Raw genomic sequence first — 71914 nt, forward strand, 5'->3', positions numbered from 1 at the left:
TAACAGTGGTACACAGGAAAAAAACTCGGGGTGTTGGGGGGGATCTGGATCGATCTCTGGGCATAACCAAGTGTAAAATTTTAGAAGGGTTAGTACATCCTGAAATGGCCCTCATGCCTCAGACCCCACTACTCGATTAATGCACCTCCCTTTTACAGTAAGAGGCCTCTTACTATCCACGGCATATCCTATATCAAAGCTCACAGGACAGCAAATTTGGCCAATGCTTATGTGACAGTGCCTCGTAGAACATGCAGGTTTTCTGTTGAATTGACACTACATCTCCGGTAGCCCCTTTAATGTCTGGAGGTAGGTGCATCATTTTACATTTAACCAGCAGTAATGTATAGCATTGCAAAAAAGGAAACAAGGGCTTAATCTCAACGCTGCATCAGCATCATTCATCATCTCACAATAGCGTTGTTGTTGTCAGCCTCTGCACAAAGATTTGGGTGGATCTGAAACGGACCTTTTTTTTTTTTTTCATTTCCTGCTGTCAAGTTATTTTGTCTTGGCATGTAGCTGTGAGATGTCAGTAGAAGCCATGAAGTCATTCTCTTTACTTCTTGAACTTGGATGAAGAAAGCACTGTTCTGGAAGATCCTAATTTGTCAGAGGCGTCGTAAAGGCATTAGTGTAAAAACCAGGTCTCTCAGCAAAATTGCCGTGCACACACGTACATTGTTTGATGCCGTTTCATGGATGGATGGGAGTTGTTCAGCAGCACCTGGTCCTTCTATAACACAGAACGTCAAAAGTGCACCTCAAGTTGGCTACGACAACCGCAAGAACCGCCGCCCTACAGCACACAAACAGTTCACAAACAGAGAGATAAAAGGTAACTGGGAAGTGGGTTATGGCGCTTATGTTACGGACAGAGGTACTGTTTGTATAGTGCCTGTTTCCAACACCAGCACACAAACAGCGTCAGTTCTTCCTTTTAGTGATCGGGGTTCATAGTTTGCGAATTGTTCTGTGTCCAAAAATTGTAAACACATATTATATGTATTTAAGTAATATACGTACCACTTGCGCTTGACCCTGTCGAACTGCCTGCAGCTGTAATACACATGAAAACCAATCATGTCTACCACATTCCACAAAAGTCACAGGTTCAGTAACAGTGAAAGTTTCATGATAACGCGTCCGACAACGAGAAAAGTTAATCACGTTCATATGAATGACATCACTTGAACTTGTTTATTGTATTTTATTTATCTAGTTATTAAATCATAGGTTAGGGGATACCTTACGTTGTACCGATTTCGTCTTTTGCTGCTAAGTTACTCACGCGCAAGAGTGACAGACCCGATTGGGAAACTACATAGACATTGTGACTTACTGTCGAAGTTGCTGGCTCGCTTTGTTCGTGGAACACTGTCGGAACGGCGTCAAGTTTCAATTCGTTCCTTTTTTGTGTCAATCCAAGTTGCACTTCCATGATGTTCTCATCCAGGTACACATTATCGGTGAAATGCGAGGAGCATACACGGACAGCATGAACACTCCTTGCTTCATCTGGATACCCGCTAGTGATGTAGCTGCTTCCAACTTTCGCTTCGTCTGTGGTCTGGCTGTAGCTGTATCCTTGGCGTGCGAAATCAAACATCGAGGTTTTCGAAGGAAGTTTTCGTGGAGTCGGGAACGCTGCGTCGGTTTCCAAACGACATCCCACGCGAAGGATGCAAGCGTAGCGATAGTATCCGAGTCACTAGAAAGTGTCACATGTGAATACGGGCGACGTGCCGGAAAAAAACAAAGCAGCCCCAGACTTGGCGGCAGACGACAGCGTCCTTCACAGCGGATTAGCCAGATTCGAACTTGCGTCACGCGATGTTGTTGGCGCTGGCGCTTTCGAGGATCAAAACGAAACCGGATCTTTTAAATTCGATTCCTCATCACCCGGTTCGTTTTGGAAGGAGAAAATTTCGCAAATAGCTCGTGCTAGTGTACCGAACACATTGGTATTGGATTCGTAACCACGGTTCCGGATGCGACAGTCCCTTTAAGGGCTGGTAGCTTGTTCGAACATATTTGCTCGTATTCAAGTGCCTCGATCGTAACTGCAGGGTCCCGGTCAGGAGAAGCGAATTGGCTACACAGTACTACTTGTACGCAACGGTATGTAGTACGGGAGGGAGCGACATTTCCAAGGGTGTGAATATGCAAGTCCTCAGTACGCAACGCAGTGCATCCAATCTTGGCCGAGATATCCTTGCGGATAAAACTGCGCTGGCTGCCGCCATCGAGCAGAACTCGCACCAGGCGTCGTTGGCCATTCTCGCCCTGTACCCATACATTTGCTGTTTGCAAAAGAATTTCCCGTTCAGGCTGCACTTTGGGAGCATGTGGGGCAGAGGACATGGTCGTGACGATGTCCTGAACCACTGCCGCGCTCGACGACGGAGCAGGAGATGTCGTAACGATGTCTGGAGTAACAGCGACATTGGACGACGAAGCTGAAAGGCCCTCCAGACACAACTGTGTGAGATGCCGCCTATTGCAATTTTGGCAACGAAGTCTGTAGCAGACGCGACAATCCTTCGACAAATGTGACCGCTTGCCACACAGAAAGCAACGTCCTTCCCGACGCAATAGGCTCCTCTTGTCCGCTGCGCTCAGTGGGGCTGTACAAGCTTCTAGCGAATGCTCCTTAGACTTGCAGAGTACACACACCGCTGCCGTCGCGCTGGCTGCTAAAGAAGCAGCAGAAGGGTAAAGGGGTGTCTTGCGGCGATCAGCAGTCTCCTCCTTAGACGAAGCTGTCGGCCTGCGGACCCGTTCTCGAAACTCAATTTCTTTTTCAAGGAAATCCAAAAGTGATGACAGATCATCGGCCGTCGACGTGGCTGCCGAGGCGGTTGCAGAGTCGGTTCTGTTCACACGGTAGTATTCCAACTCAAGTGGTGAAGGTATCTTCCGAAGAATTGTCCGGAAAATGGTAATCGAATATTGGCTTCGTGATACACCCAGACTCTGAAGATTCCGAATTCGAACCGTAACGGCTTCATGGAACTTTCTCAAACTTCTGATATCATCAATAGACTTCACAGGAGGCAAGTCGAACAAAGAATCCAAGTGGTCGCTCACCAAAAGCTCAGTCTTGCCAAACCGTGCCTTGAGGATATCGACGGCCGTAACGTAGTTCTCGTCCCTGAGTGATAGCCCCTCTATCGCTCGAGCAGCGGGTCCGGTGACGAGTGAGATCAAATATTTGAACTTGTTGACGTTAGAAAGTCTGGGGTTCTCATGAATACTGACACGAAACTGATCCCAGAAACCTTGCCACTGAGACAGCTCACCAGAAAAGGAGTCAATCCGCAACTTCGGCAATTTGACGCCGTCTGCAGGAGGGCCCACGCCTTGAGATGTAGCAGACGAAGGCTGTGGAGCACCGCCGACCTGAGCGGATGCCAGTCTCGTGATACCGAGAGCGGTGTTCAGAGCTTCACGGACTTGAACCGAGATAGTGATAATAGATTCCGAGTACTGATCGCAGGCCTCGCATTCTGCTTCCAAAGATGCTTCGTCGATAAGGGCCTGGATCTCTTGGTTGAGCTGAGTCAAGGTTGATGCTTTTGTTTCGAGAAACGTAAGCTTCGCAGTAAGCTGAGCAGGATCGTGGGGCGATGTAGCTATGAGGGTCTTCAAATCGTTGATGATACGCGTCACAGTCGCTCGGCTGGAAGCTCGCATCTTCTTCAGTCGTTCCAAGTTATCCATGACAACCTATGGCAGTCAGTAATCCTTGCACAAAATCGCCTCCCGGGTTTCGGCACCAGATGTGGAATAAAGCCAAGGAACCACAGAGGTGACAGAAGAGATGTCCGTTTAATGCAACAAACTGAAGTGGAATGAAAACCCTCGCTCAAGCGCGATCACGAGGATGGTGCGTAGTGACGTCATTGTGTCATCTTCCTCAACAATAACTTTGGAAGGCCTGCCCCGAAAAGCATACCCCTTGCGCTGTCACAGAATGTCCTGTTCTTTCTCTCGGCGACCTCATTGTGCTCTGGGTTGTACGGAACTGATGTCTGTAATGTTACACCGTACTTGCGCAGAAGGGCCTGTGTCTTGCCACTGGTGTACTCTGTCCCATTATCGGCGCGAATTACCTGCGGATGACGCCCAACCTTTGTGTGCATCAGGGCCAAGTACTCCTCCAGCTTTGCAGATACCTCGTACTTAGATTTCAGCAGGTACAGGACAATGTATCGTGAAAAATCGTCGATGAAAGTGAGGAAGTACTTGTTTTTGCTAGGCGTTAGGAGTCCTCATGGGGCCGCAGACATCTGTGTGGACAAGCTGCAGAACAGCTCCCGCTCGCGACGAGGTTTCTTTAGAAAAGGATGCCCTCTTCATCTTTCCTTTGATACAGCTGTTAAATTTTACCAAGTGGTCGAGTCGCCGATCAGGATCACATCTGCCAAATCCTCCTGCTGTAAACGCTTGACTGCTACTGCGCCTCTATGCCCGAGACGAAGGTGCCGTACGTGTACGCACTCTCGGTGACTAGACGTCCGAGAGACATTGGCAGCCGTAGTACTCAAAGTCGACAAGCGATAGAGGCCATTTTCCACTCTTGCCTTAGCCAACACCTCCTGCCTCCTAGTGACGATACAGTGGTCTCCTTGAAATGTCACCACGTTGCCTTGTTGCGTGAGGCGCTTGACAGACAGAAGATTACTCTCGAGGGAGGGTAGGTAGAGTACATTCTTCACCTTGACCGACTTGCACTTGGAGTCAGAAATGCGACACTGTAGAATGCCATCACCGATCCATGTGAAGAAATTCTCTGACCATTCGCCACGGTAACAGTTTCTGCTGACTGACGATAATTCTCCGTGAAGAAGTCCCTGTCGTTACACACGTGGCTCAGGTAGCGCCAGAGTCAACGTACCATGGTCTACCTGGCAATTCGGGAGTGACGAGAAATGCAGTTCCGGACGATGACGAGCGGTCGGACGCTGCTGCCTTAACGTGCTGCCGAGGCTTCCTGCGCCCCTTCAAACGGGGGCAGTTCCATTTCAAGTGGCCTACCTCCTTGCCCAAATGTGCTCCCCCGCGCTGAACAAAAGGAACGAGTAACGCCGGTAACGAGTTACCAATTTTTGTAACTGATTCCGTTACTATTACCATATTTTAAAAAGTAACTGAATCGTTACTTCGTTGCCAAAAATAGTAACCGTTACCAAGTAACGAGTTAGGCACAACTCTGCTGGTTGATGGAGAGTTAATACTCCAAGCAATTCCTCGCTTGAGTATTGTTTTTTGCATAATCGAATTAAACTTAGACGGCTCACTCTTCATTTTGAATAACAGGCGAGCAGGACTCTCGAAATTACGGAATGCCATGTATCCTGTCTGGGCATGTGGAAGAAACAAATAAGATACAATGAAGCGAAGCTAGATTTCATCTCTGATGTGTCGCCACACTGTCCTAAAATTGACCGTAAGGGAGGCCTGAGGACATTCTGAATATACCATACATAGTGCCACATTGACACCTCGAGGACAATTTGAGGATCCGAATTGACCTTCCTGGGGATCTCACCCCCGTCCATGCATGATGCTCTTAGGATATCCCTGGGACGACAGTGTGTTCTTGGGTATCACCACCGCCACCAGACACGTCTACACTCTCGTGTGCTGGTGGAAATATTGTGTATATCGTTACGTGTACGTAAATGCACCCGGATGCATATTTATGCACATCACAGTACTTTTACTACGTTCACATTAAACACAGTCTACGACCCGGAGGTTCGTGACAACGTGTCTCGACCAACTTCGTCTGGTGGATTAGTACGGCCCACTTGTTCATACGAAAACTTCGTCTACCTTAAATTTTAATAAGGGATCACAGAGTTACGTACTTAGTATTCCTGAGCAATTTGTCGCTAAGCAGACGTTTAGTAAGGCCACGTCTTAAAATGCGAGCCAGTTCCTGGAGACCATAGCAAATCCACCGAACGCTCCCGCACTTACGTAGACCTCACATTCAGCTTTCACTAAGTAAGATCCCAGTAAGCGTACCGCGTGGTGTTCTATGCATCTTCAATTCCCTTCCTAGTTAAAACCTGTGGCAGTGTTCAGTACGACATCTCAGTGACTCACCCCGTCACCCGGTAAACATTATGCACGCGCTCCCAAGCACTGGCGTCTTCTTCTCTCTACCACGCTTACACTCTATGGAGGCAGCAATACACTAGACCATTTTGGCACACAACGCATCCACTGGCCTTCCAGGCATTTGCGGAATGTTCCTTAAGAAACAAATTATGATTCACAATAAAGCGACGTAACATAATGTAATAAGTTCATCAACCGATAGATCACCGGGAATATTCCCGAACATAAACTCGCACGCACGCCATCACAAAGCTGCGTTATTTACGACGAGCACGTTGTCTGAGCTAAACCCTCTGGTACTCAGAGCAGCGATGAAGAAATATCTGTGTGCACTTCATATACAGGACTTTCTACGCGAAGAATAATCAGAGAAGAGGTAGTCAGGCAATAATTTTGCGGGTGGTTGATCTCTCATTATTGTAATATCCTTTACCTCTACCGTCCTGACTCCTACGGTTCGTGTACTCTGTTCTAAGTAGAGGAAGCACTCATCTTATCATAATTCTATATTTGTAGATGTCGCGTGGTAAACTCCCGTTGTTGACTCTTTCCACCGTGTAGCTGCTCGTCCTCAATCGCTCATTTTGGCTATTGCTTTTACCATGCGCTCGATAATAACGGTAATGGAATCTTAGGGCGAAGTATAAAAGGCTTGGTTACCTAGCTATGGCTCATAGAATACTAAGCTTCCTCCAAGTTGGAAGGTCGGAATGCGGGGCCACGCTGAACTATCACTGCTTCTGCTCACTGTGCTTGTGCTATGTGCGCGTTCAGCAGCAGTCGGTAAGCCATTCAAACCACATCTCAAACGCCAAAGGGTTTACTGTTGCGAGGTTTCGGATGATATCATATGGATAACGCGGTGGAGGACGCGATTAATTCGAAGCACAACTGGTATTTTTGAGTATTCCACTATGGTGGTAGTGGCGTGCTATTTCCGAGCGGTCTGCCTGCGGGTACTCTAGTATGGGAGATATTTTTTGCGTTTACTTTAACGGGTTGTGGAATATGCAAGGAATGTTTTTCACTCTATGGTCTTCATGAAGCGTATGGAGGCGTTACAAAACCAGTACCAGTGCATCAGTCTTACAATGGAAATGTTAGTTATTGCGCACATTTACTTGCACATATCTACATGAGGTATCTACTGATGTGCTGAAGCTTTGCATGTGTTGTCGCCAAATATGAACAACATATGAGCGATTGAGAGTGGATGTAGGAGGAAGAGCTTTAAAGTGGTCATGCGTATAAGACGAGTAAGGAAAGATAAGAGAGATGCGGACGTGAGTTGTAGAACACACGTCGTGACAACGCCTTCTTTGTCGACCACACCCCATATGACCGGTGGTGGGTACGTCCACGTTATACTGTTGGTGACGGTTTTTCATGTTCAGACCGCGAGCGATACCTCGAGTTGCGTGAGAAATAAATGAGCTTTGGTCGCTTTTCGTTGCTGCTGCCTCGTGTGTGCTATATATAATGTAGAATTCCAAAGGTGCTACATAGGTAAAACAACTCCATAGGCGAAATTATCCTGTAGATTCCATGGGCAAAATTATCCTTTAGTATTAATGCTTGCCGAATTACCGGTACAGAGTGCCGCAGGAATGTACTCTATTTTGGTTTGCGGTGTGTGTGCCCTGACAGTATCCTGGAAAGGTCCGAAAAGTGCATTCCCATACGGTCCAGGCGAGCCTCTCGTTCGGGAATTACATTTTGGAGAACGGTACATTACATTACATTACATAGATCTAGGTTAAAACATAATGCTCCTCAGATGAGGTGCTCGGAAGGGAGCGTTATTGTGTGGGAGCGTCGGCAGTGAGTGTATCACTGCATGTCGACGTATTGTGGCGACTGTTTTATTCTTTTCACTGAGTTTCATGGAGTTTTTTGTTAGGCGAAACCATTAGAAATAAATACGACGAAACGAATTCAACATTACAAGTGGGAGGGCTTTGTGTACTAATAACGCACTGTTTCGTGATGGCATGGGGTAAATCATGCGCTTTTTGTCTCCAGCAGGAAACAGTTACATTAGCCTGGCAAAATTAATTTCATTACACTTTTATGATAGAAGATACACTGTTTGGGAATTTTGATAGAATTACGTGTGGTATACCTGTCAATGCTTTCCTCAAGTGAAATACAGTCGACCCCGTGCTTTAAAAATTTCTTCTTATTATTTTTATACGTTAAGTGGTACTACGCTGAAAAAAAAAAAAATCACAGCACACACCACTTGGGACGTTTAAGGAGGAGCTACAGACAACGCAAACAATTTTCGTCTGCATTGTGGCGGTGGTGCTGTGGTGTAAAACTGGGAGTATACGTCTCGTAATTACTTGAGTACACTTGCGGTTCATGCTTCCCTGGTACACAAGCTCCTGATCTGCGCGGAAGAAACCACACAAGTGCACATATTATAGAGAGCACCTTTCAATTTTCACATCCTTATCATGCGACCATTTATGAAACCTATCGCACACAGCACTTTTGTAAATTTGGTATAAAGTTTTTGCCACTTCGCTCCTAGCTCTAATGCTGGGTGATGAACCGCTTGCACCTCTCCGAAAGTCTGTATAGTTTCCTTACAGACATGGGTTACGTGAAATATTTATGAGTTCTGTTCCTGCGATTTCGCGAGGCTTGCTGTTCTAGCTGGATTTCCCCTGTGTTTTGTAGTCAGTGTATTTTCCAAGTCTGCAAGTATTGGCCATAATTTTCCTTCCAACTTTAACGCTCTAAGGGCCTTTTGATTTATTTACCATCGATTTCTATCTTGCCGGATCCTCCCTCGACATGTTTTTAGCATTTTTACCACAGAAGCTGATGCGCCGTCAAATTCCGAATCGTCACGATAAGTTGCGTATACAATGAAATACACATCGAGAAACCAGCAACCACACACAGACATACATGGAGACGAAAAGCACATACGTTCTCGAAACATCGTAAATCGTTCTTGTAGTAGTAGTAGTAGTAGTGGTACCTTCAATGGAGAGTCCTTCCCAAGATGACGTAGATGCGCTGTATCCCCACCCACCAATCTACTCCTTTTCATGTGCAGATGATTCTACCGAAGATAGCTACCGTGACAAGAGAATATTTACCATCCTTCGACGCAACAGTAAGTTGGCATTCCCTAACCCATCTTCCTTGTGCTGTGCTCAAGTCAGTCATTGGCAACTAACTAAGGCTGTGTGAATTATTCGGATTTTTCAAATACCGAAGCGAATAATTGTGCATTCAATTCGAATTCCGCATCGAATAAGAAATTCTGTATTCAAATTTCGAATCGAATATCAAATTCTATATTCGAATCGAATCGAATGCTATCTGTTTCAGACCTAATTTATTTGAATAGTTCTGAATCTGCACACGTAAACCCGAAAGCACCACAAGCGGAGATAGACACAACAAAAGCAAACGCTGCTTCGTTGCGGTGCTCCGTATGATTATGAGTACATCACGCGTCTATCCGCGACACATTCCAGCAGTCTTAGCATCGTGAACGTTTCTCAATGGGCAAGCCTTCCGTAAACTAAAACGAGGACAGGTTACCTTCACTCTGAGAAGATCTAGGGGAGTCCGCGTGTTTTGCGGTGCTTTCGATTCCTGGAAATCGGCGTTGAGCGGCAGTTAATGCGCGGCGTGTGTCCATCACCGAGCTTTGCAAGACACCATTCATAATATTTCTGATGGATGTGGTCATCGGAACGTTAGCAAAGTTTGTGATTCTATCGACGAAGACAAGGCGCTTCGAAATGCGGTGGTGTTCTTAAAACGCCGTCAAATACCGCAACACTAGTGAATCACCTAATGCAGCATCCGGCGGCTGTTCCTTTTCGATGATCGTGTACGTGCATTCAGTTCAATTATGTAACTGATCACCTTGTAATCGCTTCGGTTACATAACGATTCGCTTCGTATTTGCTTCAGTTACATCACTATTCGCTTCGGTTACAAAGTGACTATTCACAGAGCCCTACAGTTCTTCAGCTCACATCATGCTTCTGGGATAAATGCCGGGCATGAACCAAATCTTCAGGGCGACACCCGTTGTGCGAATCACGGTGCACTTATGCGGCACTACAGCATCCGGAAACGAGTGTGAACAGACAGCATATCGAACTCCCCAATCATAAAATCAAGTTGTTGTTGTTGTTGTTTTGTCGAAACGTTATGTGGTTTAGCGACATATTTTGTTTTAAAAATAAACTTATCGTTAACCAGTATCCATGCGTCCGTGTGATTGTGCTATTGGATAGCGCAATCACGCGGATGCAGTACTCAAGAATTAAGCTGCATTCGCCGATAATTTTTGTGGCCCTATGTCGGGAAATAATTATGACCATGAGTATAGGAGGGATAGAATTGACAGTATCCGCACGGTGTTCGCGCATATAACATCCGCGACCGCATCCGTAGGTACATTCGCATCCGCGCAGGTGTTGAGTATATACGCACATCCGTGGTCATTGCATTTGCAGGAAATAATCCTCATGACGAAATTGTTATGTTACGAACGTTTCTACTTTTCATCATACAAACTCCAATATTTCCTAATATTGCCCAATAATAGCAGTTAAAGTCAGAGCAATATGCAAGGGATGACACACTTGGACACCATATTGGATTCACTGCGTGCTCTCTATTACGGCTCCCCCTAATGCCTGGTTCAGATTGTTGCATTTTCACGTGTTACGGATGTGGTGCGGCACGGTTGTCATGGCAACGAAGTACGGCGAACCAAAAAGCATACGCACCACAAGAGTTGGGCTCGACCGAACTCCATGCGGTACGGATTACCTCCGGCTACGCAGCTGACCAATGAGCGAAGGCGCACTGGAGAGAGAGAGAGAGACGAAGAAAGAGTGGAGGCATGATTGGTCAAACGCAGGCGTTTTCCGTATCAAGAACGCATGTGTCTGAACAGCGTGTCGTACGACAACCGCGTCCGCACCCGATCAGTACCGCAACGGAGAGTTGCAGTGTGAACCAGGCATAAGGGACGGTGGCAGAGGCACTAACACTTATTTCCGGGTAAAACGCGGATATCCGCGCCTACCGCAGAGCCGCGCGATTTTACCGCATTTTATCAGCGCAAATTTCAATATATTATATTTCTATCGGCGAAAAAATAATGTTGTGTGGATATCAGTCGGATCTGTGGATATAACAGCACCCGCGCACACTTCTAATCATGAGTGACCCTACCAACTGATCCACCGAGACAGGCGTCATTCGCCGACCTATACTACGTTAGTATGAGGTGTGTATTTCAAGTCGTTGGGTGGTTGTGCCTCTCTGAGAAATAGCACGCAGTTTCAGAGACAGGAGCAACCAGATTACATTTAATCCGTGCGCAAACGATATACTTTTAATGGCTGCATAAAGTAACGCGTAGTAACAGCGTGAAAGCTGTGCGGAAACGAAATGCGATGGATCACCTCTCTGCGTGCCTTAGCTACCACGTACCATTAAGCACAGTTCAAACCTGGAGCATAGGTGGGGAAGTTACTTTTATTTTGTAGTGCACTACCGTTACTAACTACATTTTCAAAAAGTAACGCGTTACGTTATTCGTTACTGTTGCGATAGTAGTTAACGCGTTACTAACGCCGTTACTTCTAATAAGTAATGCCGTTACTTTTGCATTACTTCACCAGTTGTCGTTATAATATGTACCATTTTGGTTGAGTTACATAAGTGCATTCCGCAAACCAATACAAGAAATGTTGCGCACAACCAAAAGTCACGCATGAACACAACTTACATGTCCGATTTATTGCAACGCAGAAGTAGTTGATGTTCAAAATAGAGCTTCGCCCGTTTGTCTGAGAGGACGCCTAATGAACAGTGGTGCTCCTTGTGAAGGTTGATAGAGATGGTGACCTTTTATCTCACATAGTACAAATCGAAATAGCCAATTCCTTGGTACTTTGTTACTTGTTCAGAGGGCAGAGGCTATTTTTCTGTCGCTTTTGCCCCATTCGTCCGAGAAATACCAGAGGGAGTGTGGTAAACATAGGTAAACAAAACAAAACAGAGTTGATAAACAAAGGTGACATCTCAACCAGTGTAGGTCAATAGCCTTTCTTTTGCGTTCTTCGTGGGTGCCGATGTGACCTTCTTCTCATTGTTGAAGATGAATAGAAAAAATCGGGGATTTTCCCGTATTCTGCAGGCACTATATCCTCGCTCAAGCTTTCAAGTTTAGACGATGAACCAATGTTCCCGAACACGCAGTAACGCATAACGCCGTTACGCGTTAGTTAGTAAAAATGTAGTGACGTTACGTTACTCGTTACTTTTCTCCCCAAATGTAACGCGTTACCATATTTCACTACTCGAATGTAACGCGTTACCGGTAACGCACTACTTTGTAACGCGTTACTCCCCACCTATGACCTGGAGGCATTATCTCTGGCAGGTTTACCTTGATCTATCCGACTCCGTGGGTAAGTCGTAGCTGTGATCATCGATGAAGGGCGGTACCACACATCCGCGACGACAGAATTCACAAACCACTCCAACACCCAGTCAGTCTGTTGTTGTCTGAGTGTCCACAAAGTGAGAATGACACGATGTACGCGCGATAAGCTTTGAAAATGGCTCCTTTGCTATAGATCGCAGAACGGACACTTCTCAAGCGCGGAACGCTCCCGGTAAGTGGAACACACGACGAGGTGTGTGCACGCATCGGTGTCGCACGCACCCACTTGCAGAGCACCAATGTTATTTTGCATACAGGATGCTTCGCACCCGAAAAAAATAAAATAAATGAAGTACTCGTTCACAAATATTCGGCTTACATTTTTTAGTACGAAGGTGAGTATACATCAGGAAAAATAAAAGTACGAGAACTTCTCATTGCCCACACTGAGAAAGGAAGCGACAAGAAAGGAGGGAAACAAAAGAGAAGCCGATGTAACATCCTGCAACGTCCTAATCAAATTGTGCGATAACGTCGTACTATCGGTCCTTGTCATAATTGTTGTAGTTCTTCGAAAATGGGTCGTTTGATGGTAAAAAGTAACCTAATTTGGGGCAGTGGCATCGCCAAGGGGAGGTTTGGGGTTCGCTGCCCCTCTCCCCCGAAATCAGACATTTGAGAGTGGGAATAAAACGAGGGTGAAATCCTCCTCCTCCATGTAAAGTTCCCGTAGAATACCTCCCGAAATATTTTTCTGACTGCGTTGCGCTATTGGACCTCAAATAAATAAGCGGTCGTCACTTGGGCAAACAGTGTTTTGCGCAGGTGTGCAGTCATGACTTCTGAGTTTCTTGGGCCCTCAAAGCGATTGGGTACCTTATTGTAAAGATGCCTAATGTTTTCTATCCTTCTGATATCGAAATGTCAGTGCCGAGCCAGCTGCTCACACTGCGGCCGTTCCTGGAGGCGAGAACTTCTTTGTTACAGTTCAGGAAAATACGAGGGTTTACTGGGCGAGTTATCGAGGTTGCATCTGAGCAATTTTTTTCAGAAAAACACGAACGCCTATGATAATTATTCCACAAGACTGCATAAACAGCATCGTTAAACAGTTTTGACCGACGTTAATATGTCGCGAGTAGTTACTTTTATTATGTTGTTTGAAGCGTCAGGAGAAACACCCTGTATGTATCTGTTGCGTGTACCCACACCATTTCACCCGTTTCTCCTCACCGCATGCATGAACTGAGTTTCCACGTAGAAAACATTACAGACAGCACTCAATAAGGAATGGTGTGATCCACCCCCCCCCCCCAAGTTCTATTAAACAGATATGTAAAAGACAGTTATTTTGTATCGATGTGAACCTGAAACTCAAGTTTTACGACAAAGGCAGATGCGTAGAAAATCGACACCGCTAATACCAGAACATACGACTGAAGGTTTCCGTGGATTAACCACCAATATCAACGTGTCCCCCAGCCACACGCATATAGGTAACGCGAACTACACTCCGAGGCATAACAAACATACCCAACTCGTCAGGTGCACGAATACTATCAACCTCCGCATTTTCGGCGAGGTAAAGCTGTTGAAGTCGAACATCATATCTCACTTCCATTTCAGGTAATTAAATGAAATGAAATATCTGTGTTGTGTGGTACGTTCGTGTTTTTGTTTGTGTCTGTCGCAGAGTGATGAACTGGACTGTTTGGTGGAACATAATTAAAAATAGGACATCCTGGAAAAACGAAGAAGTTCGTCAGTTCAGTGCCTTGTCCTCCGTCCTTCTTCGTTCCCCGAGCACTGCGGGGGCTGTCCTATTTTCAAGTTATTCTAGTGCGCACATGATACGGAAATCATCCAGTGTACAAAATCTTACAGCATCTGTAAAGAATCTCATAGAGAACGAAAACCAAAAAGGGCTGCCAGGTACACGTACACAGAGAGAAAAAAAGGGGGGAACTGGTGTACCGAAGAGGGAAGCAAAGAAAAGGGGGGGGGGGTGACGTTTCGAGCGAAAGCTCTTCTTTAGACTAGAGGGACGAAATGTGGGGGATGTCGGGAAACATGTTGTATATATCGCCCAGCCCGCTACGGGGCTAACACGAGATCCGTGTAAGAGGGCGGCATGTTACAACACGTGTCGACAAACTAGAATCCTAAAATGAGTCTTTCATTAAGACCTCCGGGATGAGTCGAGTTGACGTGGTAGATAAGGCGGCTTTCTTCCCGTTTACGTGAATTAGAATTGTTGAAGCCGGATCGATGAACGACAACTCGAGCGTTATCAGCACTATGGGTCGAACTGAAAAAATCTGGAAATCTGAAAAAAATAAAATAAAATAAAGAATCTCATAGGCGAGAACATAAAAATAAATACGGCATGAGATACCCCACAACACAAGGCACAGCAAACAAAAGCGACTGGGCGCTCCTTAGTCGAGCCAAATCTTTTCGAGCAAAATTACCTTGTCAACTTCGAAGTCTCATCATCAGTTTCATGAGAACATCGCAAGGCAAGCGAGTGCGTCTGTGTCTTATAGTAATGTTTTACGTAATGAAAAAAAAGAAAGAAAAAAGTTGGAGCAAGGACGATACTCGTAGGCTTGACGTTATAGGGAAACGCAAAGTTTTCTGATCAACGGAGGGAACATAACTCGAGAGAAAGCTGGAAAAGCGCATTCTTGTTCTTGTAACCGTGTTGAACCTGAGAAGAGAATCCCGAAGGGAGACGGCCCTGAAGGGAGACCTGGCTCGATGCAGTGGTGTACTTATAGAGATGTTTACGTAATTCCAGGTCTGGCTATCATCAAACATTTTATTTATTTGTACATTTCTTTTATTTATTTGGAATCTGACTCTGTAAAATGTTCTCGTATTCCACAGGGTCAGTCTGTCATTTCAACAAGGAGCAGCTGTTGATCGAATGGCGGCATGTTGATATAGACGTACCACTCCTTGCATGATTGTTCAAGATGCATGTCTGTTGACTGCGTAGTGAATTCCAATCACCTAGCCATGCACATCACCGCCTAAGCTTGCCGACTATATGTGACCAATCACGAGTGTAAAAAAAAAAAGAAAAAAAAAAGAAACACGAAAAAAAAAAACGGAAAGCTGAATTGCATAGTATGCCTCGGAAATTGCTAATTACAAAAATGTTCATTTACATTTACTTGAATTTGGCCTAGTAATTGCATTGCTATTAGAATCTTAAGGCGTCGAAAGCACCACTGACGTCATGAACAAACAACGAACAGGACAGAAATGCCCATCTCTGCGTGTTGAAGCAAGAGCCTTTCCTTTATTTTTTTCTTGATAAACATACGTATACTCCCTCCCCCCAGGAGCCTTCTGCTTCAGCCTGCGTTCACCAGATTGCTGGATTTTCTGCTTTTCGGTTATCAGCACCTGTAGTTAACCGTAGTGGTTAGAGGACAGGAAAGAGCATACTTCACTTGCCACTGTCCGATATACCGTCAGTCACCTTTGGGATTTCCTGTCATCAACAGTCCTCTCCACCCTCCTTTGATTACCGGAATCCTCATCTCCATCACCAACTCTCATTACCTACAAATAGCACTGGGGCAGCCCCCAGCCTGCTGGCCGGCATCAGCCCCATCTCATCATTCTATCTTTATATGTGTGTGTGTCCGATATACTTTTGATTTGAAAGTCAAGGACCTTAGAGATGCCAGTGTGAGGCTGGCTTTTAGTCTTCGCTTGAGGTCCAGAGCCATAAGTAAGGACCCCCTGTCATTTGCAACAGTATTTACTCACCCCATCTGCTTGTGTTTAAATGAACTAATCTTCATGTTCCATATCTTACAGATAGCTGTAAGCTGTACGGCCATTCCTGCCTCGGAGGTAAGTTAACACCTGACGATACTGTTTAAGATGGTTCAGCTTATCGCCGAAAAGCGCTATCATTAACATAACATGAAAATGAAAATGAAATGAAAACATAAAACAAATGAAAAAAAGAAAAAGACACGAAGGCCATTTGCATGCTGTTGTCTAGAGCAAGTAGTGCTGCATTTAAAATGAAACAACGATGAAACTAAAGAAGTGGAAGCGAAAGCGACATCCGAAGTCAAGGAAGATGCAAGACCATTAGTCTAACTCCCATGTCTGATACAGTCGTGAGCGACCGCGCTATCACAGCAAGCATATACCGAAACGTTCCGTTTGTCAGTGTCCACAGACTTGGGAAAGCTGATGAGTGGCTGAAAGTAGTGTTCTTCTATGAGCTGCTCCCTTAAAATGTGCATACTGGGATAGTTGATTTCCCGGTGGTTTCTTTTAGAACGAATCCCATACAGTGACCTAAATGCGGGCGTTTCGGCCTCGCTAGCCCTGGATGCCATCGCGTCCACGTGTGCGCAAAGTGCGCAGAGGATCAGCAGGTGCGTAACTGTGCAAATGAAAATAATGTAGGGCGCATGGACTGTGGAAAGTAACACATGCATGATGGCGGACAAGACCTTCCCTGTGCGGCAAATTGAGACAGCTTCCTACAGGTTTTACTCTCTCCACCGAGAGCCCAATCAAGGAGGTTAGAAACGCAACACGTCATACGAACGTCCACAAACCCACCGAACCCTTTGGTGCAACCCACCGAAAAAGCGAACAACCCGGACGCGTCGGGACATCGCCCTGCAGCTCTGCATCCTGCTAACGCATTGACTGAGAAGCCATCGCTTGGAACGTAACCAGACGGGATGCCCGGGACGGAAATCTGAGGCCAGATGTACGAGTGCCAGCCTACTACCACGAAGCTCCCTACACCAAAGGGGATACTAAGGGGATGCCAGAGCTCAAGCCAGCATACGCCAACGCGCCACGACTGCCATCAGAAGGGACCTCGCAGACTACAGGACGAAGACATCAAGACGTATCCTAACCTTATGGTTCGTCTATTGAAAACTGAAGGATGGGACAAGTCATAATGCTTGACCACATTCCGTTATAAAAATATTACTATCCTTGGATGCGCTCGCGCTCGCGGATGCGCTCGCCAAAGCACCTACACAAAACTCGGCTGAAATTCAAAGCTCACGCAAACAATTTCTGCTCTTCGAACGCAATCATACAAACTACACCATGACAAAGCACACGAGAGACGGATTTGCACCATCACACGGCGCAATGGCTGGCCCCTCCATAGCCGACGCTTTTCTCCTACTTTGTATTCAACCTCGCAGCGCCTGTACACGAGCCCGCGCCTTGAAGCTCGGCCATGCCCAGAACCCTGGAATCCGCCACTGTGGAGATATGGAGAAACAGAAATGGAGGAACACATCGTAATGAACTCCCCAACCATATCTGATACAAGGCGTGGGCTTCTGCAACCTGTGCAGCCCACCAGCACGTTGGAACACCAACTCGAGGATACAGTCCGTCCCGTGGCGGCCTGCAGCTTTGGAAGCTCATCCAAAGAGCTCTGCTAGCCTTCTTGAAGGACGTCAACAAGCAAGGGCGACTAGAATGGAGGACCATGTAGCTACAAAGCAAGTGAATTAGTGAGCCTTCCTTTTCCCCCTTTCCTCCCTCTTCCATTTCCCACAAGCAGCGCGCCGTCAAACCCGGAAGACAGTCCGCTCGTCTGCCCGGCGATACCTTCGTTACCCCGTTACCAGCCTTATGTCAACGAGGACGGACTGGCACACGGCATATGCAATGGGTGCAGCAGCAATAGGATCGCTTAGGCAGGCAGGAGCTGTGTCCTCAGGGAAAGGCTAAAGCGGCATCAGCTCCAGTAAAAGGACCGCTTTGTGTAACCTAACAGCCCCATACAAGACATCGGAGCCGTGCGGGAATACAAGAAAAAAGCATGCGGGATGGCAGGTGTACAGGTTGATTCCGTAGCACACAATAAATCAAACACCGCCATAAATTGCTCTTTTCTGATGAAAGCTCGTTGAAAAACTCAATAATTTTTTGTGACTTTCACTTCTGGAGATTGTTATGCACAAGGAATTCCTTCACAGTTAGGACTTCCGCGTGCAGAAAGTGCACAGTAAAAGTAATAGCTCTGAGTAGCTGCTCTATCTGGAACTGCTGAACTTGGACTATGTCACTTTTCAAATGAAAAAGCAATTAATTATTCACGGAATCGGAAGTACCTACAAGCGCACTGCTTACCATGAGCTGACAGTACAGCTGCTAGACAATACATAATCACAAAAACTCATAATTGACATATCGAAGCAGGGAGCACTGTGTTTTTGCTAAAAGGTGGCATTTATGTATTGTCAAGACACTTTATAGCACACATACCACTGGCCATGTGCCAGCATAGAAATTTGCGAAATCAAGAACGGACACCAGCAACTAAAAAAAACGACATAGTTCCTTATTGTAGTGTGCATCGAGCATGTCACAACGCGCCTCACAACCATGTAATGATAAGAAAGAAAAAAAAAAGAAAGAGGAAAAAAGATTGCGTTAGTATAACACCTTCCTCTTGGACAGGACATGGGAAGCGATCGGACGAGCCATCGGGAGCGCTGCCAGCCGACTACTTGCAGATGCTACGACGTACTGCGGCCAATGAAGATGAGGCGGCTTTGGGCGTCCCACCACGAGGTGATCGGCCTTCCTCCCTCGATCGGACCCTACTCCAACTCCTTCGTAATAGGCTCCCTTAATGATCACGCATATTCCTCGCCCACACCGATAGAACACTTCTGATACATGAGTGTCAAGGAAGAGAAACACAAATAAAAACATGGTTTCATATTCACTGTTTATTGGTAAACTTATTGCAACCTTATTAAAGCGATTGTAAGTAATGCTGCAGCATTGCAATGCAAGGTCATGATGCATGCGCTTTCAGAGTCCACAGTCGCGGCACGTGGAATATTAATTTTTGGGCGGTTGCTTATCACAAATCATTTTGCTGAACGATGTAAAAGTAAAGACAGCTGGTCACCTCTAAGTATGTGGATGCTAGCAAGGATCTCTAGTAACGATGCCTAAGGGGCCCAGCAATTAACATTGATATGTATTTAAAATGCATCTTCCAAATGTATCCCACGATGATGTATCACATAACAGTATTATGCAGAAAGATCGTGTAAGAGAAACGAGAATACAAAACAACCACAACGTCGACACCCACTGGTAGTGAGATGAAGATATTCTGAAATAAACAATAAATGGAGCTTAAGCATTAGAGCAGTCACCGGAAATTTGTTGTAAAAATATGGCACACCAATCCGCACGTTGTATGAGTATCTGCCATGGGCCTTTGCATGTCTGTTCCTAGGCACAAAAGCAGCAAGCAATACGTCTCCACACGTATGCAGTTGAGATTTGGATACTATATCACTTTCTTCTACATTCTCACATTCTTTTTGAAGACAGGCTTTTTAATGGGCAAGTCGAAAAGGCAGCAGGCATGGCTATACAGAAAGATCTAGCCATGTATGGTACACAGACGGCCAAGCACTTTCACGACGTGAAAGGGTCGGCTGTTAAGGCGGTGCAGGGATCTGTGAAGTTGCAAACGTGCAGATCGAAACCGCACACATCTGAGAACATGTTCCAAATCTTCACGCACACCACAGGTTGAACACAACGATGAAGGGTGAGCGCATATCTTGAACAGAAATGTGTTGGCCAATGGCACATTAAGTGTGAAGCAAAGCTTCAAGCAGCCGGGACATCGAGGAGGGATTCGGTAAGACAGGTCCGGGTCAATTCTGCGCAGCAGCGACGTCGGCACTGCGGAATTCGACCACTGACTCCGAACTGAACGACGTTGGATGACGCACAATATATGTTTCGCATCCTCAGAGGTGAAATATATCTTTTGCGTGGGACCTCCTTGGTGAGCATCAGGTGCCTCTCTGGCAGCAGCCTCATTCCCAGCAATGCTGATGTGACCGGAGATCCAATGGAGCTCGATTGTGCGCCCTTTTGCGACAGCGGCATTGTATGATAAGATGATGTCGTAAACTATGACCACAAGTCCACTGGAGGCAACAGGTGCGCGTAGTGCTTGAAGGCCGCGCTTAGAATCAGAAAAGATTGACCTTGCAGTCACCAGGTGTTGCTTGGTCGGCAATGTACTGGACGGCATTGAGAACAGCGTACAGCTCTGCAGTCGTAGAAGTCGTGCAGACGTCTGGTGCGATAAGCGCACACCATGGCGGACACTGGAGTCCAGGATGACTAACGCGCAAGAAGATCCTGTGGTGTTGGAGGATGCATCCGTGAAAACCATCGTCCTTTCTGCATGCGTTGTGATATCTTTCAGAGTGAGCTGCTTAAGGACTTGCGTTGGAGTAGATACTTTATTCGTACCTGGTACCGGGCAACTTGGGACACGCAACGCCTTGCAGCTATAGGAGATAGATTCACGAACTCTCAGTGACATCATCAACTCTTGGAGAATCCAGAGTTGGAGTTTTACGGCGGTTTTACTATGGAGTTTTACGGTTTCTTTCGAAAAGGCGTCAAAATGCGCAATGTTCTCTGAAGGCATTTATGTTTTGTGCACCGAGTCTTTGATGGAAGTTGACTTATAATACGAAATAAAACAAACATAGTTACTTTAGTCCAAAGTGACACCTCGCAGAACTTTACGACTCTGGGTTTGGTTTCCCTGTCAAGCGTTGTCTTGTTCAGAAAATTCCCGCTCTTCGTTACACGGCCCTTACAGAATCCACGTGGATTCCCATGTTCACATCGGTCAGTGCCTGGCGCTACAAAGCTAAAAACCGTGATAAGGCGAGGGAGGTGTTTTATCAATAATTATTGTCAACGTTTTCACTGAGTCGGAATGACATTTTGGGTTGGTACTACTCGTGATTGGGGCAAGCCAATAGGATGCTGGACTGCCCAGTCACATCTGATGCAAGGTGCAGGCATGAGCACGCTGTGCATCCCACCTGCAAACCCCTTACACGCACTGCGCGGGTACATGTGCGGACGCGGTTGCTATCAACGTTATCCGCTATCACATCTACCAATGGCATTTCCACCTATTTCATTTCCAACGCAGAACAACTGAGCCTTGTGTATTCGTATGATCATCACTGCAACCAAATTAGATTAATATTATGTTTATACTTATAAAACTATTATGTTATAAACATGTTTTAAGGCGCCGGTAATCATCCGGCAGATCTTTCCAGCTATTCACGGGACCCCACCTTCTACCCTAGCTTTCAGATTTCGTTTCAACAACTAGTATGAAATCATTGCATCACCTCAGCTTCGTTATTCGAATGCTACTAAAGAAGTAACACGAAACGGAGACACACCGTCAATTAATACGCACCTATATTGAACACCGAAAACAAGTTGATGTTATTCGTGGTCATTATTTCAACACACTCTGTATCGCAAGTGGCCTGCCACGAGGGAGCATCCTGGGACCACAACATTTCATCATATGCATAAATGACATGTTTTCCTTATCAAACCACATCAAATTCATTACACGTGCTAAATGCCAAAAGTACCAAAAAAGCCTGCTCTTCGTACTTAGGACGAGGGCGGTACTATTTCTGAGAAGTGATGTGGGCAAGCATCGCGCGTGTTCCATCCTACACTTGGCAATGCAAATTCATTACACGTTCTGATGACGCCAGCCTCTTTACCGGGTATCCGCACGAGCGACTTTATCTGGCGAGATGTCGGAAAAGGAGAGCGAGGAGGAAAGTTGGTTTCATACTGTTAAATAAGCGCTATTTATATCGCTGATCCTTTAATTAGTTCACATTTTCATCCTTTTCATAGTTGTGTAATAAACTCTACATATGCATGTACAGGGTGCTTCTATTTAATAAAAAAGAACAGCATTTGATGTCGCTTTTGAAGTTGAGTTATACAGCCAAGCGTACATCGTATCGAAGAAAGTATGCAACTACAAGGTGACTAATTGCCTAAAATTAATTAATGAACTGTTTAATTATGGGATTTCAGGCAAAAACGAGATAGCTGAATGGGAGACAATCCTCGTGGAAAGACATGTCACGTTTAAGAAATTCCGAAACACGCACACGTGCGTTAAAATAATACACATCCCCGAAGTCTGATATGCAAATGATCTGCATGAAACCGCGGCCATCGGGAGCGCAGGGAGCACAGCGCTCATTTCACGTCAGAGAGTTACGTGCTCCGGAGCAATGAAGATGATGTTGATGTTGATGTTGGCGAAAAAAATAATAGGGAAACAATGGAAATGCTTTGAGTAGGTGCTGATCTTCTGGCCAGATCAGTCGCTTTTCAGTCCAGATAAGCCTCCGTCGACTAAAGGGGATGCGCTTCTGGCGTGCGCTGTTTCGGTTTCGGCTCATTTGCATATCATACTTCAGAGATGGATATTTCATATTGTAACTGCAGCACGGAGGCGGGACGAGCGGGATTAGGACAGACAGAGACACAACACGATCTGTCCTAATCCCGCTCCGTCTCCTCCAATAACTGTCTCCTAACACTTCCAGCCTCAGCATGTCGGTTACAGACACAGCGACTCCGTCATAGCGGGACTCGGCAGTTTCAAGATGACGCTGTCCGACTGAACGACCATCTCCGGTCTATCGAGCCGTCGATGGATTTCGGTGCCACACACCACTGCTCGCGTCAAGAAGCGTCTATTATACACCGACTGCGACTTAATGCCGCCATGACACGTCGTCTTCTCTGTAAAATGGGTCTTCTCCAGTCGCCCAAATGCCCCACTTGCGCTGTTGAAGCTGATATTCAACATCTTCTCCTCGACTGTCACAGATTCGACACCCCTCGAGCCACGCTCAGACGACGCCTACTCGAGCTGCGGTGGACACACCTTTCTCTGGACACTCTGCTCGGCCCAGTACGACATCACACACAGCGGTCTGTGACCAAAGTAGTCTTGACTTTCTTGAGCGATTCAGGTCTTATGAACAGCCTGTGAACTCCAGTCGTGCAATCTCACTCTTCTGTGCCCCACTCTCACCCTCAACGCATTAACCTCATGCTTTTTCTTTTAAAGTCATCTTCTGTAATCCATCTCATCCTTCTTTCACCGTTTGTTAGTTTATCCTTTATTTCCTAACTTTTTCTTTTCTTTTTTATTTATTTTATTCTTCTTTCATTTATTTTCTTTCTGTGCGGAATAGCAAGCCGGTGTCCCGCTTAGGTGACCTTTCCCCCGTTTTTTTTTTCCTCTCGTCTAATAAATGTACTCCTCCCCGTCTCCTCTTCTTCGTCGCTCGTCCCGTCTCCGTGCTGCAGTTACAATATGAAGTATTACCAACATCCCTGCCTTATCCCATTGGTGAGATGGATATTTCACGGCACGCGCTCATTTCTGGGTTTTTAAAAGAAAGAATAGCCGTCAACGGGAATTGTCTCCCATTCTTCTAGATCGCTTTTACCAGAAATTCCCTAATTAAATACTTTATTAATGAATTTTAGGTAATTAGTCATCTTGTATAGTTACATATACTCACTTCCAGGGGATTTCCGCCCGACCGTAAAAACTCAACTGCAAAGGCGGAGCCTGGCCTTGTCAAGCTGCCACTTTTTGCTAGTGCCTCCCATCACAAATGTGGGTAATTAAAACTATTATTATTGATTATTTATTATGGCTGTTGTTTAAAAATATTTACGTACATTTGACAGACATATCGAGAATGGTGCGTACGATACAGGCTTGTCGAAGGTACTCAAAAAAGTGTTTAAATTTTAATTTAAATACTTTTACGTACTTTGTGACATCATGCAAAAAAGCAGAAAGTACTAAATAGTCAATCTTGAAAAGTAACTGACTAGAACACTAAATGCTCATAAAATTACTCGCTCAAATGGCATTAAGACGCTATCAAGGTACAGGTTGTAAAATTCAGTCTCTAACAAATACAAACAAAATGAAATAGATACTCTTGTTTTCACGCGACGTGTTATATGTTACATATTTTATTCATATTTTTAATTTTCAATCAATCAGTCAATCAATCAATCTTCTTGGTGCATGCTTGGGCCCCTCCGCAGGTATCTCGCTCAATAATGCCGCTCGCGCGGATATACACGACACTGTGCTCAGAGGGCGAGGAAGAGCCACACAAGACGAAAGTAAGCGAGCGAGTCACTTGTTTTAATCAACTGTTCCCAATTTTGAATTTTTTCATTTCAATTAATTTAATAATTTATTTCTACAGCCTTAGTTGGAGGCTATATCAGGAGCTGAAAACTAGCTTGAAGGCAAAACCATAAGTGGCATTCCATTCACTGACGCACAGTGGGAAAAGCTATACTTCAAACAGTCAAATCTACATGAACACTGCACAATATTTAATCTACGTGATCGTCTTAGTGAAGAAGAAAAAGAAAAGTATTGCTTACATAAAGCTTTAACTGCGGGTAACAACAGCACCAAATGTTGTTAAACGGAACGCCCTGCGCCTGATATGAAGTTCAAATCAAGTTCGGTAAGGGCCACACTGGGAGAAAGCGGGATCATACTCAGGCAAGATGAAACGAATAGACTTGTTTTGCATGGTATCCAGTTTAGTGAACCACAAATTGGAAAAAGGATCCCAGACTTCTGTAGCATATCGCAAAATTGGTCGTATTAAAGTTTTGAACGCAGGTAATCTGGCAGGTAATGGACAGAGAGGATGTTCTTAATGTCCTCTTCAAGTATCCGAACTTTCTTAAGGCTTTCGAAGTAATCATATCAATGTGATCAGTGCACGTCAACCCATAGTTTAGAAATACTCCTAAATATTTGAACGAGTTACTTGTTGTCCGTTTCATTTTATAATCAAATGCACCGCTCTGCTCCGATGAGTACAACAACAACTTTATTTTGAGATGGAGAGTGGGGAGGCTCATCGCCAGAGGCGATACTCTACCCCATTGCTGGTGGGGATGTGGGGAATAAAATAATGAGCCCCTTCACAATAACGATCGAAGTCCGATCAGGGTGTCCAGAAATGTCAAAAGAGCTTTGAGCGCAGATCGTTGCTGGGCTGGATGGGGCCAGGGACCAAGAAATTTCGATAGGGAGAAGGGGCGCGAGAGTCCAGCTGACTGAGAGACTCGGAGAGTGCGGTTCGGGAAGGTTGGTAGTGGGGGCAATGAAGAAGAATGTGCTCCAGATCCTCAAGAGCACCACTCCGATGAGTATGTAGAGGAGGTGGAGTTCCTCTACATGAGTCCTGACCGGCGATGATGGAATGTCCCAGCGGGCAGATGGGCGTAGCCCCACGCTAGGACGATGCCGGTAGAACTGCCGTGCCAGTGCCGTAGCGCGTGGCAGCAGAGGCACGTCGTCATCGTCGTCCACGGGCCGCCACATCGCTCCCCCCCTCAGACGCGGAGCGGTGCATGCGGCTGAGGTCCGCGTCGATACCATGAAGAGGAGAATGATGACGGCTCGTGGATGGTGGACGACTGGGCACACGGCTTGTGCTTGTGGAGTGACTGCTGTCGAGCGTTGTTGCTGAGTGAATGAGTTGCTGAGTGGGCGACAGTACCGCGACCGGTACGACAGCGTGAATGCCGGTTGCCGCCAGAGAAGTGCCGGGGAGGACCATCATGAAGCAGGTGGAGGCCGGAAAGCCAGCTTACTGTGGTCTCCCTGCGGGTCCCCGGTGGAACAGTGGTCCCGGTGCGCCTTTCCTGCTAGAGGGTGGTTCGCTGCTGGTTTGCCGCCGAAAAATTTAGGATGTTGAGTGGCCGAATTACGCCGAACATGATGTTCGTTGTTCGGGTCACCAAATGTAGAGGAGGTGGAGTTCCTCTACATGAGTCCTGACCGGCGATGATGGAATGTCCCAGCGGGCAGATGGGCGTAGCCCCACGCTAGGACGATGCCGGTAGAACTGCCGTGCCAGTGCCGTAGCGCGTGGCAGCAGAGGCACGTCGTCATCGTCGTCCACGGGCCGCCACAAGTAAATCACAAGAAGGCACTAGGAACTAGGAAGGACAGAATTCAAATTCCATCTTCAAAATTAAGTTGGATTCAGAACGAGTTCTGAAGTTGAATTCTGACCTATGATATGATGGGCTGTGATGTCAAATGATGGGTAATGATGTGATGGGCTGTGATGTTGAATGATGGGCAATGATTTGATGAGTTGTGATGGTGATGTCGAATGATGGATTATGATGTCGTGGGCTGTGATGATGATGCACTCTTATGGGCTGTGGGAAAGGTCGTATATGATGTTGAATGCAGTTTTTAGGAAATGCCGACGTATGCATAAAACGCCATCAAATACAAAGGCCTGCGGTTCCTATACCTTTGGAATAATTGTACTCTAAAGCCTTCCGGGGTTAGACCTCAATAAGCACGATAATGATATTTATTTACTTTTATTTATTTTTATTCAGATACTTTGAATGCCCTGATGGCATTCAATAAAGAGAGAGGTAGGTTTTGCACATCTTGAATTCAAGCGTGTCCTATAAATTCCATAGCGAATTTAGCAGATACTCAGATGTACATCGTGAGCGCAAATGCCTTACTCATTCCATGTCGACATGTAAACTGTAAGACTTAGCGTGTTGTTCATAGATGATCCACATACCTCCTTCTTAAACCTGACTGGAACAAATAGGGTAACACAAGATGCAACCAGTTTCTGAAATTCTCGGTACAGAAGGTCAACATCAATTGTTTCACTAAGACACAATAACGTAAAGCATAATTCGTCAACTATCGCGCTATGGCTAGCTCAAACAATGGAATGGACCTTGAACATTCACCGCAACTTGAACTTGGACCGCAAACCTGCGGGACCTGTGACACGTGTGCTTCCGCGCATTTCAATTTTCCTGTGTTTGTGATTTTCTTTTGTGTGTGTTTTGTGTGCGATTTTTTTGGTCCGGGTGAAATAATTTTTTTTAAAGAGTATCAAGACAAATATTGGCTGACCTCTCTTAACACTTAAAAAGAAGAAGACGTAATATTGACCCGAACTAATATTGCTCGATGGTCGGAGAGGCAGTCGACAACATCACACGAGTATATAATTTTCAATAGATAGCGTAACTAGGTAGAATCTAGGTAAAAAGTCAAGTAATGTCGACGATTAACACTGTATACATGTTGGACAGCTGACAACCTGGACTAAGTCGAAAGTGTTTGCAAGCTCAATTTAACGAATGTCTATAACTGCGTCCTGATAACCAGGAGTCAGTGTATCCCAAGTTGGTGATGGAACATTAATGTGTAATCCCATTAGGATTAACTTGACACATTGCAAGTAATCACGATACATATACTCTTTCATTATTGTAGAAAATAGCTAAGAAAGAACGAGGAGGACGATACATGCGAGGGCAACGATGAAACGTTGATGGCACGATTGTATACTTTGCACCACACAGATTCAACGTTATACGAAGAAGGCTAGCGATTTAATTTCTTCCTCTTTTTTTACACTCTAACTCAACTCAAGGCTAGGGAGTCGGAACACATTTCTAGTCAATCGCCTTAATGGTCTCGCAAACCCTTCGAAATACAAATGTATTGTGTTCTATGTATTGCGATAATAAAAATAATTGAATTGAATTAATCAAATAAGGCAACCTCACTATCATGCATTGATCTGTCTGCACGAAAAGCGAGATAATTATGTGGTACGGATTCACTATTAAGAATGGAATCTGACAGCCATGTTTCAGTAATGGCAACTATGTGTACCGTTCATGGATACATATTAGCCGTTTACTGTCATAACACTTTAGCATTTTTTAACATTTGTAGCCGTTCACTCGCTATGACTCCATGAAACACCGATCCTTTCTCCCCTGGCATCTATGATCCGGAGCACTCACTAACATGCTTTTCCGGTCAACACACTGTTCCGCGTATCCAGTAAATCCAACGCGCCGCCCGTCTCTGCAGGCATGAGTGCCCTAGAGTCACTAAAAAGTGACTCTAGTCACTAAATAAGCTACGCTTATTTAGTGACACTAGAGTGCCCCAGAAAGTCTGAGATGAAATGTGTGCACGTGCAAGTGGCATAGCGTACAACCAAAACAGGCTGAAGTAGTATTTTAGAAGTAACTTAAGAAATGAGCACGAGCTATTTCCAAAAAGTAACGAAGTTGAGATTAGTGGCTCTCAAATGTGTCTGTAAGGTACAAAGTTACTCCCAAAAGTATTTAAGATGGAGTAACTTGAGCAGGGTCGTGCACAACCCGGTTGCAGTCCTAAGCCGCGACCCGCAGTGCAATTTTGAACCCCAGAAAATAATAGGTTCGCAGCAGGATAGATTGCACGAAGTCTTCGAAAGTTAGTCTCAACAGTGCTCAAGACTCATCGCCTTATTATTCTCAGTTCGCTTCTATATCCATCCTTTATTCTGAACAGCCCTGCCAGTGTATCCTGCACGCGCACGGAGAGCGTGCTCAATTCACTGCCCGTGCTATTGAGTATAAAGGCATTGGGATACGGGGCGAACTGATGATCAGACAGGATGAGACTAGATATCTCCACCTCCAAAACGACGCCACTGAAAGAAGAGATCCGTTCCCGTCCACACCCGAATCGATGAGCGCCTCCGAACTTGCATTCTTTCAGCATCAGCCTGTATCGATCTTTGTGTTGGAAGCACAGGGGCTATAGACACAGTGGGAAAAGGGCTTGGAAGATGAGAGCGTCTGTGCATGCGACCCTAGCCGGATAAAAAGTTTGTTGCCAGCATGCGCACGTGCTCTTTGATTATAGGGCAAGCCATTTGGCAAATGTTGTTACAAATGTCATAGTGGAGCGTCACAGTTGATGTGAAAGTCGACTATCACATTTTGGTCTTGGTCAACGATTTTTTGGTCAGCACGCGTATAATCATGCACAAAATGCCGGTAACCCCTTGCTTGCCCGTAATAAAGTTGTTGTTGTTTCATGCACAAAATAGGAAAAAAAAAAAAAAAAGAACACGTTGTTGTTCGGTTACAGCACCGAGGTGAATACCTCATACTGTCAACGCGGCAACTCTCTGTACGGCCTAATCGAAGTAATAATTTAGAGTAAGGGCTGGTCATATATATCCTACGCCATGTTGCATGTGGCGCAGGCTGGACTGCGGAAAGCTTTGGCCCCGTACGATTATTTAGGACGTACTGCCTATACTATGACGGTGTGCTGCGGGAGTACTTCGATCATGGGGGAATATGTTTATTAAAAAAGGAAAATAAATTCGTTCGCCTTTCTTTTCCTTCGTACTAAGATCATGTGTCACGTATGTGTGAGGAAAATGTGACGTCAAGTGGCACCACTCAGAAATCTTGCGAAGTAATAAATCTTGGCGATATGGCAGTTCGTAGCGCACACATTAATTAACGATGAGTAACCGCCGCAAATGTGGTCAAATGTCCCCTTCTCAGCCTGATGTCGTGCTTTTCGTAGGAACTGCGGCGAAAGCGTGCATTCCTATGGCACATTTATATTTATTTAATTCGTATGCAGAGACAAGGCTTGCCTCCCAACGGGAAATATGAGATATTCCATGGATCGCGGGCGGCCAGTACGAAGTGTGACTACTGCAACGAAATTGTTTTTTGAGACACCATTGAGGGGACGAAACTGGAGTTGGTAAGAGCATAACGCAAATATGCCGTGGATACAGTGAAAGAAGTCGATCGTTACATTTTATTACGGTTTCTCCAACCGGCGCAAACAGTCTCGGCGTTCTGGATTTGCCGCTTGTGGGGAACCCTGAAAAGCGTTTGCAAGTGGAGAAAGCGAATGCCGGAGAGATAGGAGGACAGCGGAGAGGAGAAGGCTTCGTGAGCCGCGTGCGGAATCGATCGTCGCGTGCGTGGGGAAGAGGCCGCCGCCTGCGTCATGGGCCGTGAGTGGCAAATGTGGACTCACGCGCAGGCTTCCCCTCTCGGGATAACAGCAGCAGCTCCCGTGCCAACATGGACGAGGCACCGCCATTTCACGGCGCCTTCACGAAGGACTTTCTTTATGAACTGCACCGGCACCAGCCTCACAGGTTTAGGTTCATGACCAAGTTCAATGCCAAGAGCGCCTCGTGGAAAGATTTCGAGCTCGTCGTGCTCGACGGCGAGCTCCGGGACTTCGCACGATGCGTGCACTGTAAAAACTTTGTGTCGTACTCCAGCAAGAAAGGCACCGGCAGCATGCTCCGGCACCGGTGTCACGCCAAAGAAGTCTACTTCACCGGTGAGTGTTCACGGGACACCGCTATGATCCACGAGTCACGGTTTGTGCGTTTAGAGCGGTAAATATAGTCCCACGTGCTTGCAGTTCGTTTTAATCAAATCTGTCTGCGCTATGTGCTTTCGTATACGTCATGTGCGCTTTTTCTTTCGCGATTGCGCGGGACGTCTGAAATGTGCACTCAACGATGCGAGATAAGCATCTGGATTCCAATGCGATGCTTCCTCATACGGTCGTACCGAGTCTGAAGTGCGCGTGGTCATCAGATAACAAGCTAAACAGTAAAGACGCGGTGTGTTATCTTCGCGGGTCTGAGCTCTCTTACAGTATTATGTAAATGTTTCACGGCAAACATATTTTCTTTTCGTTGTTATGAAATGCACCTGAAGCACACAACCGGTACACATGAAATGGTCAGCGAGCGTTCAAAGATCTCTATCTGCAACGCCGTGTTGGATAATAAACAAATAAACGATACGCTCGCGCATGTACTATTGGGTGTGCGACCGCACAGTCGAGGCAGTAGGAATTTTCCGCGAAGCCTTCAAGCTCTAATCGCAGACAGTGATCGCGAAGGGCAAGACGAACGAGTTTCGTCTACTGTGCACGACGGCACGCGAGGTGATGGGAGAGAGGTTTTCCAGTCCGCCGCGCAACTGGTTCCTTGCTGCCCCGACGACAGCAGCTTCTGCAACAGCTCCAAGTGCGGCGCTACAGGACAGTGTTAGCGCGGCGTCCTCCTATGGCGCCAATCTCAAATCACTACTATGTGAGCAAAGAATACTTAGCCTCTGGGGGTTCTACCATCTGTGCCGATGTGCTCAGTGGCGTAGCAGGGGTGGATCCAGTCCCCCTGTACCTGTTGGGTACCTGTGGTAGTGCATTTGGAAGAGGGAAAACGAGTTTGAAATCCTCTCCCCCCATTTTAAGTTCTGTAGAACCCTTTCCGAAATATTTTTCTGGCTATACGCTTCTGGATGTGCCGCTTATGAAGCAGCTAGTGGGGGAATTATGATCATTCGAAAAAAAAAAGGGAAAAGGAGAAAAGGTGGAGGGAGAAAATGAAATGTCAGTCAGCGATCGAGCAGCAACGGGTGTGCTGGCGCTAAACGTTGGGAATCTCAGCATTTTGGAACTGTAACACTTCGCGCCCGCGACACTTTTTGCCGTATGCTTGCGATACTCCCAAAAGTTTACTAGCCCTCTGCAGATGCTGCTGAAGGAAAGGTGAGCCGCGTTCACACATTGCTCACAGTGACTCATATTTACGTACGATAACATATAACTTGAACGCAGCTATACATCGTACGCGAACGACTTTCAAAAGCGTTTGACAAAGTCTCTCATCCTAAACTATTATATAAAACCAACTGTGTATGCAAGAGTGTTCAACTGTATGCCTGGTTAACTTCATACCTTCTTTCCCGTACACAGTTCGTGTGTTTCAGTGGCGAAACATCTTCAGTATGCTCTGTTTATTCTCGGGTACCGCAAGGCTCGGTGCTAGGTCCCCTACTGTTTTTGTTGTACATTAACGATGCAGTCTGCAACTTGAAAGTACCGATTAAGCTGTTTGCTGACGACTGCACACTTTATAACGAAATTGTATCCATCCGCGACCAAGTAGAGTTTAATAGTGCACTACATAACTTTGTTGAATGGTGTGAAACATGGCAGATGGAAATCAACACCAACAAAACTGTTGTAATGCGTATAACTCCTAAGAAATTATCCTATGACTTCACCTACAATATCAAGGGTACAACGCTGGAGACAGTTGAAGAACACAAGTACCTTGGGTTATTATTCACAAAAGACTTGCGTTGGAACAAACACACCACAATGGTAGCAGCTAGGGCAAATCAAAAGCTCTGGTGCCTCAAAAGTACCCTCCTGCACGCAACGCAAGATACTAAGCTTAAAGCCTACACAGCTTTAGTGCGTGCCATCATGGAATACGCTAGTATTGTATGGTTTCCTTTTACTCAGTTAACTCTGTAACAGGCTAGAACAGGTACAGAGGCGCGCCGTCAGGTTTATCCATAATAACTACAACCGCGATCAAAGTACAGCTGAACTTTTGGAGCGCTCGCAACTTCCCCCTCTGTCGGAGAGATCTAAAATTGCTAGGTTAAAGTTGTTTTTCGTGTTGTTGGGAGAAAACAGTAAGCTTCACGCGCACAAATATGTATCTTACCATTCAACAAGAATTCAAAGAAACAAACTTTCTAGGCATATTACACCCATAAGCTATCGCAATGACTGCACGGGTTATTAATGAATGGAACGAATTACCGGACAGTATTGTCACGTCCCAAGCGGCATCTGCTTTTGTTTCAAAGCTTCAATCATATTTGTGTAATCTGTGAATGGGCATCTTAGCAAAGTACAATGTATACATTTTCATGTCGTGTGTTGTTGTTGTTGATTTTTCTATCTGTCTTTTTTTTATGATACATGTTGTTTCTCAATGTATCCACTCCTACAATGAGTAGTATCTGCAAATAAATAAATAAATAAATAAATAAATAAATAAATAAATAAATAAAACGAGACAGGATGCATAGCAGTCGTCCTGCGCAGTTCTAATTGCAATTACGTAATTTTGAGACACTATTTGAACAAATATAGGTAAAATTGAAGAGCGCGTTCAGGACCCCTGGATTCAGTTGTTTCCAATCCAGTACGTGTTATGGGGTTCCTTCTTTCAGGCTCCAAGAAAGCTCACGAAATTTCAAGAAATCTCACGGTATCTCCCGCCTGCGCTAAAACTGCGGTTGTAGGGCTCTCAAGCGTGCTCAGGAAGCCCGCATGGTAGCCGTGACGAAGCGACGTGGCGTCGATGTCTATATTGGTCTAACTGCAGTCATCATATGAGCTTCGACAGTAGGTCTAACGGCCCGCGTCAACAACTTCATTCGGATGATGGGAAGCATGCGCGACTTTATCTGATAAACGAGATCCAATGGAAACAACATTGCATTCCGTTGAAATATGGCGATCTTCGAAAAAGCATCACTTTTGAGGCTTGTGCTGTGCTTGTCCCTTTGTATGTTCCAGCCTCAGAACAATTACTTTCCATCATTGTATTCCGTCATGAAACAAAGACGGAGAGGAATAAAGCGACCAGATCAGAAGGTTTCCTTTTGAACCTAAATTAGTCCTTACAACAAATGGCTCGAAGAAGCGTACTTCCGTAGCTGTACATTATTGGCACCTTTTAAATAAATTTGTGGATCACGACAACCTTTTGTGATCTTGTTCTTCCACGCGTCTGGCGTTGTTGTTTCGGTGCCGTATAGACGCGATCTTTGATGTATCCCCGCAAGAAAAAATCTAAAGGGTATCATGCCTGAGGATCTCGCAGGCCATTATACAGGTTCGTACCTTGCGATGTACTGTTCTGAAAGGACCCAGGTGGAAATACAGGGTGATGTACTGTTCTGGAAGTCATCGAGCATGGCAGCAGCTGTGAGCTGTAGCGCGCAGCCCTGCTCAAATAAGACATGGCGAATTTGTACCTGTGAGAGGTCGCAATAGATGTCATCAACTGGGCCCTGGACGATGTCATTATCGTATCGATGGGAAGTCATGTGAGGTTATTTGAAATTTCGCGGACTTTCGCCTGGAAAAAGGAACCACGCAAAAGGCACTTGATTGAAAACAACTGAACCCACATGCACTCAGGTATGGTGCGGCAATAGTTGCGGTGAACCACCTCATCCTATCGTCATTCATGTAGTTGTTGTTGAATCCGGGGTCTGTGAATGCGTTTTACAAATTTCCTATTGACACTTTGGCTCTAATATTCATATTTTTAGGAAAGCGCATAATTCCAATTAATTAATTACGTTCAGTACAAAAAATAATTTTACTTGTGCGAGACGGCTAGCTCTCTGAGTCGTAGAAATAGTCCGCGAACTACACACACTGCGAAAGGTACACTCCCCGAACCACCGAATGTGTGGCTTTGTAGAGTACACAAAACGTATCATGAAGTCTTGTCCACGATATCGTCAGCATCTGCATCTCCTCGAGGCATCGCTAGAAAGGCCGCACAGCCGACCTTTTGACGCGACGAAAGTACCACGTCCATGACTCCCGACCAAGCACTTCCAAGCCCTGCAGGCGTTTGTGCTTCTTTCTTTTTTTTCTTTTTTGCAGACACCAAGCTAGTGGATACACTGTGATTTACTGTGACTGACCATGTGGCACGCAACCGTCTTCCGTCTCATTTTTCGTTTCTTTATTAATTATCACTTTACTTACTTTACATCATCTGTAACTGGACTGCATAGCCGTTCCTCTTCACGCGTGCCATAATTTTCATTTTATTTTCCAATGCACCAAACCAAACAAACGACTATCGATATACCGCCGGTCTCGTGCCAATTTTGTTTTCGGCTTTGTTCAAGTTACGCGAAACACCTCGTGTACTGCATATAAGGTACAAATATCAAGAGCAGCATTAAATAGCATGTGACGCTGTTTTAGAAGCGCTATAAGCTCCAGTGCAGGGCACAAAGAAAAGACAACACACAACACGAGCACTGGTCTAACAAGCCAATAACTTTATTTTCAACAACTTGTTGTGTTTAGCCTTTTCTTCGCCTGCACTAGGGCTTTTTGCGCTTTGAAGGTGTCCCAAAGCGCCCGATTTTTAACTTTTTTTTCAACGCAGTCTTGCACAATATGCAGCGTTCTTCCTCCTTTTTTTTCACTCAAATCAATATCAAATCGTCAATACACAGCGCTTTGAAAACTGGGATATTGGCTGACCTCTCTCAAGACTTAAAAAACAAAAACAAAACACAAAACAAACTTGATGGTGTCAAGCTCTTGGTACATGTGCAGCACTGAATAAACAACTTTATTGTGCTCGAAGAAGCGTACTTCCGTAGCTGTGCATTATTGGCACCTTTTAAATACATTTGTGGATCACGACAACCTTTTGTGATCTTGTTCATCCACGCGTCTGGCGTTGTTGTTTCGGTGCCGTAAACGCGATCTTTGATGTATCCCCGCAAGAAAAAATCTAAAGGGTATCATGCCTGAGGATCTCGCAGGCCATTACTCCCCATTCATCATCAGGCCCTTATACAGGTACGAACCTGTATAATGGCCTGATGATGAATGGGGAGTTTCCAGAACTGAATACATTTCTATGTGGATACCTTTTCACCACGTTTCACGAAACAGAGAGGGTACTTGGTAAATATGGTACTAGTATAAGGTAAATGCCAAGATACTGCACAGGAAACACGTACGTACAATGTATCCAGTAAGGTTGGTGAAGTACGCGTTTCGCGTTAATTGCAAACGCTTGGTTTAAATAGACAATTGGGGCATAGCTAACGTTACGGTGCGTGAATGGCGATGGTTATTTTGCATCTGAAGCTGTGTGAAATATGCACAGGATCATCAGATGTGAGATCGTCATGAATACGATAGCCACTCCACAATTTTTCGAAAACTAGGTGTAAAGTTGCGTGGATATGTGTATAAGGGCAGCAAATATGAAAGACTGAAGGGTGAGTGATTCAAGCTTCCCGTGTCCCGTGTCTTGTTCGGTGGGATTTGATAAGTCTTTTGGAATATCAACTAGCCCAAATGAATATCTTTGTTGAGTTGCGCGTTTGGATAAACCCTAAAATCCACTGTTTCCATTACAGAGGAACAGAACAGATTCCGCGAGATGGAGCTCTACCTGCGTGGTACCGCGCCCCACCAGCTTACATTCCAGGGAATAGCCAACAACTCCACGACGTTTCTGCCCAGAATTAAAGTGGAAGTTCCTGATACCGCTGTTTCCCCTGAAGCACGAGGCATCGACTTATCTGATGAGGCTCCGCTGGACGCCAGATTAAGACCTTCCGTGGACGTCGACCATCACTGTAAAAATTCTCAACCTTCGTTGCACACCAACGGCGAAGTTGAAGAAATTGTGGCCAGTGTTGAGCTAGCCGACGACAGTAATTGCTTGCCAGACGAAGAAGACCGTGTGCCACCTGGACAGGCGTTTGTGCAACATGAACTAGCGGAACTGCAGAGGATACATGCCGAGGAAGAGCATCGTCTGAAAGTAGAACTGCTCAAAAAGCAACATTCGGTTGCCGATTTGCAGCGAAGATACTGGAGGTTGAAGTTGAAGTTGCTAAGTCAGAAATCACTTAATAGTGAGAAAACGGCCAATGATGAGTCCGAGTCAGATTGAGTGCATAGTACAGTCTCTTCCCTTATTTCTCTTTCTTTTTTTGCAATGAGGCCGTCTGGCTGGTGTGATTACGACGCTATAGTCAGGTGATGTCCCAGAACGGCGGGACGTACCACAATACTAAGGTCATCAAGTGGGGTAGTTGGTCGGGGTACAACATGCTTAAAAGGAGCACAAACAACTCAGAGTAAAGAAACGGCAGTACAACGGCGTAGGTCTAACCTTTGTAGGTTGGATGTTCCGACAGTAGTAGATCCGACAGTTAGGTCCCACAGCCTTAGTAATCGACAGGGCAAGCAGTTGTCCTGTCGTTCCCTTAGTCTGCGACGTTTGGTGCGTTGTTATACCACAATACATGGGAATCATCTAGCCATGCGGGGTCTGCTAAGGGGTTTTGCTTCGGGGAACAAACGGATATTCCCTGGAAGCGGAGTTTCTAGTCCTACAGGGTGGATGGGGAGTATACGGCAGCTCGTCATCTCTGGGCTCTACACAAGTAATATCTTTCGTATAGTACGAAAGACAACTTACACGCGTTTTATGGCAAATTCGAAGACATGCGTTTCAGGCAGCCTTTGACGTTGTAATGACTCGTTCATTTACAGGAGTTGGACAAAATGACTCGGCCACCTCTATTTGTACATAGATATTGGTTCGAGGAGCATCAAAGTGAACTTACACATCAGCCCTGGCCGGCTCAGTCACCAGACATGAATATTATAGAGTCTGTATTGGGTATTCTGGAGAACAGGGTTACGAGTAGATTCCCACTGCCTGCTTCCACCAAAGAGTCAGCTCCTATACTGGTTGAAGAGTGGCACAAAATTGACATGAATGTTGTTCATGATTGAAACGTATTTCTCCATTCCTTGACGTATTTCAGCTGTATTAGGTGCGAAAGGGGGTCATACTCCATATTAAGAAAAGAACGTGCGATGCGTGGTTGGTGTTCGAGTTATTTTGTCTAACCCCTGTAGTTTCAAACATTTTCGAGCACTCTGTGCAAGTTCGTGAGCACAGTCTAGGTCGAATTTACCTGAGATCTCACATTTATCTCATGTTGTCGCATCTCTAAGCATGCGAAGAGATCCCAGCTGAAATTTCTTGTACTGCCTAGTTTCCGCGCGGTTCCTAAAAACCTCAGACAGTCTCCGCCACATGAAGACGCCTGTTGATGTCCTTCGTTGAAGCATTACACGCTATATTTTATGCTCATGGCGAGACTGACAAATGTTCGTGCACGGCTAAAATGGTAATATGTTTTGTTTGGTAAGCACTCAACTGAAGTACGACAGATTTAAAAGGGCTGTGACAGTCCTCACCCGGATACATTGGAAATATGTAAAAAAAATTAGAGCCCACTTGAACTAGTGAGCCACCAGGTATTGTAGCAACGCATCCCGAAATTAGGGTGTCCTACTATCGTTGCTGCGTATACGAATGGTGACATTTAGATTGAGAAAAGAAAAAAGAAGAAGAAGACGAAAGAGGAGGAAAAGAGAGTGGTCCATGGTACTCCTATTACTGAAGCCTTAATTATGTGGGAACAGTTTCTCATTGATGATATTCTTTGCTTTTGCGGAACGGAAATTCGATTAGATCACGACAAAAGGAGGCGACCAGTGCATTTCGCGGATGAAAAGTGTTTCATTGACTTCCTGCGAAAAATGGGCGAAAGGAATTCTACACGTTGTGCCGGCGAACGGGTGTAAAGCGGCGTGTGCAAAAATGTGACACGCTAGTCGTATTTATGATCGATATGTCGGGGTCAAACGATTTTTTGTATGAAAACATTTGCTATGTAACTGTATAACGTGAGCTGTAAGTTTCATTAGCTTACAGTGGGACGTTTACGACTGCACGCGATCAAGCGGATGTGTATCCAGTTTATTGTGATAACATTTTTGTTACGTTTGCGATATAGCATAAAGAAGTGTCATGAGAGCGACGACTGCCAGTATGTTGTGGTGATAATTGTGCCATACGAAACTGTGATCTGTACAGTGACGTGCAAAGTATTGCTCAGTATTTCTACAAATAAATGTTACAATGAAATATATTCAGATTCGAGTGCGTTGTTGTTGTTCTTTTTTCGCCTGCTACGTTTTGTAGGCTTCCGTGAGCTTCTGACGTGACTTTAAGGCGTTACACGACAGTCTAACCTGGCTGCCTTTACTGACGAGAATAAAGTGATATTTCAAAGGAAAGATTATTTGGCCGCTACCACAAGACACCAGGAACGGATACCACGACCTGACGCTCCCAGGAGTGATAATGCCACCTTTACATCTACTACGCACGCACAAGAATCTCCTGCAATTCCACCTCGATCTGCACCAAGCGAACGGAGACCGCGGAACACCATCACAATCAAGACAAAAATATACCAGCCAACCAACACCTTCTAGCCCATCAAGAGAGATCACACGCCCTTACGCTAATGCGACGGAACCAACAGGCGTGAGAAGACAGTGAACATCATCAGCTACCGAAGAAATGCCTTCTCTGGGACTGTTCTCTGTGGTACTCGCAGCATTGAAGGCAATTGTGTCTGCATTTCCTGGAGCATCGCAACTGCCCGAGGTTCAAGTGCATTTGGCTCTGGAGGCAGGGGCGGATCCTGTATTCTTCTGACTGGGGGGGGGGGGGGCATTCTAGATTTGCGCCTGACTGGAGGGATTATCTTTGCCCCAGTATGGATGCATTGTATAGAAAGGCCCTAGCAAATTCGCGATGCCGTGACATCCTCGAAGCCAGAGTAACAAGCTCCCCGATTTTAAGGCACATCTACAACAGATGGTGACAGAGGGTGACTGTGCAAACACGACATGAATGCTTCATATCGCGTTAAAGCTTACGTAATGTATCGATCTGATCAATCATCAGAGAGTAGAACAGCGTTATGCGTTCGTTGCTGCGTCCATAGGGCCAGTTTGTCATCGCTCTTTCGATTATGTAACCTGCAAGATCTGCCTTGCGTCCATGCTGTTATCGGTCGTCAGTACATATATATGCCCTGCAGTACGGGTTCCTTGGAGTGAATTCGAACAGTTACTTGATTCACTAGAAGCCCTCACGGTGACTTCAATGCTGATCATAGTGCTTGGGGAAGCCGAAGGACCGACGAAGGTGGAAGAAGCTAGGCTGTTGGATGTAGAGTGTCCACCAGCTTAGTGTATGTGAAATACTGCACAAACGAACACCTGCAGGACTTGGAATTGTTTGGTCGGAGGCCAAGGCGCTGCTGCTGCTGATAGCATCGACAGGCAGGGCCGGTGAGAGCGGAGGGGGTGGGGGCAGCCCGGGGCTCGGGCCTCTTCAGGGCCTCTTCGCTGCACGACTCAAGGTCCATCGTATAAATATGAAATACCTCGACTATGTTAGTGAGGCGTGAGGGGGGAGACTGTGCATGACCCATCCCCCCGGGCCTGTAATATCTCTCGCCGGCCCTGTCGACAGGACTCTACGACATGCACAGACCCACACATGCGGCAGTTAGGGGAGTCTACCTTCCTAAAGTACGTATAGCAATCGTCCGTAGGGCACATTTAAGCGAAGCCCGCCAAACAATGTGTCAAACTTCCTCAGAAACGATGGCCGTAGGGTAAATGTGAGCTCTGGGTCAACCTGGTGGAAAAGGGAGGAAAAAACCTCATTGGGGGGAAAGCTATTGTCGCTTAGCTAACTGACGACACAGAGGGGTCAGCATGCACCTCGCGTTTGACTTGCTGTAGTATATTTGACGGGAAGAGCGTTTCTGATGTGCTCTGCTCGCTACAGCATCAGCTGCGTCGTGCCCAAGTATGCTGCAAGGGCTCGGTATACACTGGAATATGATGTCACGTCCATCCTTCACCGCATTTTGATATATCTCTAGGATGCCCCTTACGACAGGGGTGATACAGCAAGTTCTGGCAGATGTAAGAGACTGGAGAGCGGCTAGGGAGCCGCTAGATGTTACACACTTCTTCTGTGAGCACGTCGACACTATACAGTGTACCCTCGTTAATATGACCACCAAGTTTTCTAAATGGACATTAGAGTAAAATTGGAACCTTTAGGGCTTCGCTTGCCTCCTTCGCAGTTACGTGTGGGGGCCCGCTCAGCTCACCATCAGGCGCCCCATCTGCGGTATTATCGGGCGACCTCTGGGCAGACCCGATATGTCATTCTCGGAAAGCACTGTGTGCGTCAGCAGCACTGTGTGACCTGATCTTGTGGTCACTGGCGTAGCCAGAAGGGCTTTAGGGGGGTTCAAACCCCTCCCGAAATCGTACATTTCGTAGTGCATTTGGGAGAGGGCAACGAGGGGGAATCCTCCCCTCCCACGTAAGGCCCCATAGATCCCCTCCCGAAATATTTTTCTGGCTACGCCGCTGCCTGTGGCCACTGTCTTTTTAAGCACTTCAGCGCTTTGGCGGTTCGAAATGCGCTATGCGTAATTCCGAGGTCAACATCAGGAGTCATCCCAAAATTTGTCAGCCTACTTCAATACGTGCTGCCTCTGCCTGAGGTACATGGCAACCTCTCCTTGAGGCTTGTCTGAGGATCAAGTGCCGCGGTCATAATAACGAGAGGATAATACCTGTGTTTAACCCTACTCGTGACTCAAATCTGGGGCCTTGTCGGATAAGCGAATTGTCATACTAGCGAGGTGGATTTACATGCAGAGAATCGGTCAGCGAGCATGTCAGATTAACGGCGGCCATACCTACGAGGGTTCACTGCATATTCCACAGCGAGAATCACTGCATGCAACTACGTCCTGTCGACGATGTTGCGTGGGACACACGGCCACCGCCTTCAACATCAGATTCGGGTACGACGAAGGCACATGCGAATCCTGCAGGTATTGTAGAACCGTCCGTGCGCTCTTCTATGCTATGGATTAGTTCTTCAGTCATCTGTCATTGGATTCAAGTAGGCACCTGTTTCTTTGGCGGCAGACCTGGAACTGAGCCGCCATACCCCACAGATGCAAAAGGGACTTAGGAATGCGTTTATGTCCGGATATGTGGACACGGCATGGCAGGACAGCCTGGTGAAAATTGGAGCTAGTCCTCCTTCATGTAGCTTGAACTAGGTGTCCAGAATGCATTGCGTTCTTCTGACAAACTATCGTCTATGGACAGCATGAAACTTAGAATGCTCGTTACGATTGCTACATAGGACAAATATAGTCATGCCACGGTTATCCATTACTCGGTTAACCGGAAAGCTCGTTATCCGCTCTGCGTTACCGGGAACAAACTTGCTACCATTAGTTTTTTATTCAGTTATCCGGAATCCGTTGTTTGTATCCGGACGTGAGGTACTGAAAAATATTAGTACCCCAGTATTGTCAGGAACTAGAAAATTGCTTCCAGTACCTCATGAGTCAGCAAGAATAACACTAATGTTATTCTGACTTAATTTTACGGAAACGTGTCAATGGCCCTTGCTTTTGACATTTGCTGGTGTTTACACTGTTGCGGAGGAACGCAACCCGTCCCGGAAGCTTTCTGTCCACTCTTCTTTGACCCCTTTGCCCCTTTTTTGCTCAGTTACTGGCCAAACTGAGGCCAGTCGCAGCAGACCGGCAGCACTGCCGGAACGACAGCCGAGATGACTCCCGAGAAGCCGTAGAGGTGTGCCGTATCCACGGGGCACAAAAAGCGGTGTGCGAGCGTCGGCTACCTCGTCGGCTACCTATACAGGGTAAAAAAGACGTGACGGAGGGAGTAGGGACGTGATGATTCAGTGGTGAGTCTCTCACACTGACGGAAGGACATCACGTTCCACGTGACCTTCTCACGCCACCCACTCAAACATTGCACACCTGCGCTCTGCTGAAGAGGCACAAGAAGGTCGAAACAGCTGTCCAGTGCTGCTGCGTCGACGTTTGAGACTTATAAACACATCGTCGGACACCTAGGTTGCTAGGACTCGAGGAAGCGCTCTTTGTCTGGGTGCGTGAATAATCGGGATGCTGTTGCAAGCGGCGGCATGCTCATTGAAAGAAGGCCAAGGGTTACTGGACCGCGTTAGGCAGGCGAGATTCAGCTCTTGGTTTTGTTCTCTGCACTTCATTCTCTGCAAATTGGCTAAGTAGTATAATCTAATTGAGAAGCGTCGGCGATGAGAATAGCAGGCCCCTCTTATGCACGGAAACCAGCGTGCAGGGTGTGATCTAGGTTACCCCTGCGAGGTATACAAGCGAGTTCCTGCGCTGCCACGAGCCGACGCACTGACCTCCGCGCATTTCGCTACGCAAACAATAGACAGATGTACACATATATTTTTATTGACTGAATTCAACCAACTTACGACTGTCATGTTCGAACAAGTCAAAGCAGACAATAAGTATCTTACTTGACATATCGTAATCGTTTCTTACACCCACTACGTTTTTTACACTATGTTCATATCGATAGGAATGAGGAGGATTCTTATCCTGGAGGAGCTCGCCGTCAACCTGCTCTTCATGGTCGTTGCGACGCCCCTCTCCCGCTGGTAGAGTCAAAGTCTCTCCATGTCACAGACGGGCGCCTTGGACATCGGGGAACTGGAGGGCCGGTGTCAGGGACAAAGTGAAAAGGGCTGATCAGGAGGTACGGAGGCTGAGGGGGCCGTGATCGGGGTTGATGAGATTAGCCGGGCGCAGATGGCCATTGGAGACCACATCGTTACGTCCATTAACCCGGATGGTGGTGGTCTTGGGTGAGCGATGGATAACAAAGTGCGGTCGGTCTGGTGTGGGTAGGTGCAGCGACTTCCGCAGAGCGTCTGTCCTAAGAAACACATGCGACAATGAGGAGAGGTGGTGGGTTAAATAAAGGCGGCAGGACTGCGCGGCGAAAGGTGGGGAAGGTGGCAAGTATGCAAAGGTCAACGGTGATTGTTCTGCCGACCGCGGAGGTGAATAGTGCCACGAATCATCATCGCGAAACTTCCAGGGCAGGCACGAAACGGTACATCTCATCCCGGCGCATGCTGAAGAAGAAGCAAGAAGCTTCCAGACACATCGCCTGCTCTCTGGCAAACGCACGTGCTGTTTCTAGACTTTTCGGCGCGACGCTTAAATGCTTGTGCGCTCCAAGCTGGGGCATTCATTCTTTGGACTCAGTTGTGTTCAGAGAACTATCACTCTTGTGTTTTGCTACCAAGTAGTCTAATAAACCGTTCGCTGTTTATTCGACGACTCGCCGACCCATTTCGCTTCGTGACATTTCTGGTGGAGGTGCGGGGCATTCCTTGTCAACGGCCTGGAAGACCAACCGCGACAAAGCAGACGACAGCTTAGTCTGCCTGCAGAATTCGGTCCATTAGAACCCCCTAAACGCAAGAAGAAGATGACTGCGGAGACCAGTACCCAAGTGGCGCAACCTGTTGCCACGCCCATAGCCCCTGCACGGTCGCCGAAGACATTCAGCGGGGAGTATTACGACGACGTGGACGATTGGGTCGACCACTATGAGCGGATCGCCAAGTTCAACAACTGGAGTGACGACCAGAAGCTCGTCAACGTCTATTTCTCCCTGGAAGGCACCGCGAAGACATGGTTCGAGAACCGGGAGACTTCGCTCACGTCCTGGGACGTCTTCAAAAGCAAACTCCGCGAGGCGGTCGCTTTTCAACAACGAGCTGAACGCGCTGAACATCTGCTCCAGAGACGGATCCAGCTGCCAAACGAAAGCGTTACAGGCTTCGTCGAAGATGTGTTGCGGCTTTTCCGGCGAGCTGACCCCAAAGCATCCGAGGAGAAGAAGGTTCAGCGGCTCATGAGGGGCGTAAAAGAAGAAATTTTTCGCGCCCTGTCCCGGGATCCACCCGCCACGACCGACGCTTTTCTGGACGAAGCCATTCCGCATTGAGAGGACCCTGCTCTCTCGCGCTACCGTCAACGAACGACACCAGGGCTACGAGGCTTCCTCTACGACCGCTGGCCTCGACGTCGGATCGCTCAGACAGCTGATTCGAGAGGTGGTACGCGAAGAAGTACGCGCTCTCCTCTGTCCTGAGAAGGCTCAAGACCCTTTGTCTTCGATCGGTGCGATCATCAAGGACGAGACGAGCAGGCAATCCAGACATCGTCAACCGACAACCCCGACGCCGAAGTACCCGGACGAACCTACGCCGCCGCTGTGAGGCGGGTGCCACCTACACGTCCGTCGTACTACGGAAACCGTTGGACGCCTCCTCGACCTGTCCAACCTACTCCGAGCGTCCCGCCCACACCCTCAGCCGTTTCGCAAAACGGACGTTTGGCGGACTCCCGACTTCAGACTGCTCTGCTACCACTGCGGAGAGGCCAACCACGTCTATCGCCGATGTCCCTACCGACGACTTGGCCTTCCCGGTTTTTCACCCGACGCCCCCCGCCCCCAGCGCGGTAGTCGCCCCGCCGCAATTGAAGACTATCTACGGCAGCAGAATGCTTCTGCTGGCTCGCGACGCGACCTGTCCCCGAGCGTCCCCCACCGCAGCAGGTCGCCAGGAAGAGCACGTTCACCGTCACCAGCAAGACGACCTGTGTGGCGCAGCCCTAACCGGGAAAACTGAAGACTGCAGCTCCGGGAGGTGAAGCTGCGGACCGACGACAAGTTACAATTCCTCCAACTCGATGAACAGCAACGCAGCATCAACACGACGCTCGAAAAATTACCAATAACTTGAAAATACTCATCGACGGCCATGAGATGATTGCGTTAATCGATACCGGAGCCGACGACTCTGTTATAAGTGGTAGGTTGGGTAAGAAGCTTCGCAAGGTCCAAACGAAGTGGGATGAGCCTAACATCGGCACTGCTGGTGGACACGTCGTAACACCGACTGGCCGATGCACGGCAGTCATACAAGTGCGTGACATCCAGTACGTCGTCAGCTTTGCCGTCTTGCCGAACTGCCCAAGGGATATAATACTCGGAATGGACTTTCTAGTCGAAAACGAAGCAATCATCGACTTCACAAATGGAGTTATCTCTTTTAAAACGCCGGAAACAGCAGAAGACAAGTGGTGGGCACGAATAACCCCGGAAAAACGCGCAAACACGGACGTAACTGCCGTGACGACTCAGCACGTCAACCTGCCTCCCTTGTCGTCAGTCCTTGTGACCGCTACGAGCGAGAGAGCACCGACTGGCTATTTGTTGGCTGAAGGCAACACGCAACTTCTCCTCGAACGAGGAATTGGGATAGCAAGAGGAATTGTGCCCGTAAGAAACGGAATATTCGAACTCCTGGTCACAAATTTTCGCCCGGAGCCACAACACCTGGCGAACGGCACGAAGATAGCCGTCATCGTAGACCATAACTCCACCACGGATGTTTGCCTGATGGACATTGCTCGCATCGCGGTCACCACGGAAAACGAGGCCGAACATTTCGACGTAAACCCTCAACTCAATACAACTCAAAAGCAAACCCTTCTCCAAATGCTCAACGATTTCAGTGACTGCTTCGCTGCATCGTCGAAAGTAAGACAAACGCCCATTGCGAAGCACCGCATCATCGTCGACGAAAAGGCCCGTCCAATCCACCGCATGCCGTACCGGGTCTCCTGCAAAGAGCGAGAAACGATCCGAACGCAAATAGAAGAGATGCTAAGAGATGACATTATCCAGCCGTCGACCAGTCCGTGGGCATCGCCGGTGGTACTAGTGAAGAAGAAGGACGGAACACTCAGGTTCTGCGTCGTCTACCGGAAACTCAATGAGATAACGAAGGACGTCTACCCGTTACCGCGCATCGACGACACGCTCGATTGCCTTCAAAACGCAAAATTTTTCTCTTCCATGGACCTCAAGACGGGCTACTGGCAAATTGAAGTCGACGAACGGGACCGTGAGAAGACTGCCTTCGTCACTCCGGATGGACTATACGAATTCAAGGTTATGCCTTTCGGCCTTTGCACAGCACCAGCGACGTTCCAGCGTGTTATGGATACAGTTCTCGCCGGGTTGAAGTGGCAAACCTGCCTGGTGTACCTCGACGATGTTGTCGTCTTCGCAAGAACATTCGAAGAACATGTTGAACGGCTAAAGCAAGTCCTCGAGGCTATCAGAACTGCAGGGCTGACGTGGAAGCCTCAGAAGTGTCGATTCGGCTACGAGGAACTCAGATTTCTCGGCCATCTCGTGAGCAACGACGGCGTACGCCCCGACCCCCTGAAGACGGCGGCCATCGCAAATTACCGTGTTCCTTCTAACGTGAAAGACGTTCGAAGCTTTCTTGGCCTTTGCGCCTACAACCGACGGTTCATTCCAAACTTTGCAAGAATTGCGTCACCCCTGAATGCCCTCACGAAGGACGGATCCACGTTTATCTGGAGTGAAGCCCAGCAACAGGCGTTTGATGAATTGAAGACGCGTCTACAAACCGCACCCGTGCTTGCCCACTTCGATCCAAACGCCGAAACAGAAATACACACCGACGCAAGCAACGATGGTCTAGGAGCCGTGCTCGTTCAACTTCACGACGGCGTCGAACGTGTCATCGCTTACGCAAGCAGAACGCTAACCAAGGCAGAGAAGAACCATTCGACGACCGAAAAAGAGTGCCTTGCACTCATATGGGCCATCACAAAGTTGCGCCCCTACCTGTACGGACGGACGTTCAAGGTGGTAACAGACCACCATTCTCTGTGCTGGCTGGCTGGTTTAAGGGACCCCTCAGGACGCCTAGCGAGATGGAGCCTCTGATTACAGGAGTATGACGTAACCGTCACTTACAAGTCAGGAAGAAAACACAACGACGCCGACTGCCTGTCCCGAGCACCACTCCAGCGACAGGACAACAGCCTCGAGGACGACGACGCCTTCCTCGGTCTAATGAGCGCGACTACCATGTCTACCAAGCAGTATAGCGACCCCGAATTGAAGACACTCGTCGACTATCTGCAGGGCCGCGCCGACAATGTTCCTCCCATCTTCAGAAGATCACTCGCAAGTTTTTCCCTACGGAATGGTGTCCTCTACAAAGAAAACTACGCACCACAAGGCGCTACATGGCTTCTCGTTGTGCCTGGGGACATGCGCATCGAGATTCTTGAATCCTGCCACGACGAACCGTCATCAGGTCATTTGGGATACAGCCGGACACTCGCCCGTATAAGGGAAAAGTACTACTGGCCAAAACTGGCCAAGACCGTACACCACTACGTAAGGACGTGCCGGGAATGCCAACGACGAAAAACGCCGCCGGTACGACCTTCTGGGTACCTTCAGCCAATCGCACCGCCGTCGGCGCCGTTCGAGCAGATTGGGATGGATCTACTCGGGCCCTTCGCACGTTCGTCTTCCGGAAACCGTTGGATAATCGTCGCCACCGACTACCTGACACGCTATGCTGAGACTAAGGCACTTCCACAGGGCACAGCAACAGAAGTGGCGAAGTTCTTCATCGAGAACATCGTACTACGGCACGGAGCTCCGACCGCCTTAATCACCGATAGGGGAATGGCATTTACAAGCAGGCTAACACAAGAAATCCTTCGACTCAGCCACACCGCTCACCGGAGGACAACGGCGTACCATCCGCAGACGAACGGGCTCACCGAACGCCTAAACAAAACCCTTGCCGACATGATTTCGATGTACGTCGACGTCGAGCACAAGACATGGGACGAAATACTGCCTTACGTCACGTTCGCCTATAACACGGCTGTGCAGGAAACAACGGGATTCACACCGTTCCGCCTTGCACACGGCCATGACGCATCGACTATGCTGGACGCGATGCTGCCCCACGGACCCAGTGATGTGGAAAACGACGCTCTGGACTTCACACAGCAAGCAGAAGAATCTCGCCAGCTGGCCAGACTACGGATTGGTCAACAACAACGCGTCGATGAAAGGAGATACAATTTGCGCCGACGAGACGTATGCTTCAGTCCAGGCGACTTGGTATGGGTTTGGACGCCGATTCGACGACGTGGCCTGAGCGAGACGCTACTGAAGCGGTACTTCGGCCCCTACAAAGTACTTCGACGCATTGGAGACCTGGATTACGAAGTGGTACCTGAGGGCAGCGTTCCCTCTCGACGACCCCCGAGGACCGAAATAGTTCACGTCGTTCGACTCAAGCCGTACTACAGCAGGTAGCGCTGAAGACTGACTGGAAGGAAACAACATGAAAAAAAAAAAAAAAAAGAGAAGGAGAAGAAACTGCATCGAGACGATGCCCCGTCTACGGAGGGGGCAATGCCACGAATCATCATCGCGAAACTTTCAGGGCAGGCACGAAACGGTACATCTCATCCCGGCGCATGCTGAAGAAGAAGCAAGAAGCTTCCAGACACATCGCCTGCTCTCTGGCAAACGCACGTGCTGTTTCTAGACTTTTCGGCGCGACGCTTAAATGCTTGTGCGCTCCAAGCTGGGGCATTCATTCTTTGGACTCAGTTGTGTTCAGAGAACTATCACTCTTGTGATTTGCTATCAAGTAGTCTAATAAACCGTTCGCTGTTTATTCGACAACTCGCCGACCCATTTCGCTTCGTGACAATAGTATAATTCTGCGGGAAAGCGTAGTGTGGTCCCACAGACGATGGAGCTCCGCAGTAGAGAAGTTCATCCCGAACACTTGACCGCTGTGCGGATGCCAAGTAGTGCGACGGGAAGAGAAGAGGCCGAAGTGGTTGAGCTACCGCGACACTTGAGGACTGTCTTGGGGGTGCTGTGAAAGCGTTCGACAAGGCCGTTGGTTGCAGGGTGGTATACGTAACCTTCTGCATAACATAGTACATCGTAAAATTGGACTCAAATTTAATGATTACTTAAAGTACAACACGTGCCATACCACTAGAAAGAAGCATATAAACAGATCTATCAGTTTCGTTGCAAGAAAGCTTTAATTTTCTTTCGTAATGTGCCCTACAGCCGACGTCTCCCCCACAGGATTGGAAAGCTGATACCCTAACTGTGTCACATGTAGAAGTGTGGGGGACACAGAACACATTCTGTTGTCCTGCCCACAGTTTGAACAGCACCGACAGTGACTACAAGCTTCGCTAGCTCTGCTGGACAGCAGGCCTTTCGACGTGGTTAAGGTCCTGGGCCCTTTGTCCTTGGATCCATGCAGATATTTGTGCTCTTCTGTGTAGACAGTAACTTGGCAGACATTCTGTGACACTGGGTGACGTTTTATGACATTCTGTGTCATTTTATCACACTATGTTACATTCTGTGACATTCTGTGGAATTCTGTGACCCTGTGAGCTGTGACTGCGAAATAACTCTGATGACGGGTAATGCTGATTGTGTGTGTGTTATAACAGCGTAAGGGCCCTGGAGTAGCCGGCGCTCTTACTAGGTGCCCACCTCTCCATCGTTTTCTTTTGTATCTCATCTCATGTCACCTCTCTTTTTCCATATACTATCCGTGAGTGAAATAAGCTGCCTTCAAACGTGATTAACATACCAACATTGTCTACTTTCTTGTCAGACCCACCACATCATCATCCCATTTATATGTGTGTGTGTTTCTTATCAGCTCCCGAGAAGGTTCTTACTAATCTAGTGACTAGGTAGTGTTTATTGCAGTTTTCACGTGGTGAATTGTTATCGACTATGCTACCTGCCTTGGCCCTCAAACGTCGGCCGGCGGTATCTGTTAAATAATAAATATCGTGCTTGGCCAAGCGCTCGAAGGGGAGTCGGAGGTGGAGGAGGAGCTGGCACAAAAATGTTGTCAACGTAGGTGAAGACAAATGGCAAACCTCGTGTCACAGCGTCGACGAATCGCTGTAGTGTCTGTGCCACATTGCGAAGGTCGAAAAGCACACGGAGAAATTCAAACTGCTCAAAAAGAGTGGTGATGACGCCTTTCGGAATGTCCTCTGTCGCCGTGGAAATTTGGTGGTAGGCCTTTCGAAGGTCGAAATTTGAAAATACGTTGGCGCCATGCATGCTGGACGTAAAATCACGGATGTGAGGGATGGGATACCGGTCGGGCACAGTCATGACGTTCAAGGCCCGATTATCCCCGCAAGGTCGCCAGTCTCGGGTCCTCTTGGAGACCATGTGGAGGTGCGACGACCAACTGCTGTTGGAAGGGCGTGCAATGCTGTTGGCCAACATGCGCTCAAATGTCGGAAACTCCTCTAATAAGGCGGCATATAGTGGAAGAACCATGTGTATGAACCATGTGGAAGAACCTTTCCTTTCTCTCCTTTTTATTTGCATTAAACATATCCCCTCCATGCACGTTTTAAGGTCGTGAAGGGATTCGACAACAACAACAACAACAACATAGATGAATGGGGATTCGACAAGACGGCAGTGCTAGGGTATACTATGTCATTCACGGAGAGCTTGGTTGACGAGTCAATGAAGCGGCACCGAAATGGGTGAACGATCAGGCGGTAGTGACTCAGCAAGTCGACGCCGAGGATGGCGTGAGTAGCGGAGGCGACGAGGAACACCCAGCGGAACGCTCGGCGCGAATCGAAGTTGAGGGTGAGGGTACGCTCGGGGAAGACTTGAATGGGACAGTTTACAGCGAACAGATGTGGTGATACAATGCAGGTCGTTTAAGCTCCTTGGCAACGGCAGGCAAGACGCCAGGCCAGTGCCTACTCAGAAACGAAGTCCGCTGCGCCTGGTGGAGACGAAGAAGAGGCGACATGGGTCGGGGCGCCGAGGGCGTTTATGTTTATTCGCTCGGAGGCGCTGCAAAGGCGGCAAAGGTTGAAGATGAAGTGTCCCTGGTCGACGATCCATCCGTGTATACGGCGGTACCGTTGCACTATTGAACATCGATGAAGTCATAGGTAAGTTGTGTAACAACAACAATAAATGATGACGATGAGATGGGGTGTTTCACCGCGGCGGTGCGGTACCCTACCCCATTGCACGTGGACCATTATATGAAAATGATGAAGGAACGATTAAAATACAAGAATTAACTAAAGCGTCTGGAGGAATCCTATGGAAGACAGGAAGTCCATGAAGAGGTGAAGAACCCGGTGATGGAGCACATGAATTTCACAGGGGCCAATAAGTGCAGCTAAATTGAGCGGCCTCTTGCTGATACGGGCAAGCTCATCACACAGTATCCGCCTTTGCGGGTAGTAGAGTGCACGTTCCGTAAGAATGTGCTGGGTGGTCGCCACGAAACAGCAGGTGGAAGAGAGGCTTGTGTCACAGCATCTGATCATGCACTTGAATTGCGAGGTGAAAGCCACATTGAGACGGCGTCTACGCAGGAGGGAGGTAAAATGGCGTAATAGACAGGCAGGGAAAGAAAACGACAAATTTGGGTCTACCGAGTACACGACAGATTGAGCCGTGATGTCCCGGCGCCATTGCTGCAGAGCCAAGGATTGAAACCACGCAGTAAGTAGGGTCCTTCTGTCACCTCTCGGCAGCACAATGTGCACGGCTGTCGGGGACTCATAGGCAGCCGTTGCTACTCTGTCAGCCTCCTCATTGCCTCTTAGACCGCAGTGACCAGGAATCCACTGCAGGGATATATGATGACCTTCATCATATAGACGCTGAACTTAGTGGAGAATGTCTACTACGATTGAGGCTAGCGACCCACGAAGCCCCATGGTTGCCACACATTGCAGAGCAGCCCGTGAATCAGTGTAGACCATACAGACACGCGGAGGAACTTGGGATATCTGCTGCAGAAAGAGTAGAATGACATAAGCTCTGCCGATATTAATGACGTACGATGTGAAGACGATATCCACGTGCGACTGCATCATATGGGACGACAAAAGCACAAGACGACGAACACTCCCGCGTGGAAGATCCATCAGTGAAGACGGCAATGTGGTCAGGATATTTAAGGTGCATCATGTGCGCTGCCAACTGTTGAAAAACTAAAGGTGGCACTTGAGGGGGGGGGGGGCTTTGGAACCTTGAGGCCAGGGACAGATAGGGAGAGTGATGGTAGCGCAAGCGACCACGGAGGAGTTGTGGGAACGGTTGGGTGGATTATGAACGAAGGAAGCTTGGGCCCCACTTCCATTAGACACTTGAAGACAGCACTTTGGCTTCGCCGATAGATTTTTACTAGAAGGGGATGACGACGGTGGTGTGTTCCTTGGCGCATGTAATGGCGAGTGGTTTCTATCTGCCGTAGGATTTCTATCGGTAACTCACGGGCTTCAGGTATCACCATTCGAGTTTTTCGAGTTTCCGCGGCTCTCGGAACACCAAGACATATCCTCAGGCTCCGCGATATACACCGGAGTCGCTGTTCTTGAGTCTGGGAGACGCCATGCAGGGCAGGGAGGCTGTACAGAAGTGCCCCACGAACTAAACCGTGTCTGAGGGCCAGAAGGGACTTCTCATCCATTCCCGACTTTGCTACGGCAAAGTGACGGATGACTGATATCCACCGGTGGGCCTTGGTGTCTAAGTGGTCGACATGCTTCTTCCAGGACAGGTTGGAATCCAGGATGACGCCCGGAAATCTGTGGTGTTTAACTTGTCTGAGCGGCGTATTGCCAATGGAAAGCTGGCACTGACGCATATCCTTCTTAGTCAAGGCCAGCTTTGCTGTTTTTCAGCCGAGATATCCCTGCCTGCTTCAGTGAGACACTGCGAAATACTATCTAGCGAAAGCTGAAGACGACGGCGTATGGCTGGCCTTGATTTCCCAATTGTCCAAATACAAATGTCGTCGGCACAAATGGAAATTTTAACTCTTCGGCTGACGCAGGACTTTAGGCCTGCCATAAGCAGATTGAAGAGAATTGGGCTTAAAAAGGGACGGACCCCCTGCCCCTCTCATAGAGTGTACCATTCGATTGCCCTTTGTTGAAAATGGAATACTGCGAATTTACCCTACAAAACACGCCACTGTTTTTAAGTAACCGAATTAAATTGATAAAGATTGCAGAGCATGCCGCGATCTTTGTTGGCAACAATAAGAACGGCTACGTCGCCCTGCGGGAAGGTCCGTGATAGGATACGGAAATCGTCTGCCTTTGCGCGCGCTAGTGCATCGGCGTGAGCAGACGACTTTCAGAAGTTACTGGGCACCGCGGCAACTCTCGTACATTTTCTTTCAGTTCTCAGGTGAAAAACGCACATTCTAAGAAATGGCAAGCATGGTGGTTTAAAACAACTATGTTAATCCTCAGAGACAAGTTAAAAGTCGCAGGACAACCCCACCCACAATCACAAATCTGAAGTCACTGGCAATCGGCGCTCGCGGTCGCATTACAGCTATAACACAAATATATACAGCCATAAATATATTAGGCGCGCTTCCATTACAGTCCCCGTTGCACACTGATCATGCTTCGAAATGAAGTGTCGCTGACGACGTACATGGAGAAGGAGTGCGTGTTTATTTCAAAACCGCATTAAATACTCGCGGGAAGAAAACACGTGACTTAGCTTCCACGTATCCGATTATGCGCCACATTATCGGAGACCCCACAGTCAATGCTCGGACTACATTCTCCGCTCGCGGAGGTATATGCCTGAGTGTCCCCATTTCGAGAGCAAAGGGGATGACTCAACCCAAGGTGCTTCTGCATGTTACAATTACCATGACAATGATGACGTACCGACGCCATACGGCCGCCATACGCCATACGGCCGACGTCATAGGTGACGTATGCATGAGAGAAGGGGGGGAATATGTTTATTAAGAAAAAGAAAGGAAAGGTATGAGAGAAGGGCAGGTTTTGTCGTCTGCTATTACTGCACGTTTCCACAAATTCTACGAAAACGACTTGGTTATTCCGAATGAAACTTTGACGGTTGTATGTGTACAGTACTCGTGAAGCTAGTTTAGTTTTGGCTAAGTTTCGGAATCGCCCCGGCTGTACGAGACCGTCCCTTTAAGACAGTCCCTTGTGGTACTTCATGAGCTAAACCAATCTTCGGCGGGGACCCTTATGCATGCGAACAGAGAGTGCTCTGTCGCGCAGAAAATCCGCCAGTCACAAGAACATTCTCTCAGAGGCCTGGGCTTGCATCAATGCGTGCAGCACAAAGGGGTGACTGACGGTATCGTAAGCTCTTTTGACGTCCAGGAAAACCTCCATGACAATTTTCTTCTGGCTCTTGGCTTGTTCGACGGAGGTGACAAGGTCGAGGACCGAATCCATGGCGCTGCAATGGCGACGGAAACCTGTCATCTCTGCAGGGAAAGCTCCAGGTCCCTCAAGCCACCATTCTAGCCTATGCAGCACCATTCGCTCCAAAACTTTACCGAGACAACTTGTCAGGATGACAGGACGAAAAAAGGAGAGATGAGAAGGTTGCTTGCTCGGCTTTAAAGGGGCACTAAAATGCAAAAACAACTTGCCCTCAAATGAAAGTTCGTGTTCCAATTGATGTAATGCAAGCAAAATTAGTTCACACAGGGCTACACGGAAACACCTGTGCTGACGCGGCTGCGAGACGCGCCGTGCTTGATGTGGCCACGCCGGTGCCCCTACTGCCGCTCCCGGTGTCTGCGTGTCGCCTGCTAATACGGCGTCTCTGCGGCGACGGCACCCGCCAGTTTCTTGTAGACGCTATCCGACCTCAAGCATTCCTGCAGTCCATCGACCCCTCACTGCAGTTTGTCATAGGCTGCCGCTGTACACGCGAGGAGGAGTCCCTTCTACATTGTCTTCGGCTGAACATTGCCCTTACCCGTTCACTCCTGTTCAAAATGGGCCGCGTCCCATCTCCCACTTGCCCCTGCTGCGCCGTAGAAGACGATATTTCCCATCAGCTCCTCCACTGTCAGCGTCACCATCATCATCGGGCCGTGCTCTGGCAACACCTCTCAGAGCTTGGGTGCACGGACGGACGGACGGACAGACGTTTCTCTCGCAACACTCCTTGGCCCCGTGCAGCGAGCTAGTCGGTAGAGTGTCACAAAAGCGGTGCTCCGCTTTCTGCGTGATACGGGCCTCCTGGGCTCCCTGTGAGCCGAGTTTCTTTATTTACTTATTTATTTGTCTTTTTGTTATTTCTTCTCTCTCTCTCTCTCTTATGTTTGTCTTGTTCAGGGAATAGCAAGCCGGCGTGCTGCATGGCTGACCTTCCCCCTTTTCTTTTTCTGCGAATAAATACCCCACCCCCCCACCCCACCCTGAGGCAAAGATTGGCGGCATCCATTGAGACAGCAGGTGGAGCGAGCGCATAGCTATCGTTGCCGTGTAGATTTGGAACGGGCCTGCTCGTGGTTTTGCGTACAGCAACAACAACTTTATTTCCAGAAGGAGAGTGGGGAGCTTCATCGCCAGAGGCGATACTCTACCCCATTGCTGGTGGGGATGTGCGCGCGTCATGATGCGCAATACTGCATTTTTGAATACTGATTCAGTGAATTTTAGCCCACAACAGTTCTCTGAATGTTCCACTGACAACATTCCTCTTCACCTCCTTCGGACAGCGACGCCAGTCCGCATCGCAACGCGCATATGTTTTTCACAGAGACTGCTTCATGGCATGGCACGTGCGTGCACGCGCAGCATGGGCTACACACACCGATGCACGGGCTGAAACGATGTTCACTGCTTAGCGCCGAAGCAAGAAAGAGTCCGGTATAATTTCGGTTGTAGCTCCGTAACGGAATCAAAGTTTTTAATTATGATAACAAGCTACGAAATTAACATAGCGTGTAACGTAATTTGAAGTGAACTTGTTTTTGCATTTTAGTGCCCCTTTAACAGAGGCACAACTAACGCATCTTTCCAGTACGCCGGCACTTCCCCGTTTCTCCACGAGGCGTTGTAGACATGGAGCAGACAGGGAATACTCGCATCGCTGAGATTTCGGATAGCCCGATAAGTGATGCCGTCTGCACCTGGCGAGGAGTTGGCACGTGAGAGGCGTACGGCAGCCCACAATTCGGCAACTGAAAAATCCTTGTCCATCACGTCGCTGTCTACCAGCAATGGCTTCTTGGATTGTAGAAGTGTAGAAGTATGGCCATGAAATATTTCAGTGTGTGCAGCCTGCGACCTTGCAGAGATACCGTTACCAAAGTCGTGTGCCACGTTAGCCTCAGATTTCTTGAGGAACAAAGCGAGCGCACCCAAAGGATTTCTAGGTGAAGGGGTCTCTTTGAGACTTCGGGTCACACGCCAAACCTTGGAGACACGAGCAAAAGGCGAGAGACTGGCGCAGAACTGGCGCCAACGCCCTCTATCCACAGCCTGTAGTTCCTTCTGGACAAGCCGTGCTGCACGCCGTGCTGCTGAAAGGTCTTGAAGCAGACCGACGAGGTTTTTGTTCCGCCCTCCTCCTACACGTCCGGAGCTGTTCAACGCGAGGATTGGTGCCCATATGACCAGTCGGGATCTTCACAGTTCGGGATGACGAGCGGTGGGAAGCACTGAGCACGTCAGTGAGTTGTTCAGCTGACATGTCCGGTTGTGCCAAGATCGTGCTGTACTCTCGCAAAGTGCTCCAGTTGACTAATCTGACCATTTTTGTACATGACTGCTGACGATACCTCGTGCATGAAATATAAATGGGCAGATGGTCACTTCCTCTCCCATCTCCGCCCGTTCCAACGAGTTTCATCGCTCCATCGACCCGGCGCTGGAGTTCTCCCCACCACGACGTCTCCAACGGCCACAAGAGACACTCCTCCACCGGCTGCGCCTCAACTTGGCATACACGCCACCGGTCTAGCGCATGATGGGGATGCAGATCTCAGCCCTCTGCGATGTTTGCGAAGTGGTTGCGGACACGTCGCACCTCCTGCTGATCTGCCCCAGGTACACTAACCATCGCGCCACCCTTTCCCGCTGCCTCGAGCGTTTCGGGCCCAACCAACTGACGCTGGTCCCACTTCTTGGCCCTGTGCTTCAGCACCAACAATGGGCCGTCACAAGTGCTTTATTGCACTTTCTGAAGTGCGCTGGCCTGGCCTCCAAGCTCTGAGATGCGCGCTCCAGGAGCCCCACGTTGTTTTTTTCTTCTTTTTAATGGAATAGCACGCCGACCTTGGTCTGGCAGACCTTTCCTTTTAATAAATGTATACCCCCCTCTCCCATCTGCATCAGTAGACCACGATAAGATTCGGGATATGTCTTTGGAGCAGAGGGAAAGTAAGTAAGTTGCCTAAGGATAACATCACGATAGCTCTTTCAGTTGTTCTTGAGGCCGGGTATGGAAGCACCGAAGCAGTGACAAGCGGCGATGGCAACGTCCATGTGGGCACTTTTGGTGCCGCAGGGTCGACTATAAATTTGGGAATATGAGGTCTAAATGATGTTATAGAAGCATAAACCGTCGTCTTCCGTCCAGCGTGAAGCTTGCGAATCAGGGGGTGACGTTTATGATGGGCACGTAGACGCAGATAGTGGCGTGCAATTTCCTGAGTACAGAGGACCTCAATGGGGACGTCCCCTGCCTCAGCAGCTACTAGGCGGGTTTCAGCGCCTTGCGAGACCTCGAGACATAGCCGAAGGATTCGCGCGAGCAGGGCTCGAATCCTTTTTACCAGTGTCTGAGGAAGTCCGTGCAAGACGGGAAGACTGTACATTAACGAACAAGGACATTGTGCAACATGAGGAGATCCTTCTCGTCTCGTCCCCATCTCATATCTGCGAAGTGACGGATGACGTTGACCCAACGTTGAACTTTCTTTTCAAGAACGTCTATGTGGCGCTTCCACGACCAATTCCATGATAGAGTTACGCCGAGAAACGTGTGATGTGTCACCTGCTCCAGTGAGCTTCCACCAATATACAAGCGACATCTATGCATGTCTTTGTGCGTGAAGGCTAGAACAGCGCTTTTCTCTACGGATATCTCCATTCCCGCCTGGAGCAATGGCATCTAGCGTGCGCTGCAGACGCTGACGGAGTGCTGGACGGGAAGTGCCCGTAGTTCAAATACAGATGTCATCGGCATACAGGGTCAAGTTGACTTTCCGCTGAACGCAGGTTCCAATGCCCGCCATGAGGCGTTAAAGAGGAGCGGACTTAGGACGCTTCCTTGTGGTACCCCCTGAGAGATGGGGACGAACAACAACAACAATAAATGATGACGATGAGACGGGGTGTCTCACCGCGGTTGTGCGGTACCCTACCCCATTGCACGTGGAGTATTATGTGAAGATGATGAAAGAAGGATGAAAACACAAGAAAGAACTAAAGGGTCTGGAGCAATCCAGTGGACGACAGGAAATCCATGAACAGGTGAAGAACCCGATGATGGAGCAAGGATCTTCATAGGGGCCAATGAGTCGGGAATTGCTCTGTGTCGCCTTGTCTTGTCCGGACGAAAATACATCGTTGACTGACCAATGAACTTATTTGAAAACAAATTTATCACAATGGGAATCTTCATCCTCACGAAAGCATTCGACCTAATCAACCACAACTTACTTTTAGAAAAACTATCTGCCTATGGAATACGTCGTTCACCATTCGCACAAATTAAAAGCTATCTGAGTAACAGACGTCAGGCTGTCTCCATTGAACAAATAAAATGAACAGAATTCAGAGCAACAAACTTGGTGTTCCTCAAGGCTAAATACTAGCTCCATTCCTTTTCCTTGTCTACATAAATGACTTACCGACGCAGCTCGCATGTAGAACTGTATTACACGTAGACGGCACTACCCTATTTATCTCCGGATCAACCATCAACGAAGTGTATTCCGCAGCTAATAACGGCAGGCAACACTTATCATCATTGCTAATCTTAAACAAACGTAGCAGGAACCCTCAGACTATTATTTAGACAAAAAGAAACAAAAGCTTAACTACAGACAACCTCAGCTTACACATTTTCATTATACCACCCCAGAACAAGTCGACCATACAAAATTTCTCGGTATCATCATTGACGGAAAAATCTTCTGACCCAATCACATTAATTTTCTCGGCATAAGCACCTACCAATCCATCAGTCTCCTCTTCAAACTACGCAGGTAACTGCCTTTAAGGTCACTTCTAACAATATATAATTGTTTTATTCACTCTCGCTTAGCATATTGTGCAGCTGTATACGACATTACATATAAAACTTCGCTCCACCCCCTTCAAATAGCGCAAAACACTGCCATACGCACCATTCTACATATGAGGCGCACTGGCTGTGTCAGATTGCTATACACTGCAATAAAAATCGCCCCATTAGAAAAAACTCATCAATTTTCGTGCTCTACTTCGAACCCACAAAATACTCCACAAGACGATCACAATTTCGGATATCAAACTCACATACAAACCAAGCACCAAAATAACGCGAACATCATCGCAAAGCGTTCTAACTGTTCCCGCACAACTAATTACGGTGTATTTACATTTGCTCACTAGTCCGTTACACTCTCGAATACGTTGGCCTCGAACATAGCCGAACTTATCATCCTTCCTGTCCTTCAAACGAGTATTATATCGTTTTATCGTAACTAACGTATGAAGACTATACTACACTCATCTCTCTTTCTACCTTTAAATGCTGTTTGGTGCCATTTAACGTCTGACCTGCTTTTTTTTTCCTTTTCGTTTTGTTTTTTCTCTGGCCTGTTTGTGTATATATGTATATATATTTATGTGCGTGTTATCTGTAGAGAGCGGATTTTAAGGCACTAAAAGAACGTGTTTTATGCGCCTAAAAAGGCACTAAAAAGGCCCCCAAAAGACATGAATTTTATCGGAATAGGCACGATCAATATTGCACTACCAGCGCTATGAGCGATGCCGTCGACACATATTGTACTACGGTAACATACCAATCTATCGCTTGCATTTCAGTGACAATTGTTGTTCATATTATTAATTAATTAATACGCTTGTATTATAACTTCTGTAGTCATTCTTCGGTTGCACTGCAAAGATCCCGCAAAGACGGTGACAGAGAGAGAGAGAGAGAGAGAGAGAGAGAGAGAGAGAGAGATGACATTATGAAGATTTTGGGGTCCACAAAACGGCTCTGATCGCATAGCAATCTTTATTTTGGATTATTTGGATTTACACGCACCAAAGCAAGTTTCAATATTTTCTGGCATGAAATTCTGCCAATGTCACTACGAATTGTCTAACATGCCGAGAACTATCTCACGACGTTGACCGATTTTAATAATAATTGGGTGTTTACGTCGCGAGACAACTGAGATCATGAGCGACGCCACAGCGGTCGGTCTGTGGATTGCTTTTGCCCACCTGAGGGTTCTTTAACGTGCAATGAAAGCTCATCACACGGCACCCCGTATTTAACGTCCCTCGCGGAAGACGGCGTGTCTAAGCAACTTGTACCCTGCCACCAAGTTGCTGGCGTCCTCGGCCGGGTTCGAACCCGCGATCTCGGGATCAGAGGGCGAACACGCTACCGACTCAGCCACCGAGGCCGTTGACCGATTTGATGGTGCGTGCCGGTATACAGAGTGTCCACGCTAAGTGTGAACAGATTTTTAATATATATATATATAACACTTTTTCCAAGATGAAATCAATTGCAATATAGCATATGCTGAAGGGCACTCCCTAGGAGGGCATTAGCAAAGTCCAAAGGCAACGTCTCAATTAACTTTCATTAATTAACCTTTTAATGATAAAAGCTACAAAGTTGTCCCAATGAGAACATCTGTTCCTTTCGGTCATCTGATATCGTAGCCGTTTTCAGAACAAAAATCCGTTCAATAGATCGCCCGCAAAAAATTCGTGAAGGAACGCCATTTTTTTTATTTTGTTCATTGCGCTTCGTAGAAGACGCGTCTTTCCTTCACCCCCAATGTGAGAGGAAGAAAGAGCACACTATCGCCTCTCGCGTCCTGGAATAAGGTTAAAAGGAAACAGAAAATGCAACCCAAGATAAGGCCAGTTCCGATAATGTCACCTGATACATTTGTTTTTGTTTTGTTTCCGCAAGTTAAAGCTCATCTTCGACGCATGAGGCGGCCTTGTACTCCTTTCTCCTCTCACGTTGGGGGTGAAGGAAATACGCGTCTGCGAAGATGCGCAATGAACAAAATAAAGAAAAAAATGGCGTTCCTTCACTAATTTTTTGCGGGCGATCTACCGAACGGATTTTTGTTCTGAAAACGGCTACGATATCAGGTGACCGAAAGGAAATGATGTTCTCATTGGGACAACTTTGTCGCTTTTATAATTAACAAGTTAATTAATGAAAGTTAATTAAGACATTGCCTTTGGACTTTGCTAATGCCCTCCTAGGGAGTGCCCTTCAGCATATGCTATATTGCAATTGATTTCATCTTGGAAAAAGTGTTATATATATTTTTTTAAAATATGTTCACAGTTAGCGTGGACACCCTGTATATATACGAACAAGGGTACTCGCGATGGATGTCATCAGGAACAAAAGGACCGTCACCAAATGTAAAGCATAATGTAATAATGTAAATAATAATGTAAAGCAGCGAATTACAGGTAGTTGAGATATTGGAAGCAGATATTTTTTGTCTAACCAATTACTGTAACCACAACTATTTTGAAAAACGTGCATCGGCGTCTGCAACTCAATTACTTTTTTACCAGTAACTGGTACTGTGAGGAGTGCGAGACCTAGGGCCTGAGGCGGAACGTTACTAAGTGATTCAAATGGGAACTTAAAAAGTGTCCTGCTGTCAAGAACAAATTTTGTGGAGTATGTGGGTTGTTTCAGAAATTTGTCTTCAAGAAGTGGTACGTTTAATCCACTGTGTTCCAAGGTTTTATATGGGGTCACATTGAACATGAGTAACCGGAAGTAATTATGCTCACTCATTGTTGAAGAATTTAATATGTTTAGAAAATGATGTGGAACATGCCCATTGAGTATATGACATCACCATGCTGCTCAATTGCCGTGTTCCACGTCAGTTTCTTGACACCCCAGTCAACACCGACTGTTGGTGGAACGTAGAATCTACGTTGTCTAATGTTGACTAATGTTGAACAATGTTGAATGTAGAATGATAACGCTGAACCAACGCTGTTTCAACTGTACCTGGTCAATGGTGGATTGTGAACGTAAAGAAAAACGTTGATTTTTCATGAGAGAATCAACTGTAGTTATACGCAGCAAATAGCTGCGTTGGTTCTACATTGTACCTTTAACATATTGTCAACCTTTATCCCGTATGGAAACCCGTTGCTTCTTGAGTGCGCACCCAATTGTTTCGCACCGTATTTTATTTTTACATTCCATTGTGCCGTTCGCGTGTAATATCAGGCCTGTATGACGTGGTATTTATATCACTCATGCTGCCATTACTCATAATATTTATTTATTTTATACCCTCATAGCATCACACTTTTTACCCATATTTGTAAACGACTCATCACGAATCGCGCGTATTCAGTAAACAAAGACAAAAAAAACCTATTTTACGTTTTCCACGCTATTATAATCATTGGTCACGGAGGTTGAGGGATATAACAAGAAATCAATTTCCCAACAAGCGCGAGCCGAGCGCAACTACGTCTGCCTCATCGCCATCGGCATTCTCCAACCGCCGTTTCAAATAGTCGAGGCTGGCGAGTGGCGAGGCGCGTCGTCGTGGCAGTTCGGCAGGATGGACATTCATTTTGTCACAGGGAAAGGTCTTGGGAACGCCAGCATCATGCGTATTTTGTACTGCAATCTCTGGAGCATCGAGGCAGTACTGGCCAATGCTGTGAACAACTATGTTTCGCGGAACAGCGAATGCCGTAGTGTGCAAGAGGCAGCGTTCCTTTGTTATCCGCCCTTCAAGTTTCACAGGTTAGTTTTCTTTTTTTCATTTTGCCTCACTTAAGATATGTGCGTTCTTGTTTTCTCAACGATCACATGTGGTAGAAGAGTGGTGCATAACAGTTTAGTATCCGAAGTAAATATCTTTGTGTCGTTTTCTGTACCTGCAGAATCTGGTTGCGTATCACTGACAAATTTATGCGAACTGTGGGGCTGTGTCTTGTGTGCGTGTGTGATATGTAGTTTGGTTTGTCCGAATGTTTATTAAATACCTAAGGAATACTGTAAGATTTAATGGCTGTCTGGTTTATGGCTGCTGTAAAGGCGTTCCCAATGTCGACATCAGTTTGGAACGGAGCTTTACTCCATTGTTGAAGTCGCACGTTCAAAGAGTACGTAGCGCAGTTATTTCAGATGTTACAAGTTGCAAAATGCAGATATATTTGTTCACATCTCTTCGATTCATGCACTATTTTATAGGTGCTCGTGATATCTTGGAGTGGGAGTGGTGAAAACATCTGTTGCCTATTCTGTGAGCAGTCTGATAGTACAGATAAGCCTGGCTGCAAAAGAAATGAGTTACCTTTCGACATCTGACTGCGCTGTTCTCCAACGTTCCTTGTTTTTTGTTGAGTGAGCTAGTGTAGCTGTTTGTAGTTTTTTATGAACCAATAGCTTTTGTTACAGTTGTAAGAAAGCTCGAACTGCGTGTGATTTCGTCACATCGATAGACAGCCTCAAACATGTGTAAAGGACCTGGTGTCTCTCTACAACAATGAAGAGCAGGGCATAAACCAGAAGACGAAGACATCGCTTGGACATGCCAGTGATTAAGCTGCTTTAGCATCACCCCATCTATACTCCGAAAGATGCTGCGGTAAGTGTCATGCATGTGTTCTCAGTGGTTGTACAATGTCTGTTTTTGACGTCTTTTTATGGTAGTGTTTGAGCTGCTATCCCACTAGATGGAATCACCTATGTTATTGGTTATCTTTCAGGGATGACCGATGCGAAGAGGCGTAGCGACCATTCATGTGATTATTATTATTGTGACCATTATCACTGATTATCTTTTCTTTACAAGTTTCATTAATTGATTTAAGATTTTAATAAACAAGCACATAAACGGTCATGCCCCTCATTATCTTATTGAATATTCACTATTACACATTCGTGCTATTGTATTTGGACACAGTTAGGTTTGGGGATACCGGCGCTTTTGCCCCAGCAGAAGTGGGGTAGCATAGCAGGAGGAGGCAGCAATAAACAACGTAGAATAAACAGTAATTCACAACATTTGGTGAACGTTCTATCAACGTGGAAAAAACAACAGTCAACGTAGAAATAGCGTTATAAAATTATAGTAGATTCTACGTGTTTTTGACCGGACATTTTCTACGTAGAATCTACGCTGCACGCTATCGCAGATTCTACGATGGGTTTGTAGACTTGCAATGTTATTTCAACGTTGGTTCTACATTTCGTGGTTGACTGGGACATTGAATACCTCAACAGTGAGTGTACGTAGCCTCCACCAGCCCCGACCAGCTGACCTTTCCCCGTTTTTTTTCCTTTTCGTCTAATAAACATATCCCCCCCCCCTCCACCAGCCCCTCTCGTTACTTGCGTTTCCGGGCACTGCTTTGTTTTCCTTGTGTACAGTCCTAGCAGTGATAGGTGACTTATGTAATGGCTTGTAGCTCATATTTTATTGTTGCTTTCCCATCTATAGTTGTTGCTTGCTGTATTATTTGTCTTCTGTATATACATAGTGTATATAACGTATATAATGTATGACGTTTCAAATGATAACCATGGTAATTTAATTTGTATCACGTTCTACTGTTCTTGTTTGCACCGATCATACTTGTTTTTGTTCCTTTACAAAAGTGCATACTTAGCTTTCCCATTCATCAATCAGGGCGTCTACTTAACTGTAGCCTTCAAATTTCCCGACTTCCAGGTTTTCACTGCCTATTTCGAGTGAGTTCCCTGACCAAAACAAAAGGGAATCCTGCTACGTTTTGATACGGATCCCTCATAAAACAGATCATTTATTGAGAAATTAGTAAGACTGCCTTACTGTTCTGCCTCTGAGCCTGTCGTATTGGCAAACTGCTACTCGTGGCAATGTTGCTGTGGCGTCACCCGTTCAACCACTCTCGATTCACTGCGCATCATGACGGCATTTGTCTGCGATTTTCCCCGACTTCAGCTGCAGTTTTTTGCAAATTCCCTAACTTTTGCAGTCACATCAAAATTCCCTGTTTTCCACGTTGGTAGACACCCTGTTAACGTTATTGCTTCGTGTACTTCAAATGTGTAAAAGTTTCTCATCTAAGTAGGTGAACCCTGCCATACATCCAGGGAAAGAGAGGACCATCCTCCCAAGTGCAATATGTGGTGCTAGGCTGTGATGTTCCATGTTCATGATGCAAACAAAGAGAAGTCCATCACTTATTGTATGTAATTTTATTTATTTGCCCTGGTGCCTGAAGGGACTCTAAGAAAGCATAAATGGAACATTGCACTACTGCAGTTGTATATGTACATATGCTAGCGAGCAGCACACAAACAAAAGAAAGACAAAAATAAAATAGCGAAATACTAGATTATACTATACACTGACACCACTCTCAAGAAGAAATTTAGAGCAATTTTCAGGATGGCACAGGAATGGAATCACTGTACATACTGTACAATTAATATATGATAAAATGAACAAAAAAATTAATATCTATGTGGATCGGACAGATCCCACTGCCAGGGCAGCTGACCTGCATCGCTGCAGAAGTACTTGGTCAGGAGGAACCTTACTTCGGCAGCCTCCCGACAGAAGTTTCTCGCTGCAGATCTGGGCAACCTTGACAACGCCCTGGTGGGCTCGCTGCTTGTGCTCGCCCTCCATTGGCCATGAACCGCATGTCCGGAGGCATCACTAAAGTCTGCAAAGCCGATAATCCCCGATGGAAACTGCGAGAAACTTGTAGGTCGCATCAGACACAGCCATCAGGTTTATGGAGAAGTTGTGCTGTAGAGATAAAATTATGTATTTGAAGACAAAAATTCAGAAAATAGTAATTTTCCAAACACCTTCTGATGACTAGAGGTCTAATTTCTATGCAACTGCCTGCATAGAGCACTGCATGATACAGTGTACAGCAACCAGCATACAATGTGATATCACTTCCTGAAGGGGATGCCATGAACTCCCTTGCGAGTCTGGAGTGATATCATTTGGAATGCTGTGTTGTCGGATAATGATCATCGAGTGTAAGCTGCTACTGAATAAAAATCTGCTCTCTACTGATTGCCTATGTATAGAAAAACGCACTAATGAGAGTGCAAAAATAACCTAAATTTGTTGTCTTACTTTGTAGTTGAAATACAGGGATCCACTCAGCGGTGGTGCCTGCAATGTGATATGCTTGCCGTCAACTGCACCCATACAGTTGGAAAATTGCCATCTGCTGGCAAAACCTTCTGCAGCAGATTCCCAAGTGGACCGTGTGGGCTCCTAAAGGAATTAAAAAGTGCCGTGTACGGTTAACTATTCAAAAATGTGTCGGACGACCCAATAATAATCACGTGAGACATTTTTGTGGGCTGTCATATATGATACTCTATATAGTGTGACTTGTGACTTACAGGCATGTAAATGGGCTGCAGAACATCCCAAAGGGCATCGCATGTCTCCAGAATGATTCGTCCTGCAGTCGTAGATCCCACGCGAAAGAGGAAGGCAATGCTCTTGATGCTGTCCCCAGTCGCGAGGTACCTGTGGATTTGAATAAATTACGTGACTTTCTCCCTTACAAGCATATAATGCTAAACTTCCACACTAGAATAACTTAAGACCTGTACCCTACCTAACTGTGACTGCAAGCCTCTCTTCTGGAGAAATGGCTCGTCGACCCCAGGGATTCTTTGTGAGCTTCTCCCTGACAAGCCCCAGAAAGTGCTCGAAACGACTAGGTGACATGCGGAGGAAAGCGTAGTGCAGGTCCGATTCGCTGGACTGCATACGCCTCACCTAGCAATCAGGAAAACGTTTGTCACTTCACTTGACAGAATCTTCTAACGACACTGCCGATTAAAGCGAAACTAACCATTGTGTCATAGGCGCACCCTCCGTCCCTCGTCGAGTCCACTCGTCGCGTACCCACCATCGACGTGAGGACGGCTCACATGCCATCCTCCACAGCAGAAGGTACATCATTAGCCTAATAAGAAGCTGCCTTCTCCGTAGCAACATTATTTGCATGCGACGAAGCGAGGTCCTTGCGTAGTTCGGCATTCCGAAAGTGCGGTTCGAATCGAGCGCAAATGAAGCGGGAAAGAAAAACATAAGGAGGAAGAGAGAAGAGAGAGAGGGCGCAGCGAACGATCGCAGAGCCACTATGTACGAAAACTGCATAACAAAATACGATATTGTAGCATTGTACACTTGTATTGAGGTTCCGGAGCATAATTATGTTTCGGATCACATTTTGTGACATATGCGGTCACTCTGATGTAAAATAAGCGAGAAGAAGTTGTTTGTCACTTGTCGCTGTCGCCGGCCAAATGGATCGACAACCGGGAGGAGTGGGAGCCGCGACAGCGACAGATTCTGTAGCGCGTCGCTTGTCGCATGTTATGGGATCTGCCCTTAAGGCGATGAGGGGTCAGATGTCTTCCGCCGTGTGAGAGGTATACGTTTATGAGTTATATGAACATGGGATCCACATATATGGCTGTGTATATAATGTACACACTATATTCCTATTGTAATAATTTAACTATTCCTATTATATATACTGCACGTTAATATGTATTACACTGTACCGTAATTTCACGCGTATAAGCCGCACCGCAGATAAGCCGCAGGACTCGTTAGGAACATTTCGAAAATTTTCCGGCAGATAAGCCGCGGGCAATACGATGCGACTGATTTTTGTGGCAAACCAGTGGTGCAGATATGAAATCAATTCTGTGATAGGCATGGTGTACAACCAAGGAGGTCCGTTCCAGCACGGTTGTAGTGCTCTACTAAGATCGTATAGTGCCAGACTTGTACAGGTTACTAAAAAAAAGTAATTGATTACCGTTACGTTACCGTTACCCTGTACGAAAAAATAATTTTTACCGTTACAAGTTACTCGCCGGAAAAAGTAATGCAGTAACGTCTAGAAAAGTAACGCGTTACTTTGCCAATTGCTTTCGATATCTGAGGGAAAAAGTACAAATAGAAGTGTCTGAATGCCGTCGTGCATAACCGCGAGCACTGCAAGCTGCAAGATACCGGGAAATTGCATGAGCTAAAGCTCAAAGCTGACATATTTTGCTTGAGGGAGACACAGCAGGCATTAGAACAATATTTTTTTTTTCTAACCTTTCTCTCCACCGCTCTGAACATGCCAGATAGCTAGGCCACGGCCAGAAATCATTGCAAATCGTCGACATCGTTATGACGTCGACAGTATTCCACACAATACTGACAGGAGATCATGAATGTCCAAGAGTCGCAATAGGTTATCCGGGTTGAGAGTTCTGTGTTCTCTGTGCATCTCCCATAGTGAGAGAAGACAAAAGTATTCCAACTGGGACTCCCACAAATGACTCATCAGGTTCATGATACAACCAACTGTATGCAGGCCGGATTACTGAATGATAGTCTACATGAATGGGGGAGAGGACAGTGCACTCAAAGATACGCTACACGTGCGGAGCACTTTGGCACTTGGCTTCGATAAGAAACTGTTGCAGAAAAACTCCTAGATATGAGAAGCCTGTCGTGTAATTTGCAGTGGGTAGTTGGTTTTGTCTTCCCGAACAATGTGGATTCTTTAGTCTCAAAGTAATCGATTACTTGGTAATTGATTACTGATGATTGTAATTGATTATGTTACAAATTACTCAAAAAGTAATTGATTACTAGTAACGCAATTACCCGTTAGCCGTTACGTACAAGTCTGGATAGTGCCCTTGTTGCGTGCTTTTTCTGAATTGATGGGTCAGTGGTCTTCCCGAAGACATGAATCACTGCCACCCGTTTCGTTAAAGCTGCATGGGGAAGGTACCAGGAAGGTCGGTCTACTTGAATGTGAAGGCACCCCTGTTATGGATTGTTCGCCCATTGGCGGGGCGGTGCTGTTCCGGAGACACTGTCGGCCCTTTCGTTAAAACTGGGGTATGGGGAAAATACCCCGGTAAAATAGTCATCGGATAAGCCGCACCCGTGAATAAGCCGCAGAGCCCAGGCGAAAGAAAAAAAAGGCGCATAAGCCGCGGATAATACGCGTGAAATTACGGTACTTTTTTTACTTTTGACCTGTCTAACATATTCATTTACCACATAGAGCTGCTAACAAAATATGATAACTCGAGGTCCCAGAACTAGCATTAACTATGGGACCTCTTTCTGTACAAACCAACCTAAACTTTGTAGCTCTGTGACAAGTAAAAAAGAAAAAAAGGGGGGTTGGTCTTTGTGGGTCTAATAGGCTACCGTCGTACTCAATGCTCATCGGTTCGAATACACTCGTATGCAACGCAAGAAGAGGTACGATTACGCGCTATTTTGCGGCGCGTGCCGACTGTGAGGTGTGTGGAACGAGGAGTTTCACGTCAAAATGACGAATGAATACGTGCTAATTCCACCTAATTTCGAACAAGCGTGGGACCTCTGGGTCTCCGATTCGATTGAAAAATATATATTCGGTAGACTATGGTTAATGATGGAAAATTACCCAGTTTGAACATTCGGGAGCAAAGCGATTCGCGAGGGAGAGAGGGAGAAATTATTGGTGGCGGTTTTAGACTAGCCGTCGCAGGCGATTTCGTAGATTTCCCTGGAGCCAACGGCGCGTCGCAGAACACCGCAACTTTTACTATACAACGTAAGTAGTATTATTCCAAGTCCTATAGCCAAGAACTTTGTCTAATCCAACAGAAGCCAATTCTAATCCAATTCTAAGCCAAAATCCAGTTCTAATCAAACACAAGCCAATTCTAAGCCATCTGATTGGTCGCCCTTAGCTCCACCCACTTCACGTTGATTGGCCCATGCTAAACCTACTGATCGCTGATTGGTTGACCGTAGCTCCGCCCTTTTACGCTAATTAGTTGGCTTGGCTCTGCCCACTGCACGTTGATTGGTGCATGCGAAGCCTGCTGATCGCTGATTGGTGCACATAGCTCTGCCTCTTTATGCTAGTTAGCCGGCTCCGCCCCCTCTTCACGCTGATTGGTCCATTGGGCCATTCTCAGCCTACTGATCCTGATTGCTCCTCCTCTCCACATTTTCCAGAGCTCTAAGCCCTCCGGTTGGTCGAACCCTGTTCCGTCCCCATTCTAAGCCTACCGATTGGCCCTTCACGTTGAGTGGCCCGTTCTAAGCCTAGCGATCACTCATTGGCTGGCATAGCTCTGCTCCTGATTCCTAGCTCGCTGATTGCCGCTTCAGCGCATCTGATTCATGATATCTCTCTCTTCTCTTCTGCGCATCCCTTTTCAGGTACAATGCATTATAATCCCTCTGATTCGAGCATACGTGCAGCACGTACTGGTACTCTTCGTCAAATCGTTTTGGAAAGCGTATTTTGTCGGCAGAGCCAATTCGTCGTACACCGTGAAAAAATTAACGTGGCTGTACGGGAATACACCTTTACAAAGCAAAATTTCGTAGTCGTCTCCAAATGCCTGCTTCAGGCATTGGAACGCCTCTGCGCTACCCATAGATTTGACGGTTTCCACGAGCTCTCCCACCGACAAATTTAGGTACTGCATGGTATCTCTGAATAGAAGGGTGCCAATTTCGAACGATCAAATTTTTTCCGTGGAACTGGCCACGATGAAGGGAGGTCGCTTCCACCCGAGAACGTGAAATTCTCGCAGCAGTGCGGCCAAATTGTAGGCCAGATTGTGCACCATGATCGGTAATTTTTCTCTCGTTGTGCACGTGACGTTACAGGGGTTGCATAGCGTCGCGATGTAATTCGTCTCGCCGGCAGTACAATGCATGGATGGTCGTGATGTCGGACACGGGGGAGATATTTTCGGGTTTCGTTTTTCTCAGGTTTAAAAATTTATTTCAGAAGCCGCGCACACCGCTAATTACCGCTAATTAATTGACAAGGGGCGATGAAAAATATTTTTGGATCGACCACACAACTGCCAAGCACGTACAGCTGGTTCCATTTGTGTAGAGCACTCCGCTTTTTCTTTACCCCCTGGACCTTTTTCGGTGGCACACCCTGTAGATAGGATGATATGATAGGGAGCTATATAGGAGGATTACAGCGCGTATTCATTGACAAAGCGAGAATAGTTTGTGGGGAGCTATATAGAATAAAGGACACCACACTTTTTTTAAAGCAACAAACAACTTTTCTAGCATCTTTATTGATTTTAGGTCATTAGCGGCAAGA

The 71914-nt window shown here is 46.9% G+C and overlaps 4 protein-coding genes and 1 long non-coding RNA gene across 6 annotated transcripts; 3 read left to right on the forward strand and 2 right to left on the reverse strand.

Moving 5' to 3' along the window:
* Nucleotides 1-296: 296 nt before the first annotated feature.
* On the reverse strand, nucleotides 297-1894 carry LOC135383816 (uncharacterized). The gene is made up of 3 exons (XM_064613134.1): nucleotides 1343-1894; nucleotides 1027-1059; nucleotides 297-736 (listed from the first exon to the last, which is right to left on the reverse strand). Exons 1-3 carry the CDS (start codon nucleotides 1607-1609, stop codon nucleotides 653-655), a joined length of 384 nt encoding a protein of 127 aa, XP_064469204.1. The 5' UTR covers nucleotides 1610-1894; the 3' UTR covers nucleotides 297-652.
* A 50-nt stretch (nucleotides 1895-1944) lies between these two features.
* On the reverse strand, nucleotides 1945-3723 carry LOC135384848 (uncharacterized). Its single transcript, XM_064614032.1, has one exon. It carries the CDS (start codon nucleotides 3721-3723, stop codon nucleotides 1945-1947), a length of 1779 nt encoding a protein of 592 aa, XP_064470102.1.
* A 3100-nt stretch (nucleotides 3724-6823) lies between these two features.
* On the forward strand, nucleotides 6824-19313 carry LOC135383817 (uncharacterized). 2 transcript variants are annotated; one of them, XM_064613135.1, is made up of 4 exons: nucleotides 6824-6915; nucleotides 9203-9262; nucleotides 16406-16441; nucleotides 19049-19313. In XM_064613135.1, exons 1-4 carry the CDS (start codon nucleotides 6843-6845, stop codon nucleotides 19222-19224), a joined length of 345 nt encoding a protein of 114 aa, XP_064469205.1. In that variant the 5' UTR covers nucleotides 6824-6842; the 3' UTR covers nucleotides 19225-19313. The 2 variants fall into 2 exon arrangements, with proteins under 2 accessions (XP_064469205.1, XP_064469206.1); XM_064613136.1 differs by lacking the exon at nucleotides 9203-9262.
* Nucleotides 19314-30310: 10997 nt separating this feature from the next.
* Nucleotides 30311-38987, forward strand: LOC135383818 (uncharacterized). The gene is made up of 2 exons (XM_064613137.1): nucleotides 30311-30713; nucleotides 36383-38987. The coding sequence occupies exons 1-2, from the start codon at nucleotides 30446-30448 to the stop codon at nucleotides 36922-36924; spliced, it is 810 nt and encodes a 269-aa protein (XP_064469207.1). The 5' UTR covers nucleotides 30311-30445; the 3' UTR covers nucleotides 36925-38987.
* Nucleotides 38988-63331: 24344 nt separating this feature from the next.
* LOC135383819 (uncharacterized) lies at nucleotides 63332-64633 on the forward strand. The gene is made up of 3 exons (XR_010420083.1): nucleotides 63332-63533; nucleotides 63984-64380; nucleotides 64502-64633. It is a non-coding gene; the product is annotated as an uncharacterized LOC135383819 (long non-coding RNA).
* Nucleotides 64634-71914: the final 7281 nt, after the last annotated feature.

This window comes from Ornithodoros turicata, chromosome 2 (genome assembly GCF_037126465.1).
Source record: "Ornithodoros turicata isolate Travis chromosome 2, ASM3712646v1, whole genome shotgun sequence".
In the NCBI taxonomy this organism is placed as follows: domain Eukaryota; kingdom Metazoa; phylum Arthropoda; class Arachnida; order Ixodida; family Argasidae; genus Ornithodoros; species Ornithodoros turicata.

Bases quoted from the DNA above. Each gene is read 5' to 3' on its own strand.
- LOC135383818 (XM_064613137.1), top strand. From the start codon at position 30,446: ATGGACGAGGCACCGCCATTTCACGGCGCCTTCACGAAGGACTTTCTT. The intron at 30,714-36,382 runs GTGAGTGTTCAC...TTTCCATTACAG, and splicing joins CAAAGAAGTCTACTTCACCG to AGGAACAGAACAGATTCCGC.
- LOC135383816 (XM_064613134.1), bottom strand. From the start codon at position 1,609: ATGTTTGATTTCGCACGCCAAGGATACAGCTACAGCCAGACCACAGAC. The intron at 1,060-1,342 runs GTAAGTCACAAT...TGTGTATTACAG, and splicing joins GCGAGCCAGCAACTTCGACA to CTGCAGGCAGTTCGACAGGG. The intron at 737-1,026 runs GTACGTATATTA...TCTGTGTTATAG, and splicing joins GACAGGGTCAAGCGCAAGTG to AAGGACCAGGTGCTGCTGAA.
- LOC135384848 (XM_064614032.1), bottom strand. From the start codon at position 3,723: ATGGATAACTTGGAACGACTGAAGAAGATGCGAGCTTCCAGCCGAGCG.
- LOC135383817 (XM_064613135.1), top strand. From the start codon at position 6,843: ATGCGGGGCCACGCTGAACTATCACTGCTTCTGCTCACTGTGCTTGTG. The intron at 6,916-9,202 runs GTAAGCCATTCA...TTTCATGTGCAG, and splicing joins TGCGCGTTCAGCAGCAGTCG to ATGATTCTACCGAAGATAGC. The intron at 16,442-19,048 runs GTAAGTTAACAC...CCTCTTGGACAG, and splicing joins CGGCCATTCCTGCCTCGGAG to GACATGGGAAGCGATCGGAC.